A 72,089-nucleotide genomic window follows, 5' to 3' on the forward strand; every position below is an offset into this window, starting at 1 on the left:
GAGATTTGGAGGTAGTTTGGGTCCGACTGGCAACTGAAATTGTTAGCTTCGACTGTGACTTGGCAATTTCCTGCCAATGACATTAACAAGCTATTAGAGTGAGTGAGAGAGAGAGGATGAATGAGATCGAATTTCTAGGGTTAGGGTTAGGGTTAAGGTTTGTTCTTACCGATTGGGATCGGGGGAGACGATGGAGCGGTCTTTCTTGGCGCCATAACAAAACGAAAGTGTGGTTTTTTATTTTTCAAGTGGAAGAGAATGAGATGGTTTAAATAGGCGCGAAGAAGAAAAGATTTCAAGTAATTACTCACGAAGCTACGTGGTCCAATATATTTATTACACGTGTCGTTTTGAAGCTCTCCCTTTCCCCAAACGCTTGCTATCTCCGTAACCAATCATTACAAGATCTCCCACTCAATTTCTCTCCTCCCTCTTCGTCAATCCTGACAGCTGACCTCAACCCCCAACCTAAACCTGTATATGGATCTATTTTATTATGTTTGGTCGGTTTTAACCAGACCTGTTAAGCTAACGGGTCATTTAAATTGTGAGACCATAATTTTTCAAAATTATATTAAGTGAATTAGAATACAATTACATCACAAGTTTGGTCATGGATTGGATTAACGAGGCAGTGGTGTTACCATCACCCTAATTCGGAGCAGTGGGCAAAGTTCGAGCGACTTTGTTGAGAATCACCATGCTTGTTCAACAAGATGTGAGGATATTCTCTTATATGGAATTAGCCAGATCCTCTATATGTCTTAGAATTCCTACAATCTAGAAATTAGCATGCGCCATAAATAATCACACTCCTAAAATGGATGCAATATCTACTTTTAGAAGTCTTCTAGGATTCTCCCAGCTTATAACAAGAATTATATTCTAAAAAAGTATCTCCCCGACTAGTATGAATAAGCCTATCTAGGGTTTGTCTCGCGTAACGCATTTGTTGCACTCTAATTCTCTTACCCACTGCTTGAGTCTTATACTTGCTTTCAAACTTGATCATTGGAGAGTCTTTTGGCTGGCGCGCACACACATCCCCCACCCCAGTGTTAAGCTTGCTCATGGTTGTTTGATGTTTTACAGGATACTCGGATCTGCGCCTCCACCATCTATGGTGGTTGGTTCCCACAACTTGTGCTTTCATTGAGAGTGAATTCATATTCCACTTGACCAGATCATTCTACCATTATGGAGACCCCTTATGAGCAATCACTCTACGACCTTGTTGTCCCCCGACACGATGTCAACCTTGAGAACAATGGAATTTTCGCCATAGATCAGATATGGGAAACTCTAATGGAAGTATGTTTATCTTTGGAAGACATTTGAGAAAGGCCACTAACCAAAGAACCGACAAGATTGCTAACTTGAAGATGCGACTGAAAGACATTGAAGACAATGTATCCTGTTAAGAAGGCATCGGTCCAGGGAACGCCTACTCAGATCCCAACAAGAATCATTGATTTGAGCCCAGACATACAGCCCCAATAACCTGCTCCTAAAACATGACGCAGAATGTCCAGAAGGCTTCAGGGTCTTCACCCAACACATCTGAATCCAAAACGTCTCCACTACTCTACAAAACCAGACCACTATAAGAAGATAGAAGACTAAATAGTACGTATTCTACCTTACTCCGAAAGGCATAGTCTTTGGATAATTATCCATCCTCAAGGGGAACAAGTTCCTTTCAAATGCTTAGTTAAAGACTATTGTGGGACCATGATTTCTAAGACCGGAGTTAGTGGAGTGGAATACATTTACCTATAAAATTCGGTCATGGACTCAATAGCTTCGACCAGAGCTGAATTAACGGAGCAGTGGTGTCGCCATCATCCTGTTCCAGAGCAGTGGTCGAAGTTCAATCGACTTCACTGAGAATGACCATGCTTGTTCCACAAGATGTGAAGATCTAATCCGGTATAGAATCAGCCAAATTCTCTATATGTCTTAGAGTTCATACAATCTAGGAATTGGCGTGCACAACAAATAATCACACTCCTAAAGAGGATGCAATATCTACTTCTAAATATCCTCTAGAATTTTCCCGATTAGAATAAGTATTCTATCTTGAAAAGATCTTTCTCCCAACTGATATAAATACACTCTTCTAGGGTTCGTCTCTGGTAGAGCATTCATCGCACCTATATTCTCTTGTCCATTACTTGAGTCTTATACTTGCTTACTAACTTGACTTTCTGAAAGCCTTTGGCCGACACACACACACCCCATCAGTCTTAGGCTTGTTCACGGTTGGTTGTTGTTTTACAGATTATTCGGATTTGTGCCTCCATATTCACGACGTTGTGTGAGTTTGGTTCCTACACAAACTAACCCGTTAAGATAAATGTTGTTTGTACCATACTTGACCAATCCCAAAACTACAGAGCACTGGTCAACGTTATAGCGTCAAGGACCCAGAAGAGTTTCCCTCAAACCAAGAGGCCAATCACAACACGACACGTGTCGATATCAGAAGTCAATCATAGCGTGACATGTGTCAACATAAGAAGCCAATCACAACACGACACGTGTCAATATCAGAACAAAGCTAGAAACTCTCTTTTATAAAAAGAGATCATTCTCCCACAATATTTCCTAATGTCATTTGTACTAAATCATTCACTAGTACTCACAAAATGAGAGCTTGAACCTATGTACTTGTGTAAACCCTTCACAATTAATTAGAACTCTTCTACTCCGTGGACGTAGCCAATCTGGGTGAACCACGTACATCTTGTGTTTGCTTCCTTGTCTCTATTCATTTACATACTTATCCACACTAGTGACCGGAGCAATCTAGCGAAGGTCACAAACTTAACACTTTCTGTTGTACCAAAGTCCCCACTAATTTTGTGCATCAACATTTGGCGCCGTCTGTGGGAATCGCACTTATTCCTACTCTCTTCAGCTTTGTCAAGCTGGTTTCCATCATTCGTCCACTCTCTTTTAACCAGGCATCCCTCTCCAACATAGGGAGTGAAGGAAGCCACAGCATGTAGAACGACACCCCCTCGCACCTGGTGCGAAGCAACGAAAAAAGGAAAAAAATAAGTTTGTTTTTCAGGCTAAAGTCGATGAGCTGGAGGCTCAAAACAACAAGATAGCGATGAAGAATGCGATGCTCCACGAGGCTAGATATACTAAAACACACGAGCTCATCACCCTGTGGAAGTCAACCATCAACTGGGTGCCCCCTAACATGGAAGGTCATTTGCCCTCGACATGGGTATTCCTGTTGAGGAGCGAGCTACTCATCGAAATGGCAACCAACATGAGACTTCTCTCAGCCCATTTGTTTCGACCCGAAGTAGGAGGAGTGGAGGAAGGCACCTCCTTACGGAGTGGAAGGATCGAAAGCCGTCTTTCGCGACTGTCGAGACTTCCTAAAGCAACGTCGAGACAATCTCATCCATGTAAGCTCGAAGATCAATGACCTAAGGGTCTTTGAAAGACTCGGTCCCCTCCCATGTCCCAGGCCGGCTACCAATTTGGGGAAGGAGAAACAAGTCCTAGAGAAACACGAAGGTATAGGGGATTCAAAGATGTTCCGACAGACATACTTTGGAAGTCAGTACGGCGAGTCTAGGGAAAAATCACATGCTCTTGATCAAACCTTCCTACTTCTAAAAGGAGATGGATATTTACGAAAGAAAGCTCAAGTGGTACATGACTCCACTCAGGAACCTCTTGTTATACAGCTCCTTAAGGAAGTAAACAAGTTAAAGGCCGAACGACAAGCTGAGATATCTGATTGGAACCAACCTAGGCCTGGCCCTCTTACAAGGAGGATCCTCGACACTGATGCGATGAAAGTTAAGCACTCAAATTAAACCCTCTTGTTGTCAAATTGTAGTATAAATGCAAGTAGGGATCGTTCTAAACCGGGGATTAGGAGGGCTTGTTAAAACCTCTAAACTTACTCAAAAACATAAAAACAAAGTTAAAAACGTTTGAATAGAGTCAAGGGACTCAAAACAGATTCTAAAGACTCAAAACAACTTAAAAACACTCAAAACTGCCTAAAAACACAAACTGGGTAGATTTGACTTTAACACAACTTTGGACGAATTTAGTGTTTTGACTTAAATCAAAACACTCTAAAACACAAACAAAACAGACTTTAAACACTTTGGAACAAGAAAGTAAAATGGGGGTTTTGATTTGGATGAATTTGAAATAAACAAGCAAGTTATAAAACTAGGCAGATTATAAAATGAATTTGAAAAATAAAATGATGGATGGATTAGTTAGAGGTCCGTTCTTCACACATGACACACTTGTACATGAATCGATTTCCAATTGCTTTTCAATAAACTATGATACTCAACACCCCAGATTAATCGTGATGCACAAATTAACTCTCAGATTTTCCTTTACTCATTGAATTGGATGAATGCATGCGACAACCCAAATCATTCTCTAAAAGTCCCCTATATGAATGCATAATAGAGATACAATTAGAGATCATTACATTCAATGAAAATCATAAATGTTGACGAGGCAATTATAACTATGAATGCATGATACAATTGCCAAGAATTCAATTAACGCGATTTTGATAGACAACCTTCACTACTCATGAATATAAACTTGTAACGATTAGGTGAAACTCATTTATATTCTAGCATCTAATTCATGCATGAAAACTAAGTATGCATCCTTAATAACACATACAAGAATCAGTTATGAATAAAATAGATAATTGAATTGCAATCACAACTTATCAAATCACAATTGGAAGAAATCAATTCAAATCTCAAGCATGTTCATGGCTTCAAACTTCCCCCTAACTAAATAAGGGTTTAGCCACTCATAATTGCAACAAAATTAGAAAATAACAAAGTAGACATTGAAAGCAAGAACGGAGTACACCTAAAACGCTCCAATGTTCCAAGCTTGAAACGCCAAAGACCTTTGTTTTCACCACCTTGTTGTAGCACAAGTGTCTAGGATGTGTATGGATATATGGATGGAATGGATTTGCATGGCTAAGAGATGAAAGTGTATGGATTGGTGAGATGTAGTATGGTTAGATGAATGGATGGAGGTCACGGCAAGGAAATTGTGTTTGTGAATGAAGTTGTGAGATGTGAAATGTAGTGTCTTTGGATGATGGCCCCCTAAATTATGGTGAAGGGTAGATGTATTTATAGGCTAGGGAGAGGAGTGTATGGAGTTGTAATGAGTGGATGTAATAGGTGTAGTGGGTGAGTGTTGTGGTAATGAGTGGATGTAATGGGTGTAGTGGGTGGATGTTTGGTAATGAGTGGATGTAATGGGTGTAGTGGATTAGTGTTTGGTAATGAGTGGATGTAATGGGTGTAGTGGGTGGATGTTTGGTAATGAGTGGATGTAATGGGTGTAGTGGATGAATGTTTGGTAATGAGTGGATGTAATGGGTGTAGTGGGTGGATGTTTGGTAATGAGTGGATGTAATGGGTGTAGTGGGTGGATGTTTGGAGAATGGATGTGTTGGGTGAAATGAGTGGATGTGGTGGTAGGTGAATATGTTGGGTGAAATGAGTGGATGTAGTGGTAGGTGAATGGATGTGTTGGGTGAAATGAGTGTGCTAAAATGGTAGGTGAATGGATGTGTTGGATGTAGTGGTAGGTGAATGGATGTGTTGGGTGTGTTGGATGTGTTGGATGTAGTGGTAGGTGAATATGTTGGGTGAAATGAGTGGATGTACTGGTAGACACGGGGCTTCGGTCAATATCATGTTTGCTGAAGCTTTCAGGGCATTTAATGTAGCTGAACACTTGCTCGATCGCTCGATTTCTCCTCTGATAAGCTTCTCCGGTGATATTATGCAACCTTTAGGGAGCATACACTTACCTTTCACCATTGGTACAAGCCCTTACATAGCTACAATTACCACTAACTTCCTGGTGGTTGATTGCCCAATAGCATACAATGTCATCTTTAGACGCACAGACATCAATGATCTCAAGGCTATGGTATCCACATATATGTTGTTGATGAAATTTCCAACCCCCCCTATGGCAATGGTTACATCAGAGGAGATCAACTTAGTGCATGACATGTTACAACACTTTAGTCAAGTAACAACACCTGCCTGTGCCCAAGGAAACCCTTTCTATACATGACCAAGTCATAAAGATCAGCCCGGACGAAACCAACTTGGATCTTCACGGTGGCAACAGTCAACCCGACGATCCTCGAGATGACTCTTTCACCCAACAAACATAACCCGCTGAAGAGTTGGAGAATGTCTCTATCTCAAAAGATTATCCAGATCGTATGGTGAACATTGACACCACCTTGTCACCACCAATTCAGTTGGCATTGATCTCTTTTTTACAAGAGAACACTGAGGTCTTCGCCTGGTCATACGAGGACATGTTAGACATCTCTCCCGATATCATCTGTCATCATTTAAGTATTGACCCTAAGACTAAGCCAGTGAGACAGAAGCGAAGATCTTATGATGCTAAACGGTACGAGGCAATGAAGGCAGAGGTTGAAAAACTCAAAGGCATAAGCTTCGTCCTCGAAGTCAATTATCCAACGTGGGTAGCAAAATTGTCATTGTTAAGAAGAATCCAACGAGGCATTGAGGCTAATCCTAAGAAGATTAAAGCAATCCTCGACATGAAGGAACTGATAACTTCAAAAGACATCTAGAGCCTTACTGGCAAGGTGGCAACCTTAACTAGGTTCATCTCTAAGGCCATAGACAGATGTGCTCCTTTCTTCAAGGCACTTAAGGGAAGTAAGAAGTACATTACATGGATTAATGAATGTGCCGAGGCATTCAAGAACCTCAAGGACTACATAAGTAAAGCCCATCTGCTCTTCAAACCTGAGATTAGTGACACTCTCATTATCTATCTGTCGGTATCGGCTTCAGCAATAAGTTCTGTTCTCATTCGAAAGGATGGTAATGTCGAACGGCCTGTCTACTACGCTAGCAAAGCCTTACAAGATGCGAAGACACAATACTCCAACATTGAGAAATTGGCTCTAGCATTGGTTATGTCTGCTCAAATACTTCGCCTTTACTTCCAAGCACACTCCATCATCGTGCTTACCAATCATCATCTTTGATAGATACTCCAAAGTTCTGACACTTCGGGGTGAATGATCAAATGGGCGATATCATTGGGTGAGTTTGACACCTCCTACCAACCAAAGCCAGCTGAGAAGGGCCAAACAGTGGCAGACTTCATCGCCGACTTCACATATCATGTTGACATTGTTTATACGCTTAAAGAAGTGGTTTCATTACCCTCAGAAGCTCAGAAAATAGAACCAATAGCCCCAACATGGAGTATATATGTTGATGGCTCGTTTAACCAACAAGGTTGTGGAGCAGGACTAGTCCTTAAGACCCCTGACAAAGTGGTGATGGAGTATGCTCTTCGTTTCAAATTCAAGGCGTCGAACAATAAGGCCGAATATGAAGCCCTCCTAGCAGGCTTACGTTTGGCCAAACACCTTGGGGTTAAACGAATTGATATCTTCAGTGACTCCCAATTGGTAATTAACCAGGTCACCAACAACTTTGACGCTAAGGATAACTTCATGGCAGCATATCTGGCACAAACACAATTGTTGCTCAAACACTTCCACTACCAGATCACCCAAATTCCTCGAGCGGCAAACAGTCATGCAGATGCTTTGGCTCGCCTCACCTCAGCGGTGGAAGACAAGATTGGGAGAAAAATTTAGGTCGAAATGTTGGCAGCACCAAGCACCATGGCTGCAGAAGTGTGCAACTTACAACAGGGGGATAGTTGGATTACCTCGATTTATAGATTCGTTGCTCATGGCACCCTTCCAAATGACAAAGTCCAAGCTAAGCAGATTCGATACAAGTCTACCCGTTACTTGATCATTAATGACCAACTCTACAAGCAGGGTTTTAACCTACCATACCTAAGATGCCTTACGCCCACGGAGGCGGAAATTGTCCTTCGGGAAATACATGAAGGAGTATGCAGAGATCATGCTGGATCTCGATCCCTAACACACAAGGCTTTTCGCCAAGGATATTACTGGCCAACACTCCACCAAGATGCCATCAGAGTATCCCGCTCATGTGATAAGTGTCAACGTTGCGCAATTATTCCTCACTCCCATCTCGAGCCGCTCACTCATATGATCAGCCCTTGGCCTTTCGCCCAATAAGAACTTGATTTGATTAACCCAATGCCTGCAGGGAAGGGCAAGGTCCGCTATGCAATCGTTGCAGTTGACTACTTCACAAAATGGGCCGAAGTAAAACCCTTGGCAACCATTACTGAAGCAAAAATATAAGACTTTGTATAGAAAAAACATCCTTTGTAGATTCGGCATTTTCAATGCGATAGTCATTGACAACGGGCGATAGTTTGACAACAATAAGTTCAGGATATTCTGCTCTAAGTTCAACATCAACTTATGTTTTGCCTCCCCAGCTCATCTCTAGTCTAATGGACAAGTTGAAGCCATCAACAAAATAATCAAGCAAACTTTGAAAACCAAGCGGACAAGGCTAAAGGTTGTTGGCCATAATTTGTACCCTAAGTTCTTTGGTCATGCTGCACTTCGTATCGGACGTCAACAGGAGAAACCCCATTCTCACTTGCCTTTGGTACAGAGGCAGTTGTCCTAGTTCAGCTTGAGCAAGCAACGTTCCAAGTCCAGAACTATGTGCAAAGCGAAAATGACAAACAACTTACCCTTAACTTAGATCTAGTCGAGGAACACATAAACCATGCTCACTTGAGGAATGTCGCCTACAAGCAGCGCATCTCCAACTACTATGACTCAAGGTCAAACCTCATTCTTTCAAAGTGGGGGACTGGGTATTGAAGAAAAGATTACTCTGCGACAGAGTCCCAAGTGAATGAACACTTAGTCCAAACTGGGATGGACCATTTGAAGTTATTGGCATCAGTCGCCCTGGCTCCTACAAGCTTAGAAGCTCCGACGGCAAGACCCTTGGCCATCCATGGAACGCTAATCACTTGAAGTACTATTACAAGTAAACTCACATTGTACAAGTGTTAAGCTTCAGCCGTTCAACATCCTATGTAACGAAGACCATTTGGCATGAATTCAATAAAGAGGTGATTTAGACAACTTGGTCCTAATCCTCTTACATTCCTAGCAGTGAAACACTCGGGTTCAAAGCTTTAACATGAATGCTTCCAACATGAAACAAAGTCTAAGTATATGTCAACAAGACTATACAAATAAACGAACAGCTTCACAGTATATTTGTTCAATCATATATTCCAACACATTCATACGTAAGCTAACTGTGCTTTGAAAGAGTTCAACATACTTTGTGTCATTCGACACTTGCTACAATGTGCCTCGGCACCTTGCCCTTATTCTCACCAACTAGGTGATGAAGGAACTTACCTTCGTGCCACCAACCAGGTGATGAAATGTACAACCCATACTCTAATATTATTTGGCAACTTGCCACTTTTATCACCAACTAGGTGAAGAAGGAACTGATCTTCGTGCCACCAACCAGGTGATGAAATGTGATGAAGGAACTCACATTCGTACCACCAACCAGGTGATGAAAGCAACTCACCATTCATTCCACCAACTAGAAGATGAATGGTACAACTTGTACATGTGAACTCCTAGCATTCGCAAATAATAAAAAACCCTCAAGCTTTAACACTCAACTAGGGGAGCACTTATGCCCAACAAGAGTTATAGTTACCAACAAAGTCTTATTGCAAGCCAACAACAACTTCAGTGCATGGTATACGAAGATCAAGCTATTCAGCCATCTTGCATCTACTTCAAACATTTCTCCTCTGTAACAATGCAAACACTACAACTCGAAGCTTCACACACCCTTCATCAATACTGTTCGAAGCAAATTCAATTTATATGGTTCATCCAAACCTTCGACTACTATAAGGTGTGGCTTGTATATATTGTCTCTCCTACATCTTCAAATTTCCAGTTTTCCCTAAAAGAAGATCGAAAAAGGGAAATTGGGAAATCCAACAAAGCTTCATCAATGGAGGACAACTACAAACTTTCAAAAGCTTCACACACTCTTGATCAAGACAGTGTGAAGTAAAACCAATTTATGGTGGAAATCAAAAGCTTTATCAATGGAGGACAACCACAATTCTCAAAAGCTTCACACACTCTTGATCAAGATAGTGTGAAGCAAAATCAATTTATGGTGGAAATCAAAAGCTTCATCAATGGAGGACAACCAACAAAGCTTCATCAATGGAAGGCAACTACAAATCTCAAAAGCTTCACACACTCTTGATCAAGATGGTGTGAAGCAAAATCAATTTATGGTGTAAACAAAGCTTCATCAATGGAGAGCAACTACAAATCTCAAAAGCTTCACACACTTTTGATCAAGATAATGTGAAGCAAAATCAATTTATGGTGTCAAAAAGGCTTCATCAATGAAGGGCAACTATAATCCTCAAAAGCTTCACACACTCTTGATCAAGATAGTGTGAAGCAAAATCAATTTATGGTGCCAACAAAAGTTTCACCTCCAAAGCTTCAACACCAAAGCTTCACCTACAAAGCTTCACCTACAAAAGCTTCAACTCCAAAGCTTCACCTACATAGCTTTACCTACAAAGCTTCAACACAAAAGCTTCACCTACAAAAGCTTCACCTACAAAGCTTCACCTACAAAGCTTCAACTACAAAAGATTCACCTACAAAAGCATCACCTACAAAGCTTCAACTCCAAAACTTCACGTACAAAAGCTTCAACTCCAAAAACTTCAACTCCAAAACTTCACATACAAAAGCTTCAACTCCAAAAGCTTCACCTACAAAAGCTTCACCTACAAAGCTTCAACACAAAAGCTTCACCTATAAAGCTTCAACTCCAAAACTTCACATACAAAAGCTTTACCTACAAAGCTTCAACACAAAAGCTTCACCTACAAAGCTTCAATTCCAAAACTTCACCTACAAAAGCTTCAACTCCAAAGCTTCATCTACAAAGCTTCAACACAAAAGCTTCAACCCAAAAGCTTCACCCACAAAAGCTTCACCCACAAAAGCTTCACCCACAAAAGCTTCTGATGCGAAAATTAACTTAACACACAAATTAAACCCTCTTGTTGTCAAATTGTAGTATAAATGCAAGTAGGGATCGTTCTAAACCGGGGATTATGAGGGCTTGCTAAAACCTCTAAACTTACTAAAAAACATAAAAACAAAGTTAAAAACGTTTGAATAGACTCAAGGGACTCAAAACAGATTCTAAAGACTCGAAACTGCCTAAAAACACAAACTGGGCAGATTTGACTCTAACACAATTTTGGACGAATTTAGTGTTTTAGTTTGAATCAAAACACTCAAATTACACAAACAAAACTGAAATTTAACACTTTGAAACAAGAAAGTAAAATGGGGATTTTGGTTTTGATGAATTTGAAGCAAACAAACAAGTTATAAAATTAGGCAGATTGTAAGACAAATTTGAGGAATACGATGATGGATGGATTAGTTAGAGGTCCGTTCTTCACACATGACACACTTGTACATGAATCGATTTCCAATTGCTTTTCAATAAACTATGATGCTCAACACCCCAGATTAACCGTGATGCACAAATTAATCCTTAGATTTTCCTTTACTCATTGAATTGGATGAATGCATGCGACAACCCAAATTATTCTCTAAAAGTCCCCTCTATGAATGCATAATAGAGATACAATCAGAGATCATTACGTTCAATGAAAATCATAACTGTTGACGAGGCAATTATAACTATGAATGCATGATACAATTGCCAAGAATTCAATTAACGCGATTGTGATAAACAACCTTCACTACTCATGAATATAAACTTGTAACGATTAGGTGAAACTCATTTATATTCTAGCATCTAATTCATGCATGAAAACTAAGTATGCATCCTTAATAACATATACAAGAATCAGTTATGAATAAAATAGATAATTGAATTGCATTCACAACTTATCAAATCACAATTGGAAGAAATCAATTCAAATCTCAAGCATGTTCATGGCTTCAAACTTCCCCCTAACTAAATAGGGGTTTAGCCACTCATAATTGCAACAAAATTAGAAAATAACAAAGTAGACATTGAAAGCAAGAACGAAGTACACCTAAAATGCTCCAAAGTTCCAAGCTTGAAACACCAAAGACCTTTGTTTTCACCACCTTGTTGTAGCACAAGTGTCTAGGATGTGTATGGATATATGGATGGAATGGATTTGCACGGCTAAGAGATGAAAGTGTATGGATTGGTGAGATGTGAAAATGTAGTGTCTTTGGATGGAGATGGAATCCAAATTATGGTGAAGGGTGGATGTATTTATAGGTTAGGGAGAGGAGTGTATGGAGTTGTAATGAGTGGATGTAATGGGTGTAGTGGGTGAATGTTTGGTAATGAGTGGATGTAATGGGTTTAGTGGATGAATGTTTGGTAATGAGTGGATGTAATGGGTGTAGTGGGTAGATGTTTGGTAATGAGTGGATGTAATGGGTGTAGTGGATGAGTGTTTGGTAATGAGTGGATGTAATGGGTGTAGTGGGTGGATGTAATGGGTGTAGTGGATGTAATGGGTGAAGTGGGTGGATGTTTGGTAATGAGTGGATGTAATGGGTGTAGTGGATGAATGTTTGGTAATGAGTAGTGTTTGGTAATAAGTGGATGTAATGGGTGTAGTGGGTGGATGTTTGGAGAATGGACTTCTTTGCCACATTAACCCTTTGGACCTACAAACACATGAAAATAGCTTAAAATACTAAAATAACTACGAACTAACAACATAAATGCCAAGAAACAAGCTAACTAAGTCGCATAAATATGCTCCTATCAAATCCCCCCACACTTAGCTTTTGCTAGTCCTCGAGCAAAACAAAACAAACAAAACAAAACAAAACAAAACACAACCTAGACCTTTCAACAATTGCCTCAGGGATTTTTAATGAAACATGACATGTTAAAAATCATCATTCCCACAGATTTTGGTCATCCTTACACTTTAGCACATACTTATAGTCACCACTTGCTAGTTCACAATTAACCAATTAAAACGATGTTTTGAATGTAGTAACATGCCTTAGAGAATTTACTCAATTCCTTACAAGATACTCTCTATTTTCACACACATTTTCTGACTATACATCCTACACTAGTTATATGTGAGAAGATTGACGTAAACATGAAAACGAACACTCACATATATGTATAACAAAAAGGGCAATTTTCTGGAGTTATTCAGCATGTTTAGATATGATCTCATGAATAAAATGCTACTACTTAGATGCAAGAACCAGTGACACCATATGCTCAAACCAATTCCAAACTCCACATATTGAAACGCATAACACTCAAGATAAAGTTAAGGGTTGTAACGGGGTTTAAGGGTAATGGCTAACAAAGAAAGGATAAGGATAACAAATGTTCTGAAAGCAATAGCAAGCAAAGTAATGAAATACACTTGGAATTCACTTATTAATGCAGAAATTAACTTTTAAACACAAAGGGAAGATTCAAGCAACACTTAGGGCCGAATTCAATGTTTTGGACCCTTTCTCCAACAAACAACACTTTAGAGCTCTTTTTTCACATATTTTTCAACTCTTTTTCACTCTTTTCACAACTTTTCTTCTTTTCATTCTATTTTCCACGAATGTTTCTTTTTTTCTTTTTCTTTTCTACCTGTGCCTTATTAAGGACTTTGGCGCACACACACACACACACACACACACACACACACACACACACACACACACACACACAGAGGAATCACTTCCCCCACACTTGTTTTTCTGCAAAATTTCAACAAAAGGAATTCCTTCTAAATTATGTTTTACTATGCTTCAAGAACAAGGGTATGGATGGTCCTAATCTAGGCTAGGTGAGGATAGTGTGGGTTAACAAAGAACATAGGCTACAAAAGGCTCAACGGCGTTAAACTTAAACATAATGAAATAGGGCACAGTAATTTGGCTGTGGTGGTCACTACACAACTTCATCTTGAATATGTGTTATGCAAATCAATAGCATGCTTTGAATGAAATAGGCTTGAGTTCTAGCATTTGGAACTAAATGATGAAACGCTTTCTAAGTAGCAACCAAGCAAAGAATATTGAGATCATGCAACGACTTTAGAAAACAATAGTGCACAGATTATTAACTCTCCAAATAAACGTTTAGGCTCAAGCCTCGCAAGGTTATAGCGTTCATTTGAGTTCCTTCCTTCAAGCATGTTACAAAAATTGATTTTTCCTTTATGATTGCATGTGAATTCATAAATTATAACCACAACCAAGCATACACCAAAGAGTAAATCAAATTTTCATCCATGTTTATAACTCTCTTTAACAGTCATGTAATTAAAAACCAAATCCTCATCATTGTGTTGGAAGGTACCCTAAGACACAAATAAACATACAAAAACAACTCTTTTTGGGTTTTTCAAAACAATTTTTCAAATTTTTATGAGATTTTCGGATTTTTATGTCAAAACACACTGAAACACTCCAAAACAGCTTAAAAAAACTTAAAATAGCAAGGAACAACACTAGAAGTAATGGGTGATAAACTCCTACGAATTTCATGCAAAACAATGGTTACCCCCCCCCCCCCCCACACTTAAATCAAACATTGTCCTCAATGTTTCAAGCATAAACTCACACAAAAACAAGAAAATAAACAAACAACAAATAAACATGACAAGTATAGCAAAGTAAAAAAAAACAGACAGAGTAGAGTTTAAGAACGCAAATCTGGTTTTGGAGATAGATGATCTTGTTGACTTTCCACAGCTTTGATCTCGAACTGGTTTGGAATTTTGAGCGAGAAATATCAGAGTTCCTTGGTTTCAAATCAGAATCCTTCTGCTGGGTTAATTTGATTGTGCAGTCTGCATTCTTCTTTGCTTGTTTCTTCTGCATGGCAGGCAGGCACGAGGTAAAGGTGTTGGTCTGTTTCTTTCTTTAATCTTTCCAAGTGCCCACATCTTGCTTTCTTTCTCCTTGTCCCTAGTTGAGGATGAATTAGCACATTATCTCCACATGCTTCGAGGTATCATTTTCACTTCCCTTATTTGTTCCCTAGGCAGATGTGGTAGACAAAGAGGAAGCATAAGATGTTGAAGATGAGTACTCGAGAGCAGGGCTAGGTAAGCAATCAGGAAGGGGTTCCAGGCAGTCGGTTCCAGATCGGAAGATTGATACCAAGTGCTGGTTGATTGCTCTCTTTCTCCTTGTCCCGCAGATGAAAACAACGACAAGGAGAAGGACAGGAAGAAAGCATGATATGAGATACTCTTGCTTTCAACCTTCATGATATGAAATACTTTTGCTTTGGATGAGTTGTTTGCAGAGGTACCCCAAGGAATAAAGAACACTGAGTGACTCGAGAGGCTTCGTTGAGAAGGCATTCTCGGAGATGACGGAAGGTTTTGTATGTCTGCTTTGCAATGGAGGGTGAAGGGTGACATTTATAGGAATTAATAACCGATACTATTCTTTCACTCTTGTCAGCAACCGTTGGATGATTTAATAGTGAACTTCACGTGCTTTCTACTTCACAAGAGATTTTTGATAGATTGCCCGTAATTTCTGCAAGGCTGAGTGTGCATGTGACAAGTGCTGACACGTTTGGAAAAGCAAGTGCCTCTTCGATATCTGGAATCGGCTTTTCGACAAACTACCCGTGATTTCTGCAAAGCTGACTCTGCATGTGACAGATGTTGACACGTCTGGAAAAACGCTTCGACAAATTGCCCGTGATTTTCGCAAAGCTGACTCTGCATGTGACAGATGTTGACACGTCTGGAAAAGTAGATGGTTGGAATTGATGCTTCGACAAACTGCCCGTGATTTTCACAAAGCTTACTCTGCATGTGACAGATACTGACACGTCTGGAAAAGCAGATGCCTCTCCGATATCTGGAATTGCCTTTTCGATCTCTGAAATCCCGTCGAGTGCAGAGGTTGCATGTGACAAGTGCGGACAAATCTGGAAAAGAAGATTGGTCGTGGTTTCTGAGCAAGCCCAGCTTTTGAGAAAGCTAGCGCCTCTTTGATTTTTGAGTTGGCCTCTTCGATTTCTAAGCTCGCCTCTTCGATCTCTGAAATCCCATCGCGTGCTGATTTTTATAAAGGTACGCAGGATGTTCAAAGCACACTTGAATTTCTGCCTGTAAAACTCCCTTCTTGCACTTCTACGATCTTGACTTGTCCGACCTCTTCTTTCTTTAACACCTCTGAAAATGTCTAGCCCATCCGACCGTCGTTTTGACTTGAATCTTGGTGAAGAGGCAGTCCCGCCTTCTCCAGACAACATATGGCATCCATCATTCATATCCCCTACTGGTCCCTTTACCGTTAGGGATTCAATGATGAAGAATGATATGACAGCTGCGGTGGTGGCCAGGAACCTTGTCACTCCCAAAGATAACAGACTACTTGCCAAACGATCTGATGAGTTGGCTGTTAAGGATTCTCTGGCTCTCAATGTGCAGTGCGCAGGTTCCGTGTCTAATATAGCCCAACGCCTATTTGCCCAAACCCGTCAAGTTGAATCATTAGCGGCTAAAGTGATGAGTCTCAAGTAGGAGATTAAAGGGCTTAAGCATGAGAATAAACAGTTGCACAGGCTTGCACATAATTATGCTACAAACATGAAGAGGAAGATTGACCAGATGCAGGAATCTGATGGTCAGATTTTACTTGATGATCAGAGGTTTATAGGTTTGTTCCAACAGCATTTGCCTTCGTCTTCTGGGGCTGTACCGCGTAATAAAGCTCCAAATGATCAACCTCCGATGCCTCCTCCTTCTGGGGCTCCGCCAACTGCGGAGGCTTCGCCGACTACTGAGACTTCTCCTAAGCAGCCTTTGTGAAGGGCTCCCTCTTGTATTTATTTGCTTAATGTTCATTTCCTTTTTTATGAATGTAAAAATACCTTGAATAACTATCAGTGTTTCAAAAATAAACCCACACAAAAAACAATTAAACAAGCAACAGATAAAAATGACAATCATGGCAAAATAAAACTACAGAAAAGGGAAGGTTTTTAGAAATGCAAAACTGATTTTGGAGCAATTCAAAAATCTTCCTTATTTGAATACATGGGTTGCCTCCCAAGAAGCGCTTGCTTTAACGTCTTCCAGCCGGACGATACCTCCATTTAAGCTTGTACAAGGCCCACGGCATGGATGGGTACATTCTCCACGACATGCTCCTCAAAGTGCTCACACATTGAATCCTTGAACGAAACGGGATAGTAGTCATTCCTGATTTTGGTGTGTTGCTTCCAACAATCGATGTACCCTTCCCTACTACCTTCATTCGATTAGGTACCTGCACCATAGAAGGTAACAACCTATTAGTTGAAATGGGAATTGAAATTGGGTTAGGTGACGTACCAATGTGCTGCAATGAAGTGGCAGCACTATCAACAAATGCACAAGGATTGCTCTCAGTCAGAATTGGAGTTTTGAGAGGTGTGGTCGTGCACTCCTTGTTGTTCACTCTAATTTCCTCCTCGATGGTGGTTCGAGGTACTTTCTTTTTTATTAGTGTTGAACGTTTCTGCCCTATATTTTCAATCACATCAATGGCACAACAAAAACGAACATCATTAGTATTCTCAACAGATTCAGGAATATTAAATCTAATCATATCACCACCAAATGCCATAGTTACTGATCCTTTGGCTACATCAATCTTGGTTTGAGCTGTTTTCATGAATGGCCGTCCAAGGAGGATGGGCAATGTAGGGGAGTGGTCCGACTCGTCCATTTCAAGCACGTAGAAATCCGCCGAAAAGATTAAGTGATTGACCTGCACTAAAACATCTTCCAAAACTCCCTTTGGATAGGCATTAGAACGATCGGCCAATTGTATAATCACACCATCATTTTTCAATTCGCCTAAGTGCATAGATGTATAGATTGAATAAGGCATGATATTTATAGATGCACCTAAGTCTAACATGGCCGATTCAAAACGAGTATTACCAATTACACAAGGAATGGTAAAACTTCCCGGATCTTTACATTTAGTGGGCAATTTACGTTGTAAAACAGTTGAGACATTTTCACTTACCTTGACAACCTCTTTGCTCGAAATTCTCTTCCTAGTTGTGCAAAGTTCTTTTAAAAACTTGGCATACCTTGGAACTTGCTTAATTGCATCCAAAAGTGGTAAATTAACTTGAACTTTTCTAAACGTTTCCAAAATATCCTTTTCAGCCTCCTCCTTCTTTGATTGCATAAACCTACGAGGAAAGGGTACATTTGGAGGAACAACGTTAGAATTAATCAAAATTGGAACTTCCTTACCTTTGTTGGCCGAATTGGATGGTTTATGAGCTTTTGGGGCCTGCGGCAAAGGTGTTTCCACCCTTTCCGTGGGGGTGCTTTGCTTCTCCTTTTCAATTATCAACTCTTCAACCTCATTGGAACGTGAATTGGACGGTTGGGGATCAGATCCAACTTGTTTTCGACTTCGCAAACTTATGGCTTTTGCATATTTGAATCCTCCCTTCGGGTTGACAACGGTTGAACTAGGCAACTTACCTTGCTCTCTGAATTGTCCTACAAACTCCGTAATCTGCTTAATTTGCTTCTCCATTTGGTCCACCCTTTTGTCTTGGTTTTGCATTGCTTTGGCTTGATTTTCTTGCCCCTGAGACAAATTGGTGAGTAACTTAAGAAGTGTCTCATTATCTAAAGATGTGAGGTATTTTGGGCAGGTTGTTGTGGGGCTTGTGTTGGTGTGTATTGCTTGGTATAGAAGCCTGGAGGTTGCTGCCTAAAGCCTTCTTGTTGTTAGGGTTGTTGGGGCTCCCTCCACCTGAAATTTAGATGGTCTCTCCAACTTGGATTGTACGTATTAGAATATGGATCATTCCTTGGCTGGTTTTGGCCTTGAAATCCAATTGCATTGGCACTTTCCCATCCACCATTTTCAATCAATTGCGGGCACTTTTCAAAGGCATGTCCTTGGATAGAACACACACCACATACACTTGGTTCTTTCATCCTCATTCCGTCGGCCATCTGAGACACAATGGAAGTAAGATTAGCTAATTGCGATTGAATGTCGGATATGAAACTTACCTCATTCACTTGCTACCGTGGGGTGTCCCCTTGACCAACGCCTTCATATTGTTGAGCATTCAATGTTTGATTAGTAATTAAGGTCTTGGTAGCCATAAGTGTTTTGTCCACCAAGGCTCATCCCGTTGAGGCGTCTAGCATTTGGCGTTCAATTGGTAGATGCCCTTCGTAGAAATATTGAAGAAGAAGCTCATCTTTCATCTGGTGCTGTGGACATGAAGCAACAAGGGTTTTAAAACGCTCATAGTAAGTGGGAAAGGATTCACCTTGGTTTTGCTGAATGCCACTAATCCTTTTGCGTAGTAGAATGACTCGAGAGGTTGGGAAAAACTTCTCCAAAAATGCCCGTTTCATACTCTCCCATGATGTGACAGTTCCGGGGGCTAGCTCATAAAGCCAATCTTTAGCCTTTTCTAAGAGAGAAAAGGGAAAAGCCTTCATTTTCAGAATGCTTCCATCAACATTCACAGGGGTCATGCTCAAGCAAACAACCTTAAACTCTTTCAAGTGTTTATTAGGATCTTCCATGGACATCCCGTGGAACTTAGGAATGTGATGCAACAAACTTGATTTCAATTCGAACTCGTACGTCTTCCCTAGGGCTGCCATGTTGGGATCTTCCTCTACAACCTGTGCCATGGGTTCCTCTTGCTCTTCTACTTTGTCTTCTCCAAGATCTGGTGCAGGTTGAAATGGTTGGGGTTCTTGTTGATTCCTTGCTCGTCTCAAAGTTCGTTCAAAATCATCGTCAAAGTCACGGATGTGCTTATGAATAGGTTGAGAACTTCGAATCATAAACCACCTAAAACAAGAAAACAAGTAAAGTCATCAACTAGGAACAAAAACACATGAAAATAAACAAAAAGAAATAACAAGGGATTAGCAAAATTGCTAATCCCCGGCAACGGCGCCAAAAATTTGATGCGAAAATTAACTTAACACACAAATTAAACCCTCTTGTTGTCAAATTGTAGTATAAATGCAAGTAGGGATCGTTCTAAACCGGGGATTAGGAGGGCTTGCTAAAACCTCTAAACTTACTCAAAAACATAAAAACAAAGTTAAAAACGTTTGAATAGACTCAAGGGACTCAAAACAGATTCTAAAGACTCGAAACTGCCTAAAAACACAAACTGGGCAGATTTGACTCTAATACAATTTTGGACGAATTTAGTGTTTTGGTTTGAATCAAAACACTCAAATTACACAAACAAAACTGAAATTTAACAATTTGAAACAAGAAAGTAAAATGGGGATTTTGGTTTTGATGAATTTGAAACAAACAAACAAGTTATAAAACTAGGCAGATTGTAAGACAAATTTGAGGAATACGATGATGGATGGATTAGTTAGAGGTCCGTTCTTCACACATGACACACTTGTACATGAATCGATTTGCAATTGCTTTTCAATAAACTATGATGCTCAAACCCTAGATTAACCGTGATGCACAAATTAATCCTCAAATTTTCCTTTACTCATTGAATTGGATGAATGCAGGCGACAACCCAAATTATTCTCTAAAAGTCCCCTATATGAATGCATAATAGAGATACAATCAGAGATCATTACGTTCAATGAAAATCATAAGTGTTGACGAGGCAATTATAACTATGAATGCATGATACAATTGCCAAGAATTCAATTAACGCGATTGTGATAAATAACCTTCACTACTCATGAATATAAACTTGTAACGATTAGGTGAAACTCATTTATATTCTAGCATCTAATTCATGCATGAAAACTACGTATGCATCCTTAATAAACATACAAGAATCAGTTATGAATAAAATAGATAATTGAATTGCAATCACAACTTATCAAATCACAATTGGAAGAAATCAATTCAAATCTCAAACATGTTCATGGCTTCAAACTTCCCCCTAACTAAATAGGGGTTTAGCCACTCATAATTGCAACAAAATTAGAAATAACAAAGTAGACATTGAAAGCAAGAACGAAGTACACCTAAAATGCTCCAAAGTTCCAAGCTTGAAACGCCAAGGACTTTTGTTTTCACCACCTTGTTGTAGCACAAGTGTCTAGGATGTGTATGGATATATGGATGGAATGGATTTGCACGGCTAAGAGATGAAAATGTATGGATTGGTGAGATGTGAAAATGTAGTGTCCTTGGATGGAGATGGAATCCAAATTATGGTGAAGGGTGGATGTATTTATAGGCTAGGGAGAGTAGTGTATGGAGTTGTAATGAGTGGATGTAATGGGTGTAGTGGGTGAATGTTTGGTAATGAGTGGATGTAATGGGTGTAGTGGATGAATGTTTGGTAATGAGTGGATGTAATGGGTGTAGTGGGTTGTGGTAATGAGTGGATGTAATGGGTGTAGTGGGTAGATGTTTGGTAATGAGTGGATGTAATGGGTGTAGTGGGTGGATATAATGGGTGTAGTGGATGTAATGGGTGTAGTGGGTGGATGTTTGGTAATAAGTGGATGTAATGGGTGTAGTGGATGAATGTTTGGTAATGAGTAGTGTTTGGTAATAAGTGGATGTAATGGGTGTAGTGGGTGGATGTTTGGAGAATGGATGTGTTGGGTGAAATGAGTGGATGTAGTGGTAGGTGAATGTGTTGGGTGAAATGAGTGGATGTAGTGGTAGGTGAATGGATGTGTTGGGTGAAATGAGTGTGCTAAAATGTTTATTTATAGGGAGAGGATGATGCACAAACTTCAAATTTCGTCCATTCCTTTTGCTCCAAGCATATGCCATCCATTCCCTGCCCAAAAAAGCTCCAAAATGCTCCAAAATGCACTTCTTTGCCACATTAACCCTTTGGACCTACAAACACACGAAAATAGCTTAAAATACTAAAATAACTACGAAATAACAACATAAATGCCAAGAAACAAGCTAACTAAATCGCATAAATATGCTCCTAGCAAGACACCTCCTTCGTCAACTCCCTCGACCGGAGACTTGGGAGACTCCTACCATATGCTACTACACCTTGATAATCGGAAGTCTCACGACCACTCAGTGACTTGGATTTTTCAAGTCTTCAACCGAGAAGCTTTCCTCACTCGGGAAATTAAGGGAGCACTACCTTAACCTATATGTTTCACTCACAAAGCTTCAACATACAAGCTTCAACAAAAGAAAAATTCAAAGAATTTAGTGAAGAAGGCTTTGGTGTATTTAACACAATACGTTGAAATGAAGCAAAACTTATTTATTGATATCTCTGATAAGTTACAAATATGTACATATACATGAATCAAAATAAACAAACAAGAGGGAGCCATCACAAAGGTTGCTCAGGAGAAGTCTCAGCAGTCGGCAAAGCCCCAGAAAAAGAAAGCACCGGAGGGTGATCATTCAGAGCCTCAGTACTGGGCAGAACCCCAGAAGGAAGAGGCACCTAAAGTTAATCATTTGGAACTTCATTACGCGGTACAGCCCCAGAAGACGAAGGCAATAAATGCCTTTGGAATAAACCCACAAACCTCTGATGATCAAGTAAAATCTGACCATCAGATTCCTGCAGCTGGTCAAGCTTCTTCTTCATGTTTGTAGCATAGTCATGTGCGAGCCTGTGCAACTATTTATTCTCATGCTTGAACCCTCTAATCTCCTGTTTGAGACTTATCACTTCAGCTGCCAATGATTCAACTTGGTGGGTTCGAGCAAATAGGCGTTGGGCCATATTAGACACAAAACCTGCACACTGAACACTGAGAGCCAGATAATCCTTAACAGCCAACTCATCAGACCGTTTGGAAAGTAGTCTGTTATCTTTGGGAGTGAGAAGGTTCCTGGCCACCACTGCAACGGTCATATCATTCTTCATCACAGAGTCCCCAACGGTAAGATGACCAGTAGGGGATAAGAAGGATGGGCGCCATATGTTGTCTTAAGGAAGCATGGCTGCCTCTTCACCAAAGTTCAAGTTAAAATGACAGTCAGATATGCCAAACATTTTCAGAAATGATGAAGGAGAAATGAGGTCCAATAAATCTCTGAAGTACGAAAATAAGAGGAAAATTCCTACAAGCAATAACTCTCTGAACGTACTTCTTGCACACAATTGGTGCCCCTTTAAAAGAACAGGCAACAGGGCCGTTTGTTTAAAAATCGAAGAGGCACCACTCTCCCAATTTCGAGAAGTAGATTTTTCTGAGTAAAATATGTCGACAATCCCCACATGCAACATCAGCTCATCGGGTACCACATATAACTTTGCCAAAGATCTCTGACAAAGTTTAGACACATAAATTTTGAAGGTCCAGCTACCTTACCATTACCCACAAGGGTAAAGAAACATCATCACTGCTTGATAACTGGAAAGTCCATATGTGTGTCAGCCTCTGTGCTCTGTGGCAAGGCAGATTGGCAAAAATGCCCAACCCTTACTCACATCGAGAAAACACTCCCAACAGGATTACTTGCTCAAAAATCAAAGAGGCACCGCTCTCCAAATCTTGAGAGCCAAACTGCCACCAGGATTACTTTCTCAAAAATCGTTTCTCAAAAATCGAAAAAGCACCGCTATCTGAATCTCAAAAGCCAGACTCACAACATGATTGCTTTCTAAAAAATCGAAGAGTCATCGCTCTCTAAATCTCGAGAGCCAGATCCCCAATATGATTGCTTGTTCAAAAATTGAAGAGGCAACGCTCTCCGAATCTCAAGAGCCAGATCCCCAAGAGGATTACTTGTTCAAAAACTGAAGAGGCACTGCTCTCCAAACTTCGAGAGCCAGATTTCTTTGGATAAAATTTGTCTACAATCTTCACATGCAACATTAGCTTTCTAGATACCACAGACCACTTTTTCAAAGTGCTCTAACAAAGTTAGAACACGTGAATCTTGCAGCTCTCACTACATTGCTATGACCGAGAATGATAAAGGAATAGTGTTACTACTTGCTGTTGGGACAATTCCTATATATGTCGACCTCCATCATCCACAGACAGGCAGACTTGCAAATAAAAAAAATGCTCAAATTTTCTTCACATCCGAGAGGGCACTCTCAGCAGAGTTTCTTGAAATACTCAGCTTTTTTTCCCCCCAATAATACCTTTGCAAACAAGTCATACTAGAGCAAAAGTATCTCATATCATTAGGGTTAAAAGCAAAAGTATCCCATATCATTAAGGTCGAATGTACTCTAGATTTGATGGACTTGTTTTGCCCTCAAATTCTTGAGTCGACCTTGTACTATGGAGGAAACCAGAAAACCCTCTAGCCCAATTCAAGAATAAGCCTGTGGAAAGTTACTTCTTTAAAAGCAAAAGTATCTCATATCATCTCTTCTCCTTTTTCTTCTCTTTATCCTTTTTGCTGCCTGCAAGATAGGAAGAATGAACAATCAGCCGAAACTCGAAATCAAACTTATGATCTGGGACTGATTGCTTGGAACTCTGTTTACTTACTTTGTCTGTCACCTCTTTCGGCAGATCTCCTAGCTCGTTGACTTGGGGGACTCCTACTACATGGTTTGTATTGCGCTTGACCAAGCCCGAAACTACAAGTAAGCTTCAAGTGAAATTGATACATTACCTTGTGCATCTCCACCGGTTAAAGATACCACCCCTGGGTGGAGGAAAAATACTTCTAGAGAAGATGCCACATCTACCTATGAGACAGATAAGGCAAGTAAAAATGATATCACACTTCGGTACTTAGAAGTTTCATGATTACTCAACGGCTTGGATCTTGCAAGTCCCCAACCGAGGAGCTTCCCTTACTTGGGAACTTAGGGGAACACTATTTGTACCATACTTGACCAATCGCGAAACTACTGAGCACTGGTCAACGTTATACTGTCAAGGACCCAGAAGAGTTTCCCTTCAACCATGAGGCCAATCACAGGGCGACACGTGTCGACATCAGAAGCCAATCATAGCGCGACACGTGTCAACATCAGAAGCCAATCACAATACGACACGTGTCAATATCAGAACAAAACTAGAAACTCTCTTCTATAAAAGGAGATCATTCTCCCACAATATTTCCTAATGTCATTTGTACTAAATCATTCACTAGTACTCACAAAAGAAGAGCTTGAACCTATGTACTTGTGTTAACCCTTCACAATTAATGAGAACTCCTCTACTCCGTGGACGTAAGCAATCTAGGTGAACCACGTACATCTTGTGTTTGCTTCCCTGTCTCTATCAATTTACATACTTATCCACACTAGTGACCGGAGCAATCTAGCGAAGGTCACAAACTTAACACTTTTTGTTGTACCAAAATCCTCACTGATTTTTTGCATCAACACATGTCACTCAAATTGAACCCATTAAGCTAATGGGTCACCCGTTTCACCTGTTAACACCAATTAATAATTTTTCTTTTATTTTGCATTCTTATACAAATTACACATATTTAATCAAGATTTCAAGCATGGAGGTCCAACACATTTAGAAGTACCCAACACAAAAAGTTAATAAGTCTTGCAATTTGCAATACAAATATGATAAAACATTGTAACCTAGAAAAAATGATAAAACCTTGTTAACTAACATTCTGAAATCATATTAACTAACAATACTCCAACATCATTAATAATATATATTTACAATTTTCCAAATCAAATAATTAATAAAACTCCATAAGCATAAGGGACATAATTAATAAAACTCCAAAAGCACAAGGTTTGCGAAATGTGATCAAGTAGCATAGTTATAAGTTGTGGGGCATGCTGTCTTTAACATCATAAAAACTGTATCACCCAAATAGATCTTCACTTCAAAGAAGAATGTAAAAAACATCACAATTCACAATCGAAATATTTATAGAAAAAAGGTGTAAAACATGATAATACAAAAAGTACAAAGCAACCATCTTATAATTCTCATGAATTAAAGCAGTAAGGGAATAGTTGCAGCAAAAAGTAGGCTCAGAGAAAGGAATTAGAAAGACCCTCTGCTCATACTAGAAAATCTAAAACTATCTTTAAAAGAACAAGTGAAATTGCATACCATTTAGAACTACATTTTAAATCTAATTGTTAACCTGATCCAACCCACCCGTTGAAATTAGCTTTGGGTGGATGCTTAACAAGTCAGGTCGTTAACAGATGAACTCGTTAATCACCTGTTAAATAACATGTCATTTTGGATCTACCTCGAAACCCATTAACACTCGTTTAGTAAGGGTGTTTGTGTAATTTCAATAATGACCAAACATAATCGTCACTCATCACTCCTCAGTTCAGAGTTCCCCTTTCGATTGCGGGACGAAGCCATCCAGGATTAAAGCCCCTCCCTTGACTACCTCGTCTATACAGTGATCGCTTCTTGATCGCCTACGCCATCGACTGCTTCGGCATCAACCTTGTACACCCACCTAAAGTTCCCTTCCTTAAGCAACTTTCATTTCACAGTCCTCTTTCTCTTTGGAATTTTGTTTGAGATTCTGTCTTTCTCTCTCTCCCCCTTCTTCTCAATCTCAATGATCTTTTGTTGTTTCAGAAATTTGGGAAGTTTCAATTTCTTTCTGGGTTTATGTTTGTTCTGCCTCTAATTGAATATGTTTTTGTTGATCATCCTCAAAAACATGACATGAGTTGTTCATATTTTTCTCTTTGCTTTGATGGGTCGATACTTAAGTTTCCATATTCTAGAAAGTTCAATTTTAATTTTAATTTTTGTATTTATAGATGTTGTTTTCTCTTTTAAGAAGTGACAATTTCAAGTTAATTTCAAAGATTAAGATGGTATGTAGCTTGAAGATGACCATGCCTCTACTAATTTTTTGCATAGCTTGCAGTGGTTCATAAATTAATTTGATGGTGAAATCATTTCTTTGAATACGATTGTTGCTAGTTATGAGCAAAATGATTAGTTGTTGTGTTTCTGTATCTTTAGGGGGTGTAGTTAAACTTGAATTTAAAAGGATTTTTAAAAGACTTTATAATCCTAATATAGTCAACCAATGGATTTTAAAGGATTTTTAGAATCCATGTAAATCTAGGTGTAGTCAATGAAAATTTTAATAGTTGGTTTTAAAATCCATCCAATTCTAGATGTATTAAAAAATTAAAGATTTTGCAAGATTTCGTTAAGTTGCCGATTTTGTGGGTTAAGATTTTGCAAGATTTCAATAAGTTGTTAGATGTATTTGACAGTTAAGATTCAATGTTGCAAAATCTATCAAAATCCATAGAAATCTGTTATATGAATCTTCTCAAAATTTTCCAAAATTCATATGGATTTTGTAGAAGTCTACACAATCCTATGAAATCCATCAATTATCAGGATCTATTAAAATTATCTCAAATCCAAGTTTGAGTACACCTCCCCTTAGATTCAAGGCAACTTTAAGTGGTATGAATTTTTATGGTGGTGAAACTTTCTTCCTCTTTATTGTTTGCATGAATAACATTCTCTGAGATTTTTATTTTTTTAGTACCATTTTCATTGAACCTAATTACCATTATTTATGATTCCTGCTGGTTTCATTTTGAATTGGTGCAAGCATTGAATTATAACTGCCTATTATTTTTTGTTATTCATCGTTGGTTTTCGTTTATGGTTCATGCGTATGGATCCTGATGAAGAGGACATTGAAACTATAGAAATGTCAACAATGAATCTAAGTGATACACAAGGTACAACAATTGCAACAAGTCTTTCAAAGAGAAAGAAAAGGCATACGAGTGGGTAAGAAACGTCAAAAGAGATCTCGTATTTGGAATTTGTTTGATGAATTGCTTGTTGGTCATGGTAATAAACAACATAAGAAATGTAAAAAATGTGGGATAGTTTATGCATATGATAATAATTGGGGGACAAAAACCATGTTCATGTAATAAAAAAAACATCAATATGATATGAAGAAATCTCAAGTTAGATTGCATTATCCTCAATTTAATCATGATATTTTTTTTTGAATTTTTGATTGAGGTTATAGTTAAGCATGATTTGGTTTTTAGGTTTGTTGAATATGAGAGCATTAGAGCTTTATTTAAATACATATCTCCTAATATCAAACTGCCATGTAGAAATACCGTTAAGAAACATGTGTCGAGGATGTTTGAAGATGAAAATGTAAAACTTCGAGATTGATACAATTGAGGGAAGAATTTGTTTGACATCTGACGTATGGTCTTCTGTTGCAATTGATGAATATCTCACACTCACAAATCACTTTGTTGACAATAAATGAAAAATGCACAAAAGAATTTTAAATTTTTGTCAGGTCTCCTCCACAAACAGGTGTTGCTTTATCTGGAAAAAAAAAAAACTTAATGAATTGTTAATTGATTGGGGAATTGAAAAGAAATTATTTTTCATTACTTTTGATAATGCATCTGCAAATGATATTTTTTTTTTTGCGCTATTGAAGAAACAATTGAATTTTAGAGGTTTGATATTAATGGATGGAAAGTTCTTCCATTAAGTTGATATTAGGAAAATAGTATTGGAGCACGGATATAAGGGAATTTCTATCATTAGTAGCAACCTCGAAAATTCAATTATTTCTTCAATAACTCAACAAAACAATTATTTGCAATGACATTATCCATAGTAATGGAAAATAATTTCTTTTCAATGTCCCACTCAACTAATAACACATTATTTTTTTCAAACAAATCAACATCGGTATGTGGTGGAGGCATATGACATATCTTTAAAATTTTCTAATGCAGTTTTCATTATTTGTCAACAAAGTCAACTGTGAGTGTGATATATCTATCAGTTGCAGTAGAAGATATAAGTTAGATGTCAAACAAATTCTTCCCTCAATTATATCTAACCAATCTCGAAATTTTATCTTTTCATCTTCAAACATCTTTAACACATATTTCTTAAAAATATTTCTACAGGGCTATTTGATATTAGAATATATGTATTTAAATAAAGCTCTAATGCTCTCATACTCAACAAACCTAAAAAGAAAATCATGCTTAACTATGGCCTCAATCGATAACCCATAAAAATATCATGATTATATTGAAGAGAAGACAATCCAACTTGATATTTCTTTATATCAGTTTGATGTTTTTAATTACATGAATCCATTTATTCAACATGTATTTTGTCCCAAAAACTACTATAAGATACATAATTATCCCACATTTTTTACATTTCGTATGTTGTATATGATCAGGACTAACATGCAATTCTTCAAACAAAGTCCAAACACGAAATCTCTTTTGGTGTATCATACCTACCCACATGCCTTTTGTCTTCCTTTTTAAGGACTTTTTGTAGTTGTTGTAATTTGCATACCATTTAGATTTTGTTTTTTGGTCAAACGATAGATTTTGTCAAATTAGATGTTAGATTAGACATCAATGGGGTTTGAACCCATACCGTCATGCAAGGACTTAACATCTTTCAACCACTGTGGTAAACGGTCACTTGCGCATACCATTTAGATTCACTGTTGCCAGTTCCATAGCCTCAATGTCATTTTCATCAATATCTATTTGCAAAACAGTAGGCAATTGTAATTCGAAACTCGCACCAAATAATAGTAATTGAATTTTGAAAAAAAAGTACTAAAAATAAAAACATCGGAGAATGTTAATCTTGCAAACAAGACAAGGGAAGAAGATTTCACCACCATAAAAATTTAGACTCTAAATATGCAGAAACACCACAACTAATCGTGCATAACCAACAACAAACTTATTCAAGAAATGATTTCAACATCATTAATTTTTGAACTACTGCAAGCTATGTAAAAAGGGAGTAAAACCATCATCAACTACAAGCTAAACACCATCTTAATCTTTGAAATTGTCACCTCAAAAAGAGAAAAAAAAACATCTATAACTACAAAAATTAAAAAATACGAAGAACTCATGTCTTGTTTTTTAGGATGATCAACAAAAATAGATTTAATCAGAAGCAGGTATAAACCCATAAAGAAATTCAAACCCTCCAAATTTCTGAAACAACATATGACCACAGAGATAGAGGGGAAAAGAGAGAGAGAGAGAATCTCAAACAAAATTCTAGAGAGAGGACATACCGTGAAATGAAAGCCAATTTAGGAAAAGAACCTTGGGAGGGTGGAGGAGGTTGATGTCGCGATCAGCAACGTAGGTGGCCAAGGAGTGAAGGGAGGCGTCATGGTCGCCGGTGTAGATGAGGCAGTTGAGGGAGCGGTTTTCATCTTGGATGGTTCTGTCTTGCAATTGAATGGGGAAATCCAAATTGAGGAGTAAGAAGTAATGTATTTGGTTTTATCTTTATTGAAATTACACAAACACTCTCAATTGCGAGGTTAACGGTTTTGCAAGTAAACTCAAAATGACCCGTTATTTAACGAGTTCATCTGTTAACGATCTGACTTGTTAACGAGTCCACCTAAATGCTAATTTTAACGGGTGAATTGAAACGAGTAAACGAGTTGGTCTAAAATGCCAGCTCGCCCAATTCCTCTCTTCTGCGGCGACACCAGTCACCACCCCAAAATCTCTCTTCTCCGTTAGTCCACAGTCCACACACGTACTCTCTGTTTTGTTTGGTTAGAAAGTTAGGTGACAGATGACATTATTTTATTCACGCACGTAGCATGCTGAGTCAGGGTAAATTTGAAATTTTGAAAAGGTTTTTGGTTACCGTGTAAAATTAGACCCGGCAAAACCCCAATTCATTCGACTTCTTCTCTCTCTCGTTTCCTCTCCTGCGTCGCCGGCAGCCTCTGCTCGCGACTTCTCTGCCGGCTTTCTTTGTCGGAGGATTCGTCTTATCTCTCTCTCTCTCTGAGGTATGTAATCTCACTTAATTCTTCAGTTTTTCTTCCATTTTTTGCTCTGTTTTTCCTTCGTGATTCTTCTATCTGCTAGATATTAGTTGATAAAAACGATGCCGAAAACTTGCTGTTTTGGGGAAAGGTTGAAACTTTAGGGTGAAAATTCAGTTCTCTGATTTTACCGAAAACAATTTTTTTTGGGAAATATTGAAACTTTAGGCTACAAATTAAGTCCTCTGACTTTAGTGTTGGCACAGGCATGTGTTTTTCCAACCCGGATAGTTGGGATAAGGCACTGTGTTATCTTTTACTTGAAGAACGTTGGCAGGGTTGTAATGGGTATCCGCCCAAGTTCAAATCATGTTTGGTTGATTCGGGTTTTCTCAGAAACTCTCTGTTTTTTGTGGAGAAGGGAAATTTCAGAGCTTATTACGCCACTGCGTCTGCGCTGTTGACGAGGTATGCCCATGTGTTTGAGGAAAACCCATTGCCGGTTGAAGCCTATGTGATTCAGGAGATTAAAGCTGTAAGGGAAAGGTCTGGCATTTGGAGAAACCGGAAACTTTATCCAGACGTTGCCAGAGTGTTAAAATCTTTGGACTGGGAGGTTGCATGGGACCTGAGGTTTTCCTGGTCTGTGAAGCAGTATGGCTTTTCTCATTCTTTAAGTGTATTTAGTGTTATTGTTCATGTCTTTGCATTGGCGGGGATGAAAATGGAAGTGCAGTCTTTTCTCAATGATATTGTTTGCTATTATCGAGATGCTAAGTATGATGCATTTGGGTTGTTCCCATATGTATTTGATTCATCTCACAATGGGGCGAGAACTCTTGTATTTGATGCACTCATTACGGCTTTTGCTGCCTACTCGATGCTTGAGAATGCTGTGGATGTTTCTGTGCAGACCAAAAACATGCAGCTTGAACCACACATTTGGTCTTGTAATTTTTTGCTCAAGTGTTTGGCAGAAGCAAACATATTGGAATCTGTTAGGATTTTATTTGAATGTTTAAAAAAGTATGGTCCTTCACCTAATGTTTACACTTACACAATTATGATGAACTTTTACTGCCAAGGACATGAAGGGAAGGGTGTAGATATTGGTGAAGCGACCAACATTCTTCAGGAAATGGAGAAGCGTGGGAAACACCCAACTGTTGTGGTATACGCCAAATATATTCATGCACTTTGTAAAGTTGGATGGGTTGAGTTTGCTTTGGACTTTATTCGGAACTTGAGATGCAGAAATCAACCTCTTAATAGTTATTGTTATAACGCCATACTCCTTGGTTTTTGCCAAAAAGGCGAAACATATGAAGCTTGGAAGATTTTGGAAGAAATGAAGACGTATGGGACAATACCAGATGTTTATTGCTACACCATTTTAATAGGTGGATTTTGCAAGTTGACCTCTTAATTCACTTGTTGATAATGTCATTTGGGGTTTTTAGTTGTCAGCGTAAAAGAGACAAATTCATCGAGTATATATTTTTAACTCAATTCTTTTTAATGAACTTTTCCCTAAAGAAATATGGCAACAAATTCGCTGTTTAATGTTTTTTCATTATTTATATACATTTTGGTAATTTCATCTATAGAACAGGAGTAACAGGTTGGGGAATCATGGTGAATCACAGCCATTGATTTATCCATGACTAAGTTAATTTTCATGACACAGCCGTACTTTCTTTGTGTCTAGGACTATAAATGAAGCCAAGTGCTCAAACATAATGAAGAAATGATGGTTTGAGTTGTCTATCTGACTGTCTTGGATTGGCATTGGCATTGTAGCATATTTTAGAGCATTTGCGGTATCTCTTTCCTGTTTGTCTGCTTTGAAATGGTTTAACTTAGAACACAAGTATCATTCTTGTGATTTACCGTTGAAAATGTGTCTTGAAAGGATTTTCGCATCTGTGCTTTTGCAACTTGCTTTGCACACTAAACTTCCGAAGTAAGCTATTTTAATATTTGATACTTTTATAGGGTTGTCTTGGAAGGCACTTCACAGTTTACACATATCATGGGAAGGTTAAATGGACGGTAACATCCTCAGAAACCTGCCAATTTACTTGAGTGGGAAGTGATTTCTACACATCCCCTTCTCCTCTTGCACGCCTCTCTATATTTCTGTTCCTTGACGGCAGAAATAAGTGAGGGGTTCAGGTGGAGAAAAGAGTTGTGGGGGGTTCACTTCCGAGATTAATATTATTATTTGTTTTCATTTTTTATCTCTAATTGATCATCATTAATTGAAATACCCTTGTTACTACTATGTTTAGTTATCCTAATCTATAGTAAGTCATTCCATTTTCTCTTTCGATGTTTCATGAAACAATGTGAAATCTCTTGCCCAACACTTTTTGCGGACTTCCAATTGACGTTGACTGTGCTTTAGAGGTGGGAAAAACGGGAAGAGAGGGATGTGAATAGCATTGATATTGTAGTAGTTGGTTTAGGTTTGTTTTCCTCAGGTCTCAAAGGGGGAAGCAACCTTGGATTGTGGACACAGGATGGCACTGAAATTACTTTTGGAGAACGTTAGTTATTGGTCGGGCTCCATCCTGGGTTTTGATACCGGAAGCAATACCGGAGGCAGTTGGCGACCGGAGTAACTTGAAGCTCAAGGAAAAAGCTTCAAATGGAGAGTGCAGTTTTCCTTTCCGAGGCTACCATTCGAGGTTTGAGACGATCTTGGCTACTATCTGCTTAAAGAAGTTGTCGAAGGCTACATTGCGGGTCTTCTGTTAGGAGACGATTTTGTTTATCGAGAAAGCAGTTGTAGAATCATTCGTTTTATTGTTGATTCAGCTCATAACACTTGGTTACGTGTTTTTCTTGTGTAAGGGCATCTATGTTTGGCTTTACCGCCTATTGTGTAATTGATATATCCCATGCTTCACAAACAAGAGTAGATGAACCCACACAAACGAGGGGTTAATATTATGGCATATTTGTTGTTTTGTGCCCTGACAGAGCTGTCAATTTTCTCCAAACTTTAATTTTAATTGTTTACCCTCCTTAACTTTTATAATTAGCCAATTTCCCCTTGAACTTTAATTTTAGCCGATTACCCTTGAACTTTTATAAATAGCCAAATCACTTCCTGACTCTAGATTTTAAAAATTTCCATTTCGTTTGATCACACAGACAACACATGACAATTGTATTGGGGCAAAAAGAATGGAAAATTGGATGGAAAATTTTAAAATCTAAAGCTAGGAGGAAAATTGGCTATTTATAAAATTTTAGGGGGTACTATGCTAAAGTTAAAGTATGGAGGAGAAATTGTCTAATTATACAAGTTCAAGAGGGTCAACAGCTAAAATTAAAGTTTGGGGGGTGGTAATTGGCAGCTCTATACAAGTTCAAGGTGCAAACTAACATATACCTCTAAATCCTTATCACCCAAAAATCCTTATCAGGAACCCCTTCTTGTTAATTGATTCATAGCTGTCCATTGACATAAGTTTCAGAGCTATTCATTATAATTTTTTTTATAGTCGTTAGGAGTTTGTAGCTTAAAGGGTGAAGAACATTTACTTATGCATTTGAGGTTTTAAATTCGGTTTTCTCCTTCCATAGTACTGCTTGTATCAAAAATCTAATGGCTGTTTTGAAGTAAAAAACATTGAAAAGCATAAGCTGCTTCTATCATCTTATGTATTAATTTCAAGCAACAATGTTCCTATAAGTTGTAACTCCCTTATAACTTGCTAACCAAATTCCATACGAACGGTATCCTACCATTTTGAATATCGATTTATTAGTAAAAAGCCGTCTTCTATATTTGAATTGCCGAACCAAGAATTTTATGTGAGAGTTGAAACCCAAAAGGGAGAATTGGGAAATTTTCCTCATAGGGGATCATAGTGGTTTTCCTTGAGATGAAAATCTGCCCGCCGGGTTTTATAATTTGCAAATTCTTCTGCGGTTAATTAAAAGAAAGAAGTTGGTTGATATTATGACTGTACTAGGTAGATAGATATCATTATGGAAGAAGTTGATCGTTGAAATGGTAATTGATAACTAGAGGTACAATATATCAATTGTGTCATTCTAAATTGGTCTCAACATTTTTAAACATTCCATACAAGTATCCAATCTATTGATAATGTCACATTCGTTGAGCCCCAATTAAATTTATGTTAGATTAACTAAGTTTTACTTTGTCTCCAACATCAATAGAAGGTCATGAAAACATAGCTTCCACTAAGTAACCGTCCTCTAGCCATCACCTCCAAATCCAATGTACAACCACAAACTCCCACCCTGTAACTCAAGTCGCCAACATCCAAAAAAGATCATGAAGTTTGCTGAAATGGTATTAATTACCATGATGCAGCTTCAGCTACTTGTGTCGTCTACCAAAAGAACTGGAAGCCTTACTACCTCCTTTAAACTCTATTTGAATTCTTATCTTTTTTTTTAACAAAAATTTCCAATATTTATTATTTTATTCATGAATTTTTCATATTTAATTTAATTTTTCATTTTCATATCTCATTGTTGCCACAGTAAATTTAACGAAATAATTGACTGGAGTAATGCTATTCATATCATGTTTTCGTACCACATTTTCATACCACCTTAGGTAGCATTTTGATGTGGACATCCACATCATTTGAATTAATCAGATTTTTAAATTTAGTTCATTATTTAATAAACTAATAATTAAGAAAAACTAATTAATTAAATGATGATTGTGGTATATGAGTAGTCTTTCTCTTTCTTTTCCTTAGGTTTTGCAAATTTTTTAAATAATGTGGCTGTTCACATCAAATGCCACCTAACATGGTTTGGTATGAATATCATTACTCAATTGAATGCGACTTAATAACTGCTACTCGCTTTATTACTATGCATGGAGTTCCAGCAATAAAGGCACTGTGCATGGAGTAAAGAGATTAAAAGGGAATGGCAAGCGTACATTCATGACCGGCACGCGGATTCCTCATACACACCAGCTGCAATCTTACGTGGCAACTCTATCCATGCAAAACACCGTCGCACTCCACGTGCCTCTCCCCAAAACACCACCGCCCTCCACTCATAACCGTCGCCAACGATTAAACCACTCATTTCTTGGACCTCCCTCCCATTGTGTTTCAAACAAAATTTGGCAATTTACAGAAAACCCAGGACCTCTGAGCCATTTTAATTTTCATCGTCCTTATTCGTCACCATGGCCCCATGGGAAGTCCTTGACCTAGTTTCTCACCACCTTGACCCTAAATCCCTAGCCATATCCTCTTGTGTCTGCAAGTCATGGTTCATTTCTCTGTCTTGCGACCACAATTGGCAGCCCATTTGCGCTTCCCATTTCCCTTCTCTTTCTACCCTCAGACTCACTAACCCTACCGTCCCCTACCACCGCCTCTACGTCATGGGTCAAGCTGCCGCCAAACGCCGCCTTCAAACCCCCTCGAAACCCCGCCTTTCCCTCGACAGCCTCATCTTCATAGTCAACGTCTTCAACCCCAATTCATTAAGCAATGTTCTCTCTCTGGAAAAATCCGGAAGCGAAATGGTTATTGATCCCAACGGGATCTTTAAGTTCGATATTGATGTTAGTGAAAACAATGGATTTGAAGCGTGGGAGGATCAGGATTCAGGGGCAGTGAGAGTGACGTGGAATGTGGTGTTGGAAGGGTGGAGGGGTGTTTTTGGGATGATGGATTGTGAAGGGAAAGGGATGGAGGGGTGGTTTTCGGAGGAGCTTCCTTCGCCGGCGGGGTGTTGCTCGAGTGTTGTTGGTAGAGGAATTGTGGCGGATTTGAAGTTGGGGCTTTGTGTTGGGAGGAGGGTGATGTTGAGTGTTGTAGATTGGAGATATGTGAGTGTTGATGATGCTCTAAGATACTTGTAACATTTTCTTCTACCTTGTTTCTAAAGGGTTTTACATTGCTTACATACGAGGGTTCCTGATTCGCACGAACTTGGGTGAAATACATGGTTTCTACCAGGAAACCATGGATTTTTTAGTTTTCGCCATTAGTTACTGGTCGAGCCATAGGAATGTAATGTGAGGAGAATCTCTGGAGATCTTTCCTCTCCACTTACTCGTAACAGGCTTGGTACCGACGGAGTGGTTGCTGAGTGGTTTGGGTTGTCAAACCTGTACACCACTGCTTCCATGACTGAGTTGCAGAGTAGTACGGTTCCATGACTGAGTTGCATAGTCGTACGTGTATCTTCTTACATGTAAGGACCTCATGTTGGAAACTCTTTAAGAACTTCGCGATGGTCGAGCTATGCCCGGTCCTTCTAGCAAATAGACATTTGATCTTTAGACTTCGTGATGTTTAGATTAGCCAGCCGGTGCTTTTTTTTCCTATCGTTTCATATGTACATACGACCAAATTTTCTGTACTTGTGTATAAACAAAGCTTGTGCATAAATCTTATTTTGATTTTCTGTATATTTTTTTGGATGAAGTTCAAAATTCTATGATGCCTTGCAATTCAAGTTTGGGTTATTCATATATCAGTACTTGGAAATCTTACATTTCCAGAAATGAACATTGAAAAGTCGATACATTAGGAACACTCATCTTAACTTGCAGTGGGAGAAAGAGGCCAAGTGAATTATAACACATGTAAGGATTCTCTACAGGGAGGTTTGGGTGTGTCGTTAGGGACGACAGGGGTAACTTTGTTGCTGCGTCATGCGTGAACTTCAAGATGTCTTTTCTCCCTTGCAGGCAGAAGCTTTGGCAGCAAGGGCTTGTTCAGTTTGGGCGGACTCGAGGGGTTTCAGAGATTTCTTATTGAAAGGAGACTCTTCAGATTGTGACGGTTATTGTGATGTCTCTACTAACATGTCGTCATCAATTAGGCAGTCAGTAGAAGACACAAAGAGTATTCTCGGCTTCCTCACCCATGTCCGTCGCCAAGCTAACACGGTTGCGCATAGATTTGCTAGGTTTGGTTTGAAAGTTGGCAGCCAATGTGAGTGGTTTGCTCAACCTCCTAGTTTTATCATTGACCTCCTTGTTGAGGACCCTATGTAACCGGCCTATGTACTTTGTTTGAGACTTCTTTTGATCTTTTCCTGAACCAATGCAACACTATCGTTTTTATAAAAAATAAAAATAAAAAAAGGCACAAAATAAAATTGTTGTTGTAAAACTGAGTTTGTAAGTGGGTGAGAGAGAGGGTCGAGAAAGAGATTCCCAGTGTATGAGAATTGTCTGTTCACTTTTGGCCTTGTTCTTTATTTATACTTGTTGATGCAAAAAACCGGAGGGGTGTTGGAACAACGTAAATCCGACCGTGAATTTGCAAGAAAGTAAATAACACAAGATGTATCGTGGTTCACCCCAATGTTTGGGCTACGTCCACACTGATATTGTATTTCTCTGTTTGTGAGAGGACTGTGAGGGAGAGAGAGCTTCTCTGAGAAAGAGAGCTTTGTAATGTGAGAGTGAGGCTTTGACGATCTCAGGCCTAAGAATTGGCATCTCCCAATGAGGAGGGTGATGAGTCATTTTATAGAATAAGGGCTCCTCACTTATTACATATTTGCCCTTTCATTTATTACATAATTACATTTGAGTCATTCGAGTATTTATACGAGATCTAAATACGGAGGCCCTAAGTATGGTACAAACAGTAGTCCCCCAAGTCTTCAATTAAGAGAATCCTTTGGCTGGAGACTTGAAATTCAGTCCATGTGTGGCCCGAAGTAACTAGATGTCGTCTAGGACTGATACTCGATATGAGGCGGTGCTCAATCTGAAATGATGCTCAACTAGAAGTAGCACATGTTGCGAGGCTGCTCTGCTTGTGGCTTATGTTGCCTTGGTTGGCTCGACTTGTGGCGTTGAAGGTAAGGGAGTCCATTTTATAGAATAAGGGCTCGCTACTCAATACATAAATGATGGGCTAGAGTTGATGCTCGCAGCGAGGTGGTTGCTCAGTAGGCGGCGATGCTCTCTAATGATGGTGAGGGAGTCCCTTTTATAGAACAAGGGCTCGCTCCTCAATACATGAATAATGGGTTAGGAGTGATGCTCGCGGCGAGGTGGTTGCTCAACTGGCGGCGATGCTCTCTAATAAGGGTGAGGGAGTCCCTTTTATAAAATAAGGGCTCGCTTCTCAGTACATGAATAATGGGTTAGGAGTGATGCACGCGGCGAGACGGTTGCTCAGCTGGGGACGATGCTCTCTAATGAGGGTGAGGGAGTCCCTTTTATAAAATAAGGGTTCGCTCCTCAGTACATGAATAATGGGTTAGGAGTGATGCACGCGGCGAGGCGATTGCTCAGCTGGCGGCGATGCTCTCTAATGAGGGTGAGGGAGTCCCTTTTATAAAATAAGGGCTCGCTCCTCAGTACATAAATAATGGGCTAAGTTCCCCAAGTATTTTCATGAGGCCCAGTTGAGGCCTAATATATGGTACATAATGTAGTCCCCCAAGTCTTCGGTTAATAGAGTCTGTTGGCTGGAGACTTCAAATTGAATCCATGTATGGGCCGAAGTGGCGGTTGTTCGGAGGCGGTATTTGTATACCTTGCACTGAAGCTTTGTAGGTGAAGCTTTGCAAGTGAAGCTTTGAAGCTAGAGCTCTGTAAATGAAGCTTTTGAAGCTAGATTGACATGAGTGATGCTCATGAATGTTTATGTTGATTGACATGAGTGATGCTCATGGATGTTGACATGAATGATGGTCATGAATGTTTATGTATGATTGTCATGAGTGATGCTCATGAATGTTTATGTATGAATGACATGAGTGATGCTCATGTATAATTTTAGAGTACTGGACGTACTTTTGATCACCTGGTTGGTGATAATAGCGGCAAGTTACCGAATAATTTTGGAGTACTAAGCGTACTTTTGATCACCTGGTTGGTGATAATAGCGGCAGGTTGCCGAATAATTTTGGAGTACTAGACGTACTTTTGATCACCTGGTTGGTGATAATAGAGGGCTTGGCTCTTTTGGGCATATATGCCTTCGCCCTCCACATAACATTCCAGCCCATTATTTTGGGCTTGCCTTTTTTTTTTTATTACCCTCTGATGCGGTTATACAGATATCTCCGAAAGATACGAAAAATAAATTACATCATTAAAAAATAAGTCCGACCCTCTGCTCAATGGGTCACGCCTATAATCCCCTCTTCTGCATGCCATCACGACCTCAATTATGTCTGCTTATTTTTATCTTCTTTTGCTTTCTGCTTTTGCTTTTGTTTCCCACTGTGCATTCCTCTTTGTCTCTATCTCTGCGTTGCTGTCCATTTGTAAAAAGCATCTTTGGAGGTCATCACTCATGAGCTCCGCCACCACTTTCTTTGGAGGTCATCAACCCACATGTGCTTGCATGTACCTGATCCATTTAATCACAGAGAATTAATGGAAAACATCGCCGGGCAAAAGCAAAAGCATACCAATATCAGTCTCTCTTTTTCTTTTTCTTTTTTCTATTCTTTAGTAACATCATGATCTTTTTCTTTTTTTTTTCTATTTTGTTCCCACTGCCTTTTCGACATGTCAGCACATGACTGCACCCCTCGGAGTTTGATTATTGGTCGGTGCTTGCCTCCCGCAGGAAATCCAGATATGCATGAAACCTGAGGCCAGATAAACTGTAGCTTGGAAAACTGTAGAGCAAATCCCTCGAATGACGGTGATCTTGGTGCCACTGAAGATTCAGTGCAGCAAATATTGGCTAGACCAAGAACACAAGATTTAGCAGTCTGAAATGCAACACCATCAGCATCCTCTCATCTCTTTATTACTACCATGCTTTAGTTATACATATTTATAACAATTTTCCCTGCAGCTTCAAGGGCAGTTGGACATTTTGAAACATACCGAGGAATGAGATCAGCAACAATGCGTTGTACACTAGTACAACCTCTGGAAGTAGTGATGAGAGAGAGATAAGCTTGCTCGAGCTCTGGCGTGAGAGCAGAGTCATTCTTTGAAAGGCAAAACTTGATCCGCTTATAGCAATCGTATACACTTCGAATCTCGTCTCTGTGTCTCCGTTTATTCATAATCTCCCCCTGAGACAGAGATTGCGGAGCTAGGGTTTGCAGTGGTGGCGGTGGTTGTAATAATGGCGGCGATGGAGGCAGCTCTGGTTGGGATTCGTGCAGCTTCCGCTTCTTCGGAGGTTGCTCTCCCGAGTCCATGGCCAGAGAGAGAGAGAGAGAGAGAGGGAGGATAGTGGCTTGCTGAGATTCTGGTGAAAAAGTGATGGTGGCCGGCGGTCGAGTGCAGGAGTCCAGATGACCCTCTGGATGAACAAGATACGGCTTATATTGGTGAACTTCTTAAATTTGTTCAGATGGTTACGGATGTAATGGAAGCTATTGTCAAGAGAGTTTTAATGGCAGAATCTGAAATAGACAACAACTACGAGCCGCAGAAAACGAACAGGAAAGCGGCGTCATTCGGTAGGCTGCTAAAGTTAGTGCACGTAGGTTTGCAGACGTCGAGGGAACCAATTTGTCAAGAGAGTTTTACTGGCAGAATCTGAAATAGACAACGACTACGAGCTGCAGAAGACGAACAGGAGAGCGGTGCCGTTTGGTAGGCTGCTGACGTCAGTGCATGTAGGCTTGCAGATGTCGAGGGAACCAATTTTGGTGTCCATGGGTTTCTGAACTGGGTTTTGATTGTACTAAAAAACCGTTCTTGAAAACTACTCGAAAAACAGAAAATATGGGAACTTTGCAATGGGATTTGAAAATTGGGATTTGGGTTTTTCTGGGATTTATGGAATTTGGTTTTTAGGTGAGCAGATTCATGGTGGACAATGTGAGATTTGATGAAAAAATGAAAGAGAACCGACATAGCTTTTTGTGTCGATTCCTACAGACGACGCCAAATGTTGATGCACAAAACCGGAAGGGTCTTGGAACAACATAAATCCGACCGTGAATCTGCAAGAAAGTAAATAACACAAGATGTATCGTGGTTCACCCCAATGTTTGGGCTACGTCCACACTGATATTGTATTTCTCAACCTTCAACGAAATATTCGTTAAGGATTTGATCGCCTAAACACCTTTGAAATTTCTTTGTCAAATTATGCATGCATCGGGCCTGAGTGTTTCTGATTGAATTACATTATCTCCATTGGAGTACAATTTCATCTTGAAGATTTCCAAGTTGGATGCATCTTTTGAATCTGCTTTAGGCATGAAATTATTGCAGAACATACTTGATTAAGTACGGTCTTAGAAAGAAGTAATTGAACTGAGTTCAGAGCCACTATTTGACTAATTTTCGGTTTGCCTTTTTTTTTTATTCCCTCGAATGGTCAGAGTCCGAGTTTGAGTGTATACCCCACAAGCTTTAGGTTGCATAAACTTTTCAAAAGCCAGATGGTGCATTGGAGGCTTCCAGACAAAGGGGACATGTTCCAATGTTCGTAGCCTGCCTAATGTAATTGCGCTTATTATGGCTCGAGTCTCCCAAGTTGCTAACTGGAAGACCATCACAAGAGATTCCTTTAACATTATTATTTTGAATTTTTAGACTTTTCATTTTTGCAATGTTTCAAAGCTGTGTGATATTTGGGATAGTAAGGATTTCTTGTACCACAAAAAGAAAAAAAAAAAGGGAACAAACCAATATATGTTGTGCGATAATCAAACCAAATTCTTATTATTAAAGAATGGGTGTTTGATGGGAGGGGTATGATTGACTCCATATTAGACTGCCTACATATCTCTGAACTTGGAGAACTAAATCATAGGTGTAGTTCTAAGAAAAGATGATATAATATGTGTTTACATGGGGATTCGTCTTTGATGAATGTGCCTTAACTACATGGGACTTTGGAGACGCTTCTCTATGTCTATACGTAGACTGAGGGCGTTTCACTGTTTTTTTTGTAGTTAAATCGGTGATGGATAGCCTACATATCTTCTCTTATATCATTGAAGAATTAAACCACATGTAGTTCGTTGGAAGTTTTTTAGCAATGTCGTGGGACTTGGGGATATTTCGCCTCAAAGTGATCAGAGTTCCATCCCTACGTGCAAAGTTGGAGGTTCTTCTGCCTCCTAATACTTTGGTGATGCCTAGATGCTTCGGCTGTCCATAGATATAAGTGATGGTAAGGGTGGGCTTATTCACTTGCCGCCAGCCTTTCTCCTAGTCGGTAAATTCATACCTTTTGGACTTACCTTGATCCATCTTTTCAACAGGTTCTTCCTTTATGGCTTTGTCTCTTACAAACTCCTAGTAGGGTCCCTGATCCAGCAGTTCTTCGATCTCGAAGTGTGCATCTTCCAATCTCATTTAAATTAAATCCTAGACCTCCAATGGGGCCTAAATTATGTTATGTGAGGTAGCCTTGTATACATGTAAGCCTAAATTATGTCACTTCAACAAGTTGGAGTTCCATATGGTTTCACTGAGGACCAAATGACTGACTTAGTGATATCGTCTCCAACAATGAGAAGAGGTTAAAAATATGGATTTTTGGTCACTCTATTTTGAAGAGGTTAAAAATATGGATTTTTGATCACTCTATTTTACCTCAATTTTAATTTAGGTCAAAACGATTTTGTTTTTGTCAATTTTGTCATTGTCTTTAATTTTGTTATCAATTTAAAGACAATTTTGAAATTGTGGTGATTAAATTAGATTAAATGGAGATTTTCAATTTGGAAAACATAATAATTTTGTTTAACAAAAGTGGTTAATATCCTAGAATCAAAATAATTAAAAGTTTGGTCCAATTTGAGAGCACTTGTATCTCTTTGATGACGTGTTTACGTAACCGTAATCAAAATAGAGGAATTGGATTCATGAGGAATTGAATTGAGGATGAATTGGATTGAGGAGGAGTCAGAATTGGATTCCTGTTGAAGCTGTTTACTTAAATGTTCTGGAATCGGAGTAAAAATAAAATGAAATTCATATTAGTTGTTTACTAATTCACCTGAATCGGAATAAAAATCAATATATTTACTAAAATGCCCTTTAGTTCTTTATTTTTATTTTTATTTTTATTTCATCTATATTTATTTTTAATCACATTTTCATTAGTTACTTTAAAATGGACTCAAATCCAACAACCAAATTATTTTCATCTCTTTCTCACACTCTTTCTCTCTCTCTGCTCAACTCTTCTCTTTCTCTCACTTGGAAGCACCCACCACCGCCACACCTGCATCTTCTCAATCTTCTTCAACCTCAGCCCACCCCAAATTAAATTCTTTGTTTATTTTGTATTTCTTATCTTAGAATCTTTAATTTTTGCTGTATGTTCAGTGATATTTTTGTAGGTCCTTTGAATTGGGACTTTATTCAACACGAAGAGGAAGAATTTGCAGGATGGGAGGTTGGGGTGGGAGAGAGTCGGAAAGGGTTGCTGGGTTGTGTAAGATGTGGAACTACAGTGGGAGGGTAAATGTCCAGAAAAAGATTTTGAAGTATTTATACATCTATTGGAGATTAACTTTAGAATTGGCTAAAATGGCTATTTCTTTAAGGGCTTGTAGAAGGATCAACCACTCGGTGGAAGACCATAGTCACGATCAAAATAAAAATAGAAGTTTTCTAGGGAAGTCTGGGATGCTAGTTCAAATTCATCTTCCTAGTTCCAACACTCGGCGGGGCTACGTCTGTCGAAGCATTTGCGAAGCCTCTTGATAAGAGGGCATAATAGGAAAGAAGAAATGCATTCCCGATTCCTTCACCATCCCGGAATCCAAATACCTCACCCATGGAGGGAGTCCAATTCCTTCAATTTCAGGAATTGAATTCCATTTTTCGTGTGGGTCCCACACATTGTTGGTTCCTCTAAATTGTAAACTGTAGTAAACACAAGAGTTATCTGTAATCGGAATCGGATTTCTTGTTTTCATTCGGATTACGGATGCGTAAACACATCCTGAGAGTTTCCGGTCTCCCTCTTGTTGCCGCAACCCACAGTTTTTTCTTTTTCTTCTTTTTGTGTTTTTCCCTGCTTTCATTCCCGGTCTGTCGTCCTCCATCCCCTCTTCATGTCAATTTTACCAATCTAAGCCCCAAACTCCAATTCCCTTTCGATCCTTCCATCTTCGTCTCTTCTCACTTCGTTTCCTTCCATCTTTCTCAGACTACTTCGCTCCCTCCCCTCACGAAACCACGTTGTGCACTTACCGTGGTGTGTCACGGGTTTATTGGAAGTTGAGTAGAGCTTTGGCTCAGGTGTTCGCACCCCTCTTTCCTCGTCTTTGCCCTTATTGGCTCTGTCTCTGGTGGGTTGTGTTTTCCCATTGGATTCCTTGGTTTTGTGGTGTTGTTTGTAGGGCGCTGGAGCAATGGTTTCCTTCCTTCCAGGGGTTTTGGTTGGTTGGTTAGCTGGGCGGTTGCGGTGATGGTGGCTTTGGAGATTTCCGGTTCCGGTGACGGCGGGGACTGTACGGTTCTAGGGTGTTCTGGATGTGTCTGTGTTTGTACTGGGCCCCACTTGTACTTGTTTTGGGCTCTTTGGTGTGTGCTTTTGAGGTCCAATGTTTTGTTTTGTCCGTATGTAGTTAGTGGACCTCTTTCCCTTGGCCCTGGAATAAAATGTCCAGTTTTTCAAAAAAAAAAAAAAAAAAAAAAAAGTTAATATCCTATTAACATACCAACTGGTTAGTATTCGAAAACTAGTGATTATATATACACGCTATGGTCATATCCACGTATGAAACGAGTATAAATGAAGATGTTTCAGCCCAAGACGTATGAAAAGTTGCATATACTAGCCTAGTCTTGAAATTAAGCCACCTTGAGTTTGAATTTTCCAACACTTGTCGTTGTTCAAGTCACTGTCTAGTTGACTTGTCATTTTGTACGCGGATTCTAGACTTTGAAATATGGAACCCCAGCAGTTTTGGACTATAATTGATCTCAATGACTTCTCAAGGAAATTGGAAATGCCGACTATGGCTACAAGAGGGGTGCTGACTTGGTGCATCTTTCTACAGTGATCAAATCTTTAATACGCACAACAAAACACAATAATAAATTCCCTACATAACCACCACAACAAAACACAATAATACTTACACAAGAACCATGGGTGCGTATCTGCTACAATGAAAACCACTATTGAGAAATTAAGGGCTCGTTTTGAAGTGTTTTTAAATCGATTAAAAACGTTTTTGGTGAAAATATTTTTAAAATCAATCCCTAGTAAAAATTCAAGTAGATTATGAAAAAAAAGTACTTTAAGTGTTTCCTACAAGAAGCACATAATTGTTGCTTTTTCCATAAAGCACTTAAAATGCTTTTGGACCTCAAAATCAATTTCACCAAAAACACTTTCAATCATTTTACAAATACTTCCAAATGAGCCCTAACTTATTTCTCATGAGGGAAAAAATTATTTAACTATATATATGTGATTTTGATCGGTTCAACAATTAGAATTTGTAAAATGACTAATTTGGATAAATTTTCTAAAAAATCAATGAACCACGCAATGTGACAAGAATTATCCTAGGCGGCGAATATTAGTGTAACATTGATAAATTTATGGTTTTTGTTTCAAAGACATGGACCAAACTGTGATGGACGTTAAACCACATAGATAGATGAATTGTGAAAATTGACCACAATTTTGTTTATTTATTTAGGTTAATCAATTTCACTTGAATTGAAAACTCCTCTTCCTAACTACGCATCTGGCAGGTTTTCATGATGTTATCATATTTTCGATGAACTGCAGGTAGTCGTTGTCATCCTTAGTCCACGCGGTAATATTGACGGGATAATGGGTCGTTTCCTAATTCTTAATGGTTTGGGGAAAAAAACTCTGCATTACCAAGGCAGCCGCCTATATATATAATCAATATGTGTTAGTTAAGTTATATATTTCTCCAATAGCTTCATGCATTTTTCCAACATATATAAAACTGGAAAAGCACTCATGGCTTCCATATTGCTACTACTTGTTGTAGTCTTGATGCCAGCCCTGCAAATAACAGGTCTTACTTACTTTCATGCCTCTGTCTGTAGTTTGCATTTTCATGACATAAACAGCACATACATACGTACATACATACATATATATATATATATATATATATATATATATATATATTCATTTTTAAGTTTTTTTAATTATGGCCTTTAGAATATAATTAATTAAAACTGTTTTCTAGCTTAATTGATTAGACTGACGTGAGAATTTTTCTTCAACCGTTGTTTCTGTACTATATTTACATGTTTTAGTTAAAAGTCCGTCTGATAATTATATAGTTATTGATATTTAATTATTATTTTTTGTGCATAGATATGAATGAAAGTATAAAATAGAGGAGGGACGAATATTATTCTTGTTTTCTTTTTGTGTGCCCTTAAAATTATCAAAACTGTTTTCTAAGCTTGGTCAGAGATAAAATTTAAAATTTTTATATCTACGAATTCCTTTAAGTAAATTGGTGCATGTCAATTTATAAAATTTGATTTTGTCTAAATTTTAAGTTTATTTCTCTTATCCAAACGAAGCGTTATTTTACATCTCTCTCTCTTATACCAACCTTCATCCACTCTTCTTCATTCGTCATTTTCACTATATACGTTCCTCATAACTCAAGCATGAAAAATAAAAACTAGGTAATTTAATTTCTACAAATAACTGAAAATCCACGCAGCGAAAGAAAAGAGTCTCGTTTGGTTGCTCTTTCTATAGTGTTGCTCCAACTGTCAAATATTTTAATTAGATGAAATTGTAGCTATGGAGTATTTAACTAGAAGTTTCATCCTTTCAAACATTTCTTACGGGAAATTCTACTTTTTTCTCTCCCGCAACCCAAAACTCACCACATTTTGGATCAAATCATCTACTTATTTCAGGTGCACAATCTGTTGGTGTTTGTTATGGACGAAACGGCAACAATTTACCAGCTGAAGGAGAAGTGGTTGACTTGTACAAAAGCAATGGCATCGGACGGATGAGGATCTATGAACCAAATGAAGCAACCTTGCAAGCCCTTAGAGGTTCCAACATAGAACTCACAGTCACCATCCTCAACAGCGAGCTTCCAGCCCTCAATGATGCTGCTGCTGCAACTGCCTGGGTCCAGAAGAACGTACAACCCTATTCAGCTGATGTTCGATTCAAATACATCGCTGTTGGAAACGAAATACACCACGATTCTGCAGAGGTCGGGTCTCTCCTGCCTGCCATCCAAAACATCCACAGTGCAATTGTAGCAGCCAATCTGCAAGGCCAAATCAAAGTCTCTACAGCAATTGACACAACTCTTGTGGCCAATCCCTTCCCTCCCTCTGATGGAGTATATGACGCTGCAAATCAATTCATAAAACCAGTCATCGACTTCCTCGTCAGCAGTGGAGCCCCACTCCTTGTGAATGTGTACCCTTACTTCAGCTACACTGATAACCTTGCCTATGCCTTGTTCACTTCGCAAGGGGTTGTAGTGCCGGATGGGACTCGATACCCTAGCCTCTTTGACGCTCTTCTGGACGCTCAGTACGCTGCTCTTGAAAAAGCTGGTGCACCAAATATGGAGATAGTCGTATCAGAGAGCGGTTGGCCTTCTGAAGGTGGTGATCAAGCAACCCCTCAGAACGCAGCCACATTCTACCAGAATTTGATCAACCATGTGACGAGTACTACTGGGACTCCAAAGAGGCCTGGTAAAGCTATAGAGACTTATCTTTTTGCAATGTTTGATGAAAATCTCAAGGACGGTAAACCAGTTGAGAAACACTTTGGTGTTTTCTCCCCTAACAAACAGCCCAAGTACCAACTCACATTTGGATAGGAGTCACAGAATCATGTCTCTGAGTATGTAAGTTTGAGTTGAATAAGGGTGCCTTGTGCCCAGTTATCTCACCCCATATATATGCGATACAATAAAAAGAATACATATGGTTATCATGAATTCGAATGTTAATGAAGTTGTTTTTGATGATATTATTCTTGGGATTTGATTGCCATTTTGTTAATTTCTGGAATTTCTCAATTTGGTTAAGAGTTTGAAGGAGGAAGAAGATAAGGTCAGAGAGAGAAGAATGTATTCTGTATTTGTGAACATTAAAACCAAATTGAAAAAGATTGAAAATTTTAACTGTTAGAGAAAAAACAGAGATCTAACAAGAAAAACAAAATGTACTTGTTTAATTTCCGCTAAAAAACAATAAAACAACATCACCCAACATGTGCGTAAAAAAATAACCCAACCAAATGAAAAAAAGAAGGTACTTTCAATAGAATTTTACGGCTTAATTTTCATGTATTGCATAATTTGATATGTAGTACATACAGTCCTTGTTCTCCAAGGAAACAAAAAAGAACACAAAGAAATATCTTTCCTAATAAAGGACTCTAATAATTACACAATGTTTACATTCCTATTTCCATAAAGATTACTCGCACCAATACTCCCCATCAAGTTGGAGCATAGATGTCACACATACCCAACTTGATAAGTGAGTTACCAAAAACCCTATTACACACGACATGAGTGAGAATATATGCAAGTTGTTCTTTCGAGTTCACAAACGGTATTGACACAATCTTCTTCTCCAGCTTTTCCTTAATGAAGTGTCGATCAACCTCCACATGCTTCGTTCTGTCATGCTATACCGGCGATCTCTCTTGCCAACTTATTGTCATAGTACAAATTCGTTGCCTTTTTTTGTTTGAAACCAAGACCCCAAAGCAACTTACGCAATCAAAGGACTTCACACACTCCATGAGCCATGCCTCTAAACTCGACCTCCACAGAAGACCTAGACACCACCTTTTGTTTCTTACTCTTCCAAGTAACTAAATTCCTCCAAAGAACGTAAAGTATCTAGATGTAGAACGCCTATCAGTCACATCACCTGCCCAATCAGCATTAGTAAACCCCTCAATTCTTAGATGACCGTGATTCTTATACAAAATTCATTTCCCTGGAGCAGACTTTAAATATGCTAATATCCGCATAACCGCAACCATATGATCCACACTCGGTGAGTGCATAAATTGACTCACCACACTCACTGCATAGGCTATATCTGGACGAGTGTGAGGTAAATAAATTAGTCTCCCTACCAATCTCTGATATCTTCCTTTATCCACTGGTTCTTGATCCGGATAAATTCCCAAGTGATGTTTCTCCACAATAAGAGTATCCACAGGCTTACACCTAAGCATACCTGTTTCCTTTAACAAATCTAGAACATATTTTCATTAAGACAAGAAAATACCTTTGGACGAATGAGCAACCTCGACTCCAAGAAAATATTTTAAATCACCTAAATTCTTCATCTCAAACTCGGCAACAAGGTTTTTTTTCTAGTTTGACAATCTCATTTGAATCATCACCTGTTATTATCATATCATCCACATAAATAATTAAGACTGTTAGTTTAGCGTTTCTCTGTTTCACAAATAGCGTATGATCATAATGACTTTGATAATACCCATTCTTTCTCCTGGCCTGAGTGAATCTTCTAAACCATGCACGAGGTGACTGCTTAAGTTCATAAAGCAACTTTTGCAATTGGTACACTCCAGTTTTCCCCCAGCATTATACCCTGGAGGAAAATCCATATACACTTCTTCCTCTAGATGTCCATGAAGAAAAACATTTTTTTACATCAAACTGTTTTAACGGCTAATCCAGATTTGTAGCTAATGAGATAAGAACTTGTATCGTATTCATCTTGGCGACTAGAGAAAAAGTTTCTTGATAATCAATACCATATGTTTGAGTATATCTTTTTGCTACCAACCTTGCTTTTTTACTTGTTCAGTGATCCGTCAGCCTTGTATTTAACTGTATAAACCCATCGGCACCCAACTGGTTTTTTCCCCTTCGGCAGTTCCACTACTTCCCATGTATTATTTTTCTATAGTGCCATCATCTCTTCATCCATTGCTTCAGCCCATTTTTTATTCTTCAAAGCATCTTCCACTCGAGTTGGTATTTGAATTGCCTCCACATTGTTCACCCAAGCTTGATGTTCGGGTGAAAGATTTTTACATGACACGTAATTGGCTATTGGATACTTTACTTTTCCTTTTGGAGAAAACCTGTTAGGAGGTACACCACGATTTTGCCTTGGTGACAACTTATATGTACTTATAGCATCATTAGTTACATGAGCATCAATACTACTTACCTTAGGGATATTCAGAGAAGACGTATTGGACGACGACACTATTAAGCTAGAGAGAGGGGAAATCATGCTCGGCAAGAGTCTCGGTAGTACCAGTATTAGGCTTGGCCACAACCTGCTGTGGAACTGTTTCCTCTTCAGCAAAAGTTGGTTGAATGCCAACACATTCTTCATCAGTAGACAACTGCTGAACACCTACAACAGTCTCGGCAGGAATGAACCGAGGCTCTGCTGCATCAGTTTACACAGGTTTGTCACGGTTTACTCCCCCTGAAGCGATTATCACGTCATCTTGGACATCCAACCACCCAAAATCACCATCAAGATCGCAAATACTAGCATTCTTCCCCTTGTGATATGAAGGTGATGATACCAGAGTATAAAAACATTCCGATTCAAAAAAGGTAACATCCATTGTCACATACATGTGTCGAGTTTCAGGGTGGTAACATTTATAACCTTTGTTGGGATGTAAATCTAACAAAGACACAGTGAAGAGCACATGGATCCAATTAATCTTGTGAATATGAACATACGCTACACATCCAAACACACGAGGAGTTAGGGTATTGGTGGATACTAGGGGAACATGTTTTGTCAATAGTTGAAGAAGTGTATGGAAGTCCCCAACCTGAGATGGCATACAGTTAATCACATACACAACATGGGTAACGACTTCATGCTAAAAAAAAAATTAGGCATGAACACACCAATAAGCAAGGCACTAGCAGTTTCCAAGATATGACGATTTTTTTTCTCTCAACAACCCAATTTTGTTGTAGAGTATGCAAACAGGTAGTTTGATGAATAATTCCATGATCTTGTAGAAATTGAGATAACCCAGAATTTATGTACTCTCCACCATTGTCAGAACGCAAAACTTTATGATTAGAGGAATACTGAGTTTTAATCATCTATTGAAACAGATGAAACACATCACAAACCTCACTTTTACTTTTCAACATGTACAACCACATCATGTGAGTGCAATCATCCATGAAAGTAACAAACCACCTAATTCTCGAAGTAGTACTAAAAGGGGAAGGCCCCTACACATCAGAGTGTACTAGCGTAAATGGAGAAGACCTTCTATTCATACTTGGAAGGAATGAAGCACGATAACTTTTGGCTAAAATACATACTTCACATTTCAATTCTGAGTCTTCAATACTACTAAACAAATCAGGTAATATATGTTTCAGATAACCAAACGATGCATGCTCCCAACAATGATGCAATAACAATACTTTCTGTTAATCTATTACGTGATGCACAAACCAAATTAGCTCTTCCGGGAACCACGTCATCCACATAATATAGCCCATCTCTCTTAGTGCTACACCCAATGATCTCCTTCGTCTGAATATCCTGAATCAAGCAAAATGAAAGATACATTAGTAAAACACAATCCAATTGTTCAGTGACTTGAGGTACAGACAATAAGTGATGGGACAATGACAGAACCAATAAACAATTATGTAAGGGAAGATAGGGTGTAAGAGACATTGTTCCTGCTCCAACAATAGTAGTAGTAGTACCATTGGCTATTGTTACACACTTTCTATGAGGATCTTTCATGGACTCAAACAAATTTCTATCATACGTCATATGATCCATTGCATCGGAATCTAAAATCCAACTTGTATTGGTCATTGAAGTAAAATACGACTACACATAAGACCTACTTGCAACAAAATATGCTTACACACCATTGCAATTGCTTAAGCACATCAATTGCCCGAAACAAGATAACCACTAACGAGAAAAAAAGGCCTTAAAGACTTCAAAGAAAAAACCAATCTTTTCTCCTTGCTTGTGTGGGCCTCAAAACCTAACCAATTTTTCTTTTTCTAACTTTTCCTTTTTTTATTTTCTTTTTTGGTTCTCCCTTTCCTTCTATCCTCCTAGCAACCAAGTCGCGCAAAAGGAAAAGATGTTGCAGCAAACAACTACATGCTGTAATCCTTTACAACAGTTATCCACGACACAAGAAAAAATAGGCTGCAATTATGCAGCAATTACCCACGAAAGAACTGCAACAGCCACTCACGGCAAGGCTGCAGACGGGCACATAGATAGCAAATGGACACCTACCAAACAACAAGTAGATTGTAGCAGTAGTAGAGCAATATTCCCATGAGGCACAATACGATACATAATACACAACACACTTGCTGCAATGAGTACAACAGCAAATACACAACACGTGTATAGAATTCGGATTGAAACCAAGCTCTTGATGCCAAATAGAATTTTACGGCTTAATTTTCATGTATTGCATAATTTGATATATATTACATACAATCCTTATTCTCCAAGGAAACAAAAAATGACACAAAGAAATATCCTTCCTAATAAAGGACTCTAATAATTACACAATATTTACATTCCTATTTCCCTAAAGATTACTCATGCCAATACTTTCTTCATCATATAATCCAAACTACATATTAATAAAATCTTAGTTGTCAACCAAAAGAGGAAAAAGACAATTTAGTCTTCTACCATAAAATCCAAACTACTTATTAATAAAACCTTCTTTGTCAACCAAAAGATGAAAAAGACAATTTAGTCTTCTATCACATAATAAAATCATGGGCAATAAAGTAAATAAGCACAATCTAAATTTTACAGTTCTTTTTTAAAGCCTCACCCAAAGATAATCCTAACATCCTCTAATTTAAAAAATAAGAAATGAAAATGAAAACATCTCTCTCCAATTCCACTTTCCTCTTTTTCTCCCTCTCTCATTCCCATTTAAAAAAAAAAACAAAAAATAGTTTCACACACAAAGGGTGGGGCATACGCTAGTAACAATAGGAAAAAAAAGTGTAAGGGGATGGTGGGTGTTGACGATTTTGGAGAAGGGTTGCCGGTGTCAGGGATAGGTTCACCGGATTATATAAAATGGTTGTAGGGAGAGAAATTTTTGCAATTTGTGTTTGGGTTTATAAAATAATTTTTTTATAAATTTATTTAAGGGTGAATTTGGAAGTTTGGTAGACAAATTTCCCTAGCCTTATTTATACTACTACAAGATAAAATTCTACCTGAAAAAGGTCTTAGAATAAAATTAGGAAACATAATAAAATATTATAGTCAAATTTGGAATTCTTAGAAAAACACTTTTGACAGACCAAATCACATTCGATTTGGTCCCAAAATGTCTCTTTTCAAAGCTTGAGATGTCCCCAACAAATCCTGTAACCTTCCTCAAAATATGTCATCTTGACCTCCAAAATACCTAAAATGTCTAACTGTAATCATACTCTGACCTTGGAAAATCACCATCCTGCAATTGCATCTATGATCTAAAAGGAACTTGTTTCCCTTGAGGATAGATAGTTATCCAAAGACCATGTCCTTCGAGCCTGAATGTGATAGTGGTTGTATTGAAGACTGGTTGGCCGTCTGATGGAGGGGATTCAGCAGCGGTTGAAAATGCAAGAACTGTGACGCGAGGGACTCCGAAGACGTTTGGACAACCTATGGAAACTTATTTGTTTGCCATGTTTAACGAAACCCAAAAGGGTTCTGCAGAAACTCAAAGGCATTTTGGTTTATGCTCTCCTAATAAGCAACCCAAGTACGAAATTAGCTTCGATGATCAGAAGAGAAAAGATGTAACCAGTGGGTTAACTGTTTTCAAGTGTAGTACAATGTATCTGTCAATGTTCTTTTATTTCTTAATACATATTTAAATTACATTTGCTAATTTTACATGATTCAACGTTTCTAAGAGTGTTGTGCTTCTAACATGCACAATCTGATATGGAATTATAAGTTGTTTTCTTCTATTCTGAATTAAAGATTTTCTTGCATTCTTCAAGCTCTAAAATTCGGCGTAGGGCTTATCTTACAGTAGAGCCATTAGTCTAAATAGGCAATTATTATGTTGATTATCATCGAGAAAATTTCCTATACAACAACAACAATTAGCCTACACGCCCTTTTTAATTTTTCAAACACTGCTTTTAACTGAAAAAATTATTTTAGTTGAACATAAGTAAAAATTAGAGAGCTACAGAAAAGAAGGTACCATAGGTGCTAAACAATGATATTGGGGTAGTTGTTTTAGCTGCTGCTACTTCCCTCCATTGCTTTACAAAATTCTCACAACATCAGAAGAAATAAAACATTAATATTAGTTTCCTCCCTTATCATCAGAACTTAATTACTGTTTCAAGTGGTGTAGCTGGTGCACTAGTGGAAAGAGCATTATTCATTGGGCTTCTTCTTTGCTAGATGACCAGGAAGAAGTCTAAGGGCTTGTTTACTAATCCATAATCAGAACGATATGAACAGAATTGAGGAAAAATTGGAATGAGAAGAAGTCAGAATCTAATTCCTGTCAAAGTTGTTTACAATAATGTTTTGGAATTAGAGTTGGAATGATATTAAGTTGTTTTCTCATTCACCTAAATCGGAATGAAAATTTGTATGATTACTAAAATACCCTTAATTTAAATAATAGACAAATTTTAAACTTTTAAAACAATTTCACACTAGCATATATGTTTTAATTTACTTAAAGTTTTAACTCCATATGTTTATTTTTAATAGAACTTCAATCCTTTTTATTTTTTAAAGAGTAAAAACTCAACAGAAAAAAAAAACAAGGTAAGTTTCTGGAACCTCCCATCATCCCCATAAAGTAAGTCATGCCACTCCCAAAGCATCAACCTCCCTCTGCATATATATATATATATATATATATATATATATATATATATATATATATATATATATATATATATATATATATATATCTTGTAAACAATGGTGGCTAACCACTAAATGATGTAATGGATGACTACATCAATCACTTAGATGAGTTGTAGCTTGGCTGGCAGCAAAGCAGCAAGCACTGTCATTTTCTTAAATCTATGCCTATAAAAAGGAATGTTGAGGATGAGAGCAAATATATAGAAGCCACAAGGCTCACGGTAACGAGAGGAAAAATAAAGGAGAGAATAGAGAGAGTTATCTTTGTACTCTTCTTATTCCAAAATTATAATGAAAGCTCCACTGCTGCTCCGAGGACGTACTCCAGTCACACTGACTGTAGAGGAACCTCGTAATTTTGTGTCTTGTTTTATTTATTCGATTGCACACACCGCCGATTTTACAACACGTTATCAGCACGAGAAGCTCTCGCCTAAGTGGAAAACACTACACTGACTCCACATAGGCCTCCCTCTCTTATGCCTTCATCAACCTTTCTGTCATCTATGTTCATGTAGGGAGGTTCTTGCTTCGCAATGCCATGATCTCTAGGCCATGCAAGAACAACGCCAGTCTCTTGTAGCCCTTTGGATTGAAATGGATTTGTGCGACCTCCACAACAACCTAGATGGCCTTGGGTTCGAGACTGGCAGAGACAGACAAAGGAAAAAAAGGATTATGGAATGGTGCTTCAGGCACCATGTGAAAAAAGGATTGGAAAGGTGGAATTTTGGTGCATGATGTTGACACAAAAAGAGAAAAAGACAAAGGTTTCTAATGATGCAGCTGCACCATACAAAAAAGAAGAAAGATAAATAATAAAAAAAAGGATCTGATACTTTTTGTTTTATGTGAATGGTGTTATCTTGAAACACTTTCATAAGTTCTATTTACTTTAAAGTAATTTATTTACCATGGACGGTATTACCGCCTACTGCTTTAAGTTTTGATTTATGTGAATGGTGCTGAATTAAATCCCTTGTCACAAGTTTTATTTATTTAAAGGCAATTTATTTATCATGGATGGAATTACCGCATATTGCTTTAATTTACTTATTGTACTTCTCTTTTGTTACGATGAGTATATACAGGACTTGAAATTCCTTGATCAAATCAGAACCTACAGTTTCTTGATCCTCATCATATAAAATGATTGGACCCAAAGTTCCATCATGCAAAAAGATCGGGCATAAAGTCCCTTGATTCTTAAGACTGTACATGAAGTTCCTTGATTCATGTACATGATGATATAATCCATACATATTTGCTGGAGAGTTTACATCTCAAAGTTTTGATGATTATTGCATGTCACTGGGCATTGCTGTTGAACACCATGTTCCTTATGTCCATACCCAAAATGGTTTAGCAGAAGCATTTATTAAGTGGATAAAATTGATTACCCGCGCTCTGCTCATAAAACGAAAATTCCATTTTCTACATAGGGACATGCCGTTTTACATGATGCATTATTAGTTCAGTTGAGACATGTTGCCAATTAGCAATACTTCTCAATACAACTTGTGTTTAGGCATCAACTAAACATTACTCATTTACGAGTTTATGGTTATGTTATCTATGTGCCTATTGCACTGCCACAATATACTAAAATGGGGCATCAACGCAAACTGGGAATTTATGTTGGATTTGATTCACTATTTATCATTCAATATTTAGAACTCTTAACTGGGGATATGTTTACCGCATGGTTTGTGAACTGTCATTTTGATAAGACAATTTTCTAGTCGTTCGAACTAGAAAAGACCGTTCCAGAAGAACAAAGAGAATTTGTCTTATTTTGATTCACGAAGCAATCAATGTGAAAATGAAGTGAGAATAATTTAATGATGCAACGAAAGTTATGAAATCACATATACTTGCTACAAATGTGCCTACAAGAATTGACGTCCCTATTGGACAAAATAATGAGGCAGTAAATGATTTATCTATTGCACGCCTGAAGCATGGCAGACTCTCAAACTCAAAAGATTTAGTCATTTGAAAGAAGAAGAATATGGCACTATTGAACTATTGCATTCCTGAAGCATAAATGTTGCATGCCTAAAGCATAACAGTCACCATATGGATACACGTCCCAAAAAGGACAATTCACGAACATGGGAATGTTGATGTCTTATGCATGAAGCATGATAGATGTATAGGTTCCAATGACTCAACTCCCGGAAGTGGAGATTAAAATCCAAGCTTTATAACGCTCAAGAGAAGGTTATGATCCGCATTCTCTAAATTATGACTATCTTGAAAGAAGATAGTGTAATGCCCTTGAAGAGGCAATGGATATCCAAATAAATGAAAAGCTTTTTATGCATGGGCATGCACATGAGAATATGGGATCACAGATTGATGATAACCAATGGTAATTTTAGTTTTTACCAGTAGCTACTAAATTCATCAATAAGCTGTGTTGATATTGAGTCCTGTTCTTTTTCTGTCAACGAAAGGAAAAATTATTGGTCAAAAATGGAGAAAGGCAATTCCATTACAATTTTGTAAGAATGTGGAAAAATGGACCTATATACTTGAATACAATACAAATAGCCAAAGGATGTTGAACCAATGAGGTTACATATGGGCATTTGTTATACAATGAAATACGTTCACATGATATGACACAAGGTTATTAATTGACACCTGAAATTATACTACTGTAAATGAGTTCATATGAATGGAGAATGTGTTAAATCCTTCAAGTGAGAGCAAATTGCTCTATATAAGTTCTAAAAGGGTAATGTTTCATGAAGTGTAGAAAATCTTTGAAGGATTCAAATTGCTTGAAGTAAGCCCTGGAAGCATAAATGATGTACTCAATACCAATGGATGGTATCAATTGCCTTAGTGTGTACTATCATTATGGTATAGTTGCAACATACTAAAATCCCTTGCAAGAGTTGTTATTATTGGGATTCTTGAAGAGTCTAGAAAAATTATAAAGTGTTGAGAGAAATATTGTCTCAAGCTGCAGATCGAACAACATGACAACACGAATCTTATCCATGATGTTTATGATATTAAAAAACCATATGGATTGAAGATTATGAGTTGAATACTCAAATGATTAACCAATATTTAGACATGAAGAAAGATCATTTATCTTCGTGAGGGTATGCTAGTTAGGCTTTCTTTTCATGCTCGTTGAGTAATTATTTGCAAGCATGTGCAACTCTCTATTCTCATGCTTGAGCCCTCTGATCTCTTATCTAAGACTTGCCACCTCAGCAATCAATGATTCAGCTTGGCGAGTTCAAGCAAGTAAGCGTTGACCCATATTAGAAACAGAGCCCACACACTGAACACTGGAAGCTAAAGAGTCTTGAACAACCAATTCATCAGACTGTTTTGAAAGTTTCCTGTTATCCTTAGGAGTGAGAAGATTCCTAGTTGTCACTGTAGCAGTTATGTCATTCTTCATTATACAGTCCCCAACCGTAAGAATACCATTAGCGGATAAGAAGGATGAGTGTCATATGTTGTCTTGAGAAGACATATATGCATCTTCCACAACATTCAAATCAAAACGATGGTCATGTGGGTAAGTCATTTTCAGAAATGCTGAAGGAAAAATGAGGTCAGATAAAATCTCAGAAGTGCAAGAAAGGAAAATTCTACAGGCAGCAGCTTTCTAAGCGTACATTTTGAGTACAATTGATGCCTCTATAAAATAAAAGGCAACAAGGCCACTTGTTCAAAAATCGAAGAGACACCGCTCCTCGAATTTCAAAAGCCGAATTTTCCTGAATAAAGTTCGTCAACATCTCTCAGACGCAATCTCAACTTTTCGGATATCAAAGACAACCCTGTCAAAATATCTCTGGCAAAGTTAAAATGCGTAAAGTTTACTATTTCAACTACACCACTGTTGCCGACAAGCGTGGGTAACAAGGTCACATTCGCACCACTACCTACTATTGGGAAACCTCTATATATGTCAACCTTCATCCTCTATGGCAAGGCACACCTCTAAAAATGCCTAGCTCATCCTCCTTGCTGAGAATGCATCTGCAACAAAACTTCTCAACATATTCAGTCTTCATTCTTTCTGAGAATGCCTCTTCAACCAAGTCCCTCAAAAATGCCAAACTCATTTCTTCAGCAAGAAACCACTTTCGATCGAAAAGGTTTACACCAGCATCAAAATCTTATACTTTTTCCTTCAAAAGAAAAAGTATCCCATATCATCAGGGTTGAAAGCAAGAGTGTTTCATAGCATGCTCTTTCCTTGTCTTTTCCTTTGCCATTGCTCTTACCTGTAAGACAAGGAGAAAGTGAGCAATCAGTCGGAAACTAAAATCAAATTTCGGACCTGCAACTGATTGCCTAAAACCTTTACTTGATTGTTTACCTAGCATTACTCTCGAGTACTCATCTTCAACTGTTGTTAGGTCACGAATTTCCTCAACAAATACCTCAGTACAATTGACATGATGTTAGCTCTTTACACTGAAGCTGTCAAGCATGGATGAGTCGCTGAGAAGTGATGTTTTGGAAAATCATCCACCACGTGAAACCGTGCGTGGTCCGTTTAATTCAAGACAAAGCCTCTTTGGCCCTTTAAGAAACCCTCTAGTCCAGTTCAAGACCAAGCCTGTGGAAAGTCAACAACAAGTAAAGCACATCTTTAGGCAACTCTCCTTACTCAGAGACTTGGAGGGACTCCTATTATATGGTTTGTACTGTACTTCACCAATCTTGAAACTATAGATAAGGCAAGTGGAAAGGTACATCATCTTGGGGGGAAACATCTGCCTAAAGGATTTGAAATTAGGGGAAGTATCCAAAACAAATTAAGATTTTAACGAGTTAATTGAAGACTTGTAGTCATCCAAGAGGGAGTGTTGTAAACATTGGTAGCTCACCACTAAATAATGTAACGGATGACTATATCAACCACTTAGATGAGTTGTAGCTTGGCTGGCAGCAAAGCAGCAAGCACTATCATTTTCTTAAATCTGTGCCTATAAAAAGGAATGTTGAGGATGAGAGCAAATATATATAAGTCACAAGGCTCACGACAAAGAGAGGAAAAATAAAGAGAGTGATATTTGTACTCTTATTATTCCAAATTATAATGAAAGCTCCATTACTGCTCCGATGACGTACTCTAGTCACACTGACTGTAGAGGAACCTCGTAATTTTATGACTTGTTTTATTTATTCAACTGCACACACCGCCTATTTTATAATATATATATATATATATATAGTAGTTAAAAATGTTTAATCTTGTTTTAATTTATTATTAAGTCAATAAACAGGCAGAGAATATATATATTGTAGACATCGCAATTTTGGTGAAATAAATGTTGACCAATAGTTACAATTTCAACGCTCACGTGTCACATAAATTTTACACGTAGCGTGTGACTAAACGAAAAATTAAAATAAATTGGAAAAGTCATCAAATAGGACACATGTCAACACCTGGTAGAAACGATTTATTTCATCTGCATATTATATTCAAAATTTGGCCTTGGAAAATTCTATAAATAGAAGCCATTTCATTCATTTTGAAAAAAAAAAAGGAATTCATAACCAATTCAGAAAAGGAATTCATAACCAATTCAGAAAAGGAATTCATAACCAATTCACCTCACACCAAAACCTTGAAGCTTTGAAACTCCAAAACTCCTAAGAAAATCCCGAAGAATCAAGAAAGCCCTCTTCCTTCTTCGTCAACTCAACCTTCAAGATCAAGCCCCAACGGCCCTAGAAGAACTTCCACCAATTCAAGATCAAGCCCTGACGGCCCTTGAAGAAAGTGTTCATCATTTATCATCCGTTCATCCTAAGATCAAGCCCCAACGGCCCTTTGGATCAACAACATCAACAAATCCACACATCCAACCGTTCTTCAAGATAAAGCCCAAAAGCCCTTGAAGATCCATTCATCAACTGTTTATCAAGATCAAGCCCCAAAGGCCCTTAAAGATCCGTTCATCAATAGTTCTTCAAGATCAAGCCCAAAGCCCTTGAAGATCCATCCATCAACTGTTCATCAAGATCAAGCCTCAAAGGCCCCTTGAAGATCCGTTCATCAATAGTTCTTCAAGATCAAGCCCAAAACCCCTTGAAGATCTGTTAATCCATCAACCTTCAAGATCAAGCCCAAAAGGCCCCCTTGAAGAAACTTCCAACCATTCATCCAAGATCAAGCCTCAACGACCTTTGGATCAGCATCACAATCCACAAATCAACACCTTACGGAGATCGAATCAGATGATCAAATTTGAGAGAAATTGTAACCCCTAAATCATTAATACAAAATATTATTTTGTACACGTGTTCTTGTCTCGTTTGTTTCAGGAAAATTTCGTGTTTACAAATTTGGCACGCCCAGTGGGACCATCTCTACCTCTCATCTCTTTGTCTGCTCAAGAAATCCAAACACACCTCAAAGTCAATGGCATCAAGCAAGAGACAAGCCATTCTCGCAACCACCAAGGGAAGGATCCTGAGCATTTCTGCCTTGAACGGACAATCCATTGGCGCCACAACCGCTCATCAGCATGCCACATCAAAGTTGGTGCTGCTAAAGGAGCAAGAGGAGCATCAAAAGCATGAGTCCGTCATCAACCTGACCTCGCTGGGGGCACTGAAGCATGCTGCTGAGGCACACAAGATGACATCCTAAAGCAGCCGACGACGTTCTTCGTCAGCATTCTGGATTTCTAAATGAAAGTCACGTATATTGGTTGCACAAGTCATGACCATCGGCGTTACCTCTGTTGAAGAACAACTCGCTCAAATGAATGAAGTGATCACAAGGCTAACATAGATTGTGGAAGAAAAAGACTTGCAAATCGCTGCACTCATCAGCCGACTGGAGCCACAGGACGGCGAGAACCCCAACCTAGAGGATGATCCACTAAAGAGATGAGCTAGCGAAGAAGATGAGCCTTCGGTGGAGAAAATCGAAGTGAAACCGGAGCCAGACCAAGCAGCGGCACTCATGGGATCTCTTTCTATCCAGCAGCTGCAAGAGATGATTACCAACACCATCAAGGCACAGTACGAAGGGAGCTCACATACCTCCTTGTTCTACTCGAAGCCATACTCCAAGAAGATTGATGCCCTGAAGATGCCAATGGGTTATCAACCACCAAAGTTCATGCAGTTTGATGGAAAAGGAAACCCAAAATAGCACGTTGCACATTTCGTCGAAACTTGCAACAATGCGGGAACGAGGGAGACTACCTCGCCAAGCAGTTTGTGTGCTCACTGAAAGGAAATGCCTTTGAGTGGTACATAGACCTAGAGCCTGAGTTCATCAACAACTGGGAGCAATTGGAAAGAGAATTCCTTAACCGCTTCTACAGCACCCACCGCACTGTAAGCATGCTGGAGCTGACAAGTACGAAGCAATGGAAAGATGAGCCAGTTGTGGACTACATCAACCGAAGGCGCACTTTAAGTCTTGACTGCAAAGACAGACTTTCGAAGACCTCATCGATCGAGATGTGTGTTCAAGGCATGCAGTGGGGATTATACTACATCCTTTAAGGCATCAAACCATGGACCTTTGAGGAGTTAGCCACCCGCGCCCATGACATGGAGTTGAGCATACCCATCATGGGAAGAAAGACCCGATCGCCAACTACAAGAACGACAAAGCTCTTGGGACAAAGGTGGAGAAGGCTGCGTGGAAATCCACCAAGGAAGCAATGACGATCAACACAGCTCTCGTCAAAATCTCTACACGAGGCAAGGCGATTCAAGCCGAAGCTTTTCGTAATCAAGAGATGAGTAGACGTACTTTGAAGGAGCTCGATGAGAAGATTTATCCATTCCCCGACTCTGATGTGGTTGCCATGTTGAAAGACTTGCTTGACAAAAAGGTGATCGACCTACCTGAGTGCAGACGGCCGGAAGAGATGAATCGTACTGATAGTCCAAGGTACTATAAATTCCACCATTTCATCAGTCATCCAACGGAAAAGTGCTTCGTACTGAAAGATCTCGTCCTGAAGCTAGCACAACAAGGGAAAATCGAGCTTGACCTCGAAGACACGGTTGCGGCACACACTACTACTATCGTGTTTGGATCACTCGATCCTGTGTATCTCCGAAGTATGCATAACCATTCCCGTCAATGTTCAAGTCACACAGCACCTCCTACACAACCATTACCGGGGGCAAGCAACCAAGATGCATCTACTGGTGATAAGGAAGGGTGGACATCGGCGACCTACAAAAAAACGAGGAAGCCAAGACCACAAGCCACAAGACCAAAAGAGGAGCCTAAACTCGCCTCTCGAACTTCAGTCTTCGACAGGCTAAATCATTCAAAACCTAGAATTTCGGCACTTGATCGCATCAGTGGTCGAGACCAAATTTCAGTCTTCAAAAGGCTTAAGACGCCAACATTGCAAAGATCTGTCTTTGAAAGGTTATCAAAACCCAAGAAACAAAGCGACACAGCTAGATCTCCTCCGCAACGGTCGGCTGCAGACAGACTTGAAGAAACTAAGAAACCTTCTAGAAACAGGAAGACAACGCCAAAGGAAGAAAAGCTCGACAGTCTAGCAGGAAAAGACGATGTTCAAAGCTTGATTCCTTCAAGGATGAAGTGCCAAGCAGCTTTGAAGGTCGACAAAAAAGAACCACTGAAGGTAAGGAGGCGCACCATCATCTACACCAGCCAATCTTCACGGCAACAAACCCAAGAGGACCTCATTGAAGAGGAGGCCCAAGAAGACAAAGAAGACGAAATCTCGGAAGAATACGTCACTTCCGGCTCTGTCAACTTAAAATCTTCATCTCAATTGCTGGGGGCATGCTCTAAAACCATGCCAGTCAAGCCAAGTGAAGTTGAAGGATGGACTTATGTCACTCCAAAGAAACTGCACAAAAAGCATATGTCTTCTCCACAAGTGCACCAATCAGAAAGGGGGCAAAGCAGTTTTCGCCAACCTCCAAAGCGATGTGAAAGTGTTGAAGATGAAGAAATTTCGACACAAAGATCGACCATGCACGATCTCTTCTTCCTCAGAAAATTATTTAGCTACTCGGTCAAGGCTTCTTGCTATAAAGATTGCGAAGAACGCCTCTCCAGGCAGCAACCATCTCTTCCACAAGTTCACCAATGGGAAAGGGGGCAAAGCAGCTCCTGTCAATCTCCAGAACAATGTGAAAGTGTTGGAGATAATGAAACTTTGACACGAAGATCATCCATCCCCATCACAATGCATGGCCTCTTCCCAGAAGACTTCTTCAACTACTCAGTCAAGTCTTCTTGTTATGAAGATTGCGAGGAACGACTCTCCCGGATCGATTGACCAACCACCAAATGCTCCTGGTCTGCACGAGCATAAAAGGCGACAACAAACACTCCTTGCCTGCATGAGTTGAAACTGCAAACAGCACCAAAATTCTCCTTGCCCGCATGAGTCTAAACTGCATGGCACAAAGCTACTGGTCTGCACGAGCATAAAAGGCAACACCAATGCTCCTCACCTGCACGAGCCTAAACTGTAGGACACCAAAGCTCCTGGTCCGCACGAGCATAAAAGGCAACACCAAGGCTCCTCGCCTGCACGAGCCTCAACTGCATGACACCAAAGCTCCTGGTCCGCACAAGCATAAAAGGCGACACCAAGGCTCCTCGCCTGCACGAGCCTAAACTGCATGGCACTAAGCTCCTGGTCTGCACGAGCATAAAAGGCGACACCAACTGTTCCTTGCCTGCACAAGTTGAAACTGCAAACGGCACCAAAAGAAAATACCAAGAAAAAAAAATGTATTTGAACTACGTTATGACTTGATCTCTTCTTTGGATGGGTACGTAGGCAGCTCGAACATTCAATTTTGAGTTCAATCACATCAAAATAAAAAATAAGGTTTTATTAAATGTTTGACTATTGAGAGCCAATTTTATTACAAATATAAACAATATTCTTTGTACAAAAAAAAAAAAAAAACAAGGCCCAAGCCTTCCTCCATTTCACAATCGCCGGATCCTATGCCCAATAGGCCCAAGTCTCTCTCTCTCACAGCTCAGTCCCCTGCGCCAGAGCAATCACCATTTCAACTTCCCCGACGACGCCGTGAGGTGCGACTGCCGCGTCTTCTGCCTCGTTGACTCCAGCTTTCCCAAGTCCTCACTGTCTTCAAGCGACAAGGACGACAGTCAGCTATCCAGCTTCTTCCCCAACGAGCAGCTCTAGGTCCGCCACGCCATTGCCGGAACTCTTCTCGCCACCGACGTTGTTCTCCACAGAACCGTCGCCGTGCCTTCACCTTGCAGAGCACCAATATATAAAAAAAAAAAAAAAAAGAATGATGGCGGATGGCACCAAGTGAAAAAAAAATTAATTATAAAGGATCATGGTGGAATCCGTCGACACATTTTGAAAAGAAGAATAAAAAAATGGAAAAGCAAAGGAATGGTGGCTAGTCATCATTTATATATAAAAAATAATAATAATAATTGTAAAGGTTTTGGGTGGTTCACGCACCATGTTTTTGGTGCTCCACGCCCATTTTAATATATATATATATATATATATATATATATATATATATATATATATATATATATATATATATATATATATATACATATAGGGGGACAAAAGTTCCTGAAGATGCATGGGCAATATTCTAAAAACAAAAAAAAAAACAAAAAAAAAGTAATAATAAAGAAGAAAAAGAGTGATGATGCGATGATAAAAGGAAGGGGTTTGATGGAGAAACTTATGAAGTTGTAGAGTTCGGAGCACGGCAACGATTTGATGAGGGAGATCGTGAGGGTCTTCTGATGCTTCCAACTAATAAGGCTCTTCCGAATGATCCTGTCTTCCGTCCTCTTGTGAAAAGATATGTTGCGGGTGTGGTGATTGAATTTGTTGATCGAACAGGCGAGGCGAAGTTAGTGGTTGTGCTCAGCGGTTGTGCTCAGTGGTGTTAGTGGTGGAGCTTCTACCTCCGTCTCCTCGCCTTCTTCTTCGGCCCTCAACGCACGTCCGTGCTCTCCATGCTCTCTGCCCTCTTTCTCCAACTTCACAACCGCTGTCAAACGACTAGCCGGTCGTGAAGCTCGACGCTTTGCATTACACTCTGCCTCAAGCTCCAGCTGCTTCTGCACCTCCGCCATGGCTGCTGCCTTTGAATGAGATTGACAAAATCAAAGTTTGTCAACACACACCCAAATACCTCCTCCGTCTCTTGCCTCACAGCTGCCAACAACCTCAGAGACCGCTGTCAAACGACCAGCCGGTTGCGAAGCTCGACACTTTGCACCATCACCATTTCATCCATGCTCTCTTCCCAGCCCAGAAGCAGCATATATATAGAGAAAAAAAAACAAAAAAGATAAAGGGTCATCATGGCTGACAAAATCAAAAAAAAAAAAAGATGTTTCAAAATGATGCATCACCATCATGCAAAAAAAAACAAAACCATCATTGCTTTGAATGATGGTGTCGTATGGAAAGCAAGAAAAAAAAAAGGCATCATTGCTTTGAATGATGGTGTCGTGTGGAAAGCAAAGGAAAGAAAAAAATAAAAAAATAAAAAAAGAATGATGGTGGACGACACATGTGAAAAAAAAGAAAAAAAAATTAAAGTCCTTTGGTGCTTTTGACACCATGTGAAAAAAAAAATGTACACTGAGTGAAACAAAGCTCGTTTATTGATTTCTCTAAAAAATTTACAGAAACGTACGTTTACATGAAAAAAAAATTACAAAAAAAATGTGCAAACAAACGGGAGGGAGTTTTCATTGCTCAGGTGGCGTCTCAGTACTCAGCGGAGCTCCAGAAGGTGGAGGCACCAGAGGGTGATTATTTAAAGCCTCAGTACTGGGCAGAACCCCAGGAAGAGGAGGCACCGAAGGTTGATCATTTGGAGCTTCATTACGCGGTACAGCCCCAAAAGACGAAGGCAAATGTTGTTGGAATAAACCCACAAACCTCTGATGATCAAGTAAAATCTGACCATCAGATTCCTGCATCTGGTCCATCTTCCTCTTCATGTTTGTAGCATAGTTATGTGCGAGCCTGTACAACTGTTTATTCTCATGCTTGAGCCCTCTAATCTCCTGTTTGAGACTCATCACTTCAGCCGCCAATGATTCAACTTGACGGGTTCGAGCAAATAGACGTTGGGCCATATTAGACACAGAACCTGCACACTGCACACTGAGAGCCAAAGAATCCTTCTCATCAGACCGTTTGGAAAGTAGTCTATTATCTTTGGGAGTGACAAGGTTCCGGGCCACCACCGCAGCAGTCATATCATTCTTCATCACCGAATCCCCAACGGTAAGAGGACCAGTGGGGATATGAATGATGGCGCCATATGTTATCTGGAGAAGGCAGGACTGCCTCTTCACCAAGGTTCAAGTCAAAATGACGGTCGGAGGGGCCAGACATTTTCAAATGCGTTGAAAGAAAAAAGAGGTCGGACAAGTCAAGATCGTAGAAGTGCAAGAAGGGAGTTTCTACAGGCAAAAATTCAAGCGTGCTTTGAAACGTCCTGTGTACCTCTATAAAAATCAGCACTCGACGGGATTTCAGAGATTGAATAGGCGAACTCAGAAATCGAAGAGACGCTAGCTTTCTCAAAAGCTGGGCTTGCTAAGAAACCACGGGCTAATCTTCTTTTCCAGATTTGTCAGCACTTGTCACATGCAACCTCTGCACTCAACGGAACTCAGAACTCGAAGAGGCAAGCTCAGAAATCAGAGAGGCATCTGCTTTTCCAGACATGTCAGCATTTGTCATATGCACACTCGGTTTTGCGAAAATCACGGGCAGTTTGTCGAAGCGCCGATTTCAGATATCAAAGAGGCATCTGCTTTTCCAGACATGTCAGCATCTGTCACATGTACACTCGGTTTTGTAGAAATCACGGGCAGTTTGTCGAAGCGCCGATTTCAGATATCGAAGAGGCATCTGTTTTTCCAGACATGTCAGCATCTATCACATGCACACTCAACTTTGCGCAAATCACGGGCAATTTGTCGAAGATTTCTGGTGAAGTAGATGTGAAGTTTATTGTTCAATCATCTAACGATTGTCGACAAGAGTGCAAGAATAGTACTGGTTATTAATTCATATAAATGTCGACATTCACCCTCCATAGCAAGGCAAACATACATAACCTTTCTTCATCTCCGAGAATGCCTTCCCAATGAAGCCTCTCGAGTCACTCAGTGTTCCTTATTCCTTGAAGTACCTCTGCAAACAAATGACACCAAAGCAAAAGTATCTCATATCACCAGGGTAGAAAGCAAGAGTATCTCATATCATGCTTTCTCCCTGTCCTTTCTTTTGTCCTTGTTCTTACCTGCAAAGACAAGGATAAAGAAAGCAGTATGTCAGAACCTCCACTCAAACTCGAGTAAGGAATCGATTACCTGGAACCTTTGCCTGGTTGCTTACATGGTATTGCTTTCGAGTACTCGTCTTCCACTGTTGTTGTACTTCCAAAGAAGTTGCCACATCTGCCTGGAGAACAAATAAGGCAAGTGAAAATGATACCTTGCAGCATGTGCAGACAACGTGCAGAAGAAACAAGCAGAGAAGAATGCAGCCTGCACAGTCAACTCAACAGAAGGAGTCTGAGTTGATGAACTCGAGAAGATGCCACATTCTGCCAGAAGAATAGATAAGGCAAGGGAAAATGATACATTGAAGCATATGGAGACAAGCACAACAAAGCACGTGCCGATTCATCCGCTACTTCTTCAAAATCAAAAATATCTCATATCATCATGGTTGCAATCACTCTGGGTGGAGGACTCGTTTTGATCGTCAAATTCTTGGGTCGACTCGCTAGGCGTTGTGGGCTGCACATGCCGATTCACCACCCTTGAATCAAATCCTTAAAGATCAAGCCACCAACTGGAAGAAGAGCCAATCAATCTTGAAGATCATACCGTTGACCAAACTGCTCAGGTGTGAATTAGAAAGATTGAACAAAGCAACAAGTCGTCACCTTCACCTCGTGCCTGCTTGCCATGTGTTCGAGTCAACCTTCAAGAATCAAGCCTCGATGGCCCTTGGATCGACATCTATACTAAGGGACTTCAAAACGCATCTCATCCACGTGACAAGCACATGTATACGACGCGCCTTGAAGTGGGGGCATTTGTAGACATCGAAATTTCGGTGAAATAAATGTTAACCAATAGTTACAATTTCAACGCTCACGTGTCACATAAATTTTACACATAGCGTGTGACTAAACGAAAAATCAAAATAAATCGGAAAAGTCATCAAATAGGACACATGTCAACACCTGGCAGAAACGATTTATTTCATCTGCATATTATATTCAAAATTATGCCTTGGAAAATTCTATAAATAGAAGCAATTTCATTCATTTTGAAAAAAAAAGGAATTCATAACCAATTCAGAAAAGGAATTCATAACAAATTCACCTCACACCAAAACCTTGAAGCTTTGAAACTCCAAAACTCCTAAGCAAATCCCGAAGAATCAAGAAAGCCCTCTTCCTTCTTCGTCAACTCAACCTTCAAGATCAAGCCCTAACGGCCCTTGAAGAACTTCCACCAATTCAAGATCAAGCCCCGACGGCTCTTGAAGAAAGTGTTCATCGTTCATCATCCGTTTATCCTAAGATCAAGCCCCAACGGCCCTTTGGATCAATAACATCAACAAATCCACACATCCAACCGTTCTTCAAGATAAAGCCCAAAAGCCCTTGAAGATCCATTCATCAACTGTTCATCAAGATCAAGCCCCAAAGGCCCTTGAAGATCCGTTCATCAACAGTTCTTCAAGATCAAGCCCAAAAGCCCTTGAAGATCCATCCATCAACTATTCATCAAGATCAAGCCTCAAAGGCCCCTTGAAGATCCTTTCATCAACAGTTCTTCAAGATCAAGCCCAAAACCCCTTGAAGATCCGTTCATCCCTCAACCTTCAAGATCAAGCCCAAAAGGCCCCCTTGCAGAAACTTCCAACCATTCATCCCAGATCAAGCCTCGACGACCCTTGGATCAGCATCACAATCCACAAATCAACACCTTACGGAGATCAAATCAGATGATCAAATTTGAGAGAGATTGTAACCCCTAAATCATTAATACAAAATATTATTTTGTACACGTGTTCTTGTCCCGTTTGTTTCAGGAAAATTTCGTGTTTACATATATATATATATATATATATATATATATATATATATATATATATAAAGATAACAACACAATAATTATGAATTGAAATAAACAAAGATCAAGTAAATGATAAGTACAGACGAAAATAAAAAAAGGGTAAAATAGGCATAAGGTGAAAAGCAAACTTACATTAATTTATTAATTTTTGAGATTTATAAGGAAGCACCAAAGTCGAAAAGAGAGACAACACTCAAACACTCAGACACTCAATAATATAGTTTACAAAGTGAAAGTTTTCTCGTCTTTTTACAACTGAGCTCGAAGGCTCTATAAATAGAAAACTAAAAGCAAATTTAAAAGCTAAGTGTCACACAGGTAGTGGAGCATCAAAACGAAGCCTACAATAATGAGTAGCATTTTCACCTTTTGCAATGACATTGACTTGGCTTCACATGGAGCATCAGAAAGCCTCTTGAAAAAAGCACATACCAACAAGTAGCTACAGGAACCATAGGACAATTATTCAAAAAGGAATAAAAGCTGACGTTTAGATTTCAGACAACATCTTATCTTCTTTTTATTCAGAGAAAAGCATTTCATGCTTTATTTCTTTGGACAGATAAGAGGACATATTCCATAGCAATAGTCCTCATTATCATCTCCATAGTCCTCGTCCCTGTTATGCTAAGATGACGTAGCTTCAGATCTCATCTCTACGTCATCCAGACCGTTCATCTCAAGGAGTTTGAGAACTTTATCTTTTAGATCTTTCTTTGAACAAGATAGGTTGGACTCGATTAAAGACTTAAGTTTTGCAATCTTTGATGATAATGATTCAGGTGGTTGATCGGAAAGGTTCAATAGCACGCTGCCTATCAGGAAAGATTCTTCTGGCCTTGAAAACGTCTGGCTTAAGATGGTCCAAGTGAAACTTATCCCACCAATGGATAAATAACTTTCTTTCAAGCTGGGGAGCGAAATCCCAAGCACCATCATCGTCGTCAATAAAATCATAGTCCCATTTCAGGATCTAAGGGAGTTCATAAAATATCATGAACCAGAGAAACAACTTCCTTTTTTAGGATAATCATCATTTTCTTTACTAAAATTGTTAAGAAAATGATCAACAATTTCTTGGGAAAAATAATCCAAATTTGGTCCCCAAACAATAAACAATGTTCTAAACCAGTTAGGAATCTCTTTCAGAGTTCTGAGACGAAACTGGATGAACCAAGTGTGGGAATAACAGATGTTTTGGAAACATAAAACTACATCCCAAGCTTTCTGGTAATCCCAGAAATTATACCCTTTTGGACTCATATCAAGACTGGAGTGTAGACCCAGATGATAGAGGTTATTTCCTCATTCTTCTAAAGAGATAACTTTTAGTATCATGATTTTTGAAAATGCAATTA

The 72,089-nt window shown here is 39.0% G+C and overlaps 3 protein-coding genes, 1 long non-coding RNA gene and 1 pseudogene across 4 annotated transcripts in view; 3 read left to right on the plus strand and 2 right to left on the minus strand.

The window, feature by feature from the left end:
- LOC139190172 (uncharacterized) overlaps positions 1–302 on the minus strand; it is a 6,280-nt gene extending 5,978 nt beyond the window's left edge. The window contains exons 1-2 of the mRNA XM_070810046.1: positions 170–302; positions 1–70 (exon numbers count right to left, since the gene is read on the minus strand). The exon at positions 1–70 is cut by the window's left edge and continues 32 nt beyond it. Coding sequence (XP_070666147.1) covers positions 1–70; positions 170–215 — 116 coding nt within the window. The 5' untranslated portion in view covers positions 216–302. The remainder of the gene's footprint in view (positions 71–169) is intronic.
- Positions 303–20,853: 20,551 nt separating this feature from the next.
- On the minus strand, positions 20,854–30,496 carry LOC139190031 (uncharacterized). Its single transcript, XR_011574001.1, has 2 exons — positions 30,041–30,496; positions 20,854–21,889 (listed from the first exon to the last, which is right to left on the minus strand). It is a non-coding gene; the product is annotated as an uncharacterized lncRNA (long non-coding RNA).
- Positions 30,497–30,646: 150 nt separating this feature from the next.
- LOC103436403 (putative pentatricopeptide repeat-containing protein At2g02150) lies at positions 30,647–33,736 on the plus strand. The gene is made up of 2 exons (XM_070810211.1): positions 30,647–30,781; positions 31,024–33,736. The coding sequence occupies exon 2, from the start codon at positions 31,026–31,028 to the stop codon at positions 32,181–32,183; it is 1,158 nt and encodes a 385-aa protein (XP_070666312.1). The 5' UTR covers positions 30,647–30,781; positions 31,024–31,025; the 3' UTR covers positions 32,184–33,736.
- A 2,131-nt stretch (positions 33,737–35,867) lies between these two features.
- LOC139190156 (probable F-box protein At5g04010) lies at positions 35,868–37,187 on the plus strand (annotated as a pseudogene).
- A 9,358-nt stretch (positions 37,188–46,545) lies between these two features.
- LOC103420080 (glucan endo-1,3-beta-glucosidase) lies at positions 46,546–48,657 on the plus strand. The gene is made up of 2 exons (XM_008358141.4): positions 46,546–46,696; positions 47,568–48,657. Exons 1-2 carry the CDS (start codon positions 46,600–46,602, stop codon positions 48,500–48,502), a joined length of 1,032 nt encoding a protein of 343 aa, XP_008356363.2. The 5' UTR covers positions 46,546–46,599; the 3' UTR covers positions 48,503–48,657.
- Positions 48,658–72,089: the final 23,432 nt, after the last annotated feature.

This window comes from Malus domestica, chromosome 12 (assembly GCF_042453785.1).
Source record: "Malus domestica chromosome 12, GDT2T_hap1".
Taxonomy (NCBI): Eukaryota; Viridiplantae; Streptophyta; class Magnoliopsida; order Rosales; family Rosaceae; genus Malus; species Malus domestica.

Coding starts and splice junctions, on each gene's coding strand:
- LOC103436403 (XM_070810211.1), top strand. CDS start 31,026: ATGTGTTTTTCCAACCCGGATAGTTGGGATAAGGCACTGTGTTATCTT.
- LOC103420080 (XM_008358141.4), top strand. CDS start 46,600: ATGCATTTTTCCAACATATATAAAACTGGAAAAGCACTCATGGCTTCC. Junction 46,697..47,567: donor GCCAGCCCTGCAAATAACAG/GTCTTACTTACT, acceptor TACTTATTTCAG/GTGCACAATCTGTTGGTGTT.